The 72,089-nt window shown below is 42.7% G+C and overlaps 1 protein-coding gene across 1 annotated transcript; it reads left to right on the forward strand.

Annotated features, from left to right (window-relative positions):
* The first annotated feature begins 22,786 nt into the window (after positions 1–22,786).
* maf1b (MAF1 homolog, negative regulator of RNA polymerase III b) lies at positions 22,787–39,700 on the forward strand. Its single transcript, XM_014180640.2, has 8 exons — positions 22,787–23,301; positions 24,534–24,622; positions 36,067–36,195; positions 36,467–36,629; positions 37,775–37,896; positions 37,992–38,111; positions 38,564–38,656; positions 38,808–39,700. Exons 2-8 carry the CDS (start codon positions 24,540–24,542, stop codon positions 38,830–38,832), a joined length of 735 nt encoding a protein of 244 aa, XP_014036115.1. The 5' UTR covers positions 22,787–23,301; positions 24,534–24,539; the 3' UTR covers positions 38,833–39,700.
* Positions 39,701–72,089: the final 32,389 nt, after the last annotated feature.

Raw genomic sequence — 72,089 nt, forward strand, 5'->3', positions numbered from 1 at the left:
CAGATTTTTGACCACAGATGATGAAAGGTAGTGATGGGTATTCCGGCTCGTTCGGCTCAGCTCACCAAAAAGAGCCAGTTCTTTTGGCTCCCAAACGGCTCTTTAAAAAGAAAAAATGTATTTTTTCAAGTCAAACAGTTTGCGATAGTTTGACTATGGTTGGTGTCAAAACAATTCTAATTAAATTATTAAATGAAATCATACTCTACCTTAACCACAATGTATTTAAAAATGCATTGGTTTGTTATGAAAAAGAATGCTATTAAACATTTGAATTTAAAGTATAACTTTAAAAAGTATGTAAACAAAGTGCATATAAATCTAACCATTGAAAACAAATACAATCTGAACAGCATAATATAATATTGCACCATATCAAAGAAAAATAAATAACAATTTGCAAAACTGCAGCATCCCACAAATTGAAATAAATGTAAAAAAAGGATGCTATTACACATGTGCATTTGAAGTATAACTTTTTAATGTATATAAAAAGTGCATATACATGTAACAATTCAAAATGAATACAATCTGAACTACATAATAGAATATTGCACCATATCAATGAAAAATAATAACAATGTGCAAAACTGTAGTATCCCACTTAAAACATTAAACTGGTCCCTCTTTTCTCTCTCTTCTTTATTGCCATGTTATAACCAGCAGCACACAACAATGCTGACCATATTTTGCTTTTATGAGAGATTTGCATTCAGAAATGCAAGCTGCCTCACTTTTGAGGGGCTGATTCGGTTTCTTCTCTCAGTAATTATTTATCCCGTTTTCGAGAAGACCCTTTCAGAGGGAACAGATGTGGCCACTATGCAGAGTCTCCCTGTCATGACTTTAGTAAGCCGTGGGTAGACAGAGGCCTTGTCCTTCCACCAGCTCAGAGGATCTGTAGATCTTTGGAGGAGGGGCTCCTCCAAATAGGATCGGACCTCCATTATGGCATCTGCTGATAGATTCCTTCGTACTGCATCCCCAGTTGCTCTCTCATCAAACAGCATCCAAACAGAAGACGTTTGTGGCACTACTGCTGGTGCTTCTGCTCCATTTGATCCCTCTTCTTCCTGTTGCCCTGGTGCCTGAGCCAGCTGATTGCTGGGGCTGTCCCTCCCTGCTGCTGAGGTTATTATTTGAAGAGCCTCATCAATCGCTCTGGCATCACTGAAGGCTAACTTCTTAAGCCTGCGGTCAAGTGCAGCGGTTTCTGATAGCACGTGATTATATTCCATTCTGTGGATCTTTCTGTCCATTGATGAACATAGGGTGTCCATCAACTCTGTCGCATGTCCTCTGGTTACATTTGCTTCTCTCTGGCGGCTGGCTGTGATTCGCTGCAGACCCTTACACAGGAGTATCATTTTTGGGGCTGTCACAAAGCTGAAAAGAGCGAACAGTAACTTATTAGTTCAGGTTCATGTTTTGTCTAACTGATACTACATTCTCATCTACTGCTCGTATACATATATAATACTGGATTAAATAATGATGTAGTAATAACTGCTTACTGTACCTCTCTCCACTGATCTCCACAGTGACCTGCTCAAAGGGTTCCAGGACTCTGCACACCTCCTCCACCACCTCCCATTCCTCTTGGGTCAGAGCATCAACAGGTGCATTGACAATGGCCAGGGTAGAGATGATGGCATCCTTTGACTCAAGAAACCACTTCAACATATAACATTTTGAATTCCACCTTGTAGTGCAGTCTTGTTTAGGCCTCAGCTCAGGCATCCCCATCTGTCATTGTGTAGACTTTAGTTTTTTCAGCACCTACTGTGCTCCTGTGGAAGTATTCCACAGCTGCTTTCACTTTGTCCACAGTGGGCTTCATCACCTTCAGAGCATCTCTTACAATCAGGTTGATTGTGTGGGCAAGACATGGATGATGGGTCCATTTAAACATTTTCATGGCTTTGGTTATGTTAGCTGCATTGTCACTAACACAGCAGACCACTTTTCCATCTACTTGCCATTCTCTGGCCACTCTCAACAGTTCCTCTGCCACGTTCTCTGAGGTGTGTCTGTCGCTGAACTCAAGGCAGTCCAGAACAGCTAGACATCGAAAAATCTTCAATGAAGTGACCTGTAAGAAGTGGTTACCCTTGATGTCCAGCAGTCAGTGGTAAGGCAAACTGCAGTAGCTTTTTGGACTCTTTCCCGCACTGAAGCCTGTGTTCTCTCGTACAGCTGTGGAATAAGTGATTTTTGAAAGTGTTTTCCTGCTTGGAATTGTGTACATTGGATTTAGACTATTGCTATAATTTCTAAAACCTCTGTCCTCCACGATCGAAAATGGTTGGAAATCAGTAGCAATCATTTTAGCCAATGCAATATCAATTTGGCCTTGTTTTGCTATAGACATAGACTTTGGCATAAACTGGTCCATAGAAGATGTTGCTGTGGTTCGCGGAGTAGGCCTTGTGTGGAGGAGGTACTGGCTCCACCACCATCACTAGCAGGCCTGCTAGTTTCTTGAAGCGCTGCTACAGCTAGCTTCACAGTTGGGTGCACAGTTCGCATATGGCGGTGTAGGTTGTGCGGAGAACCGGCTTTATATGAGATATTGTTTTGGCAAATTCTACACTGTGCTCTAACATTGTCTACATTATTAAAATGCATCCAAATGCAACTGTGCTTCCGACTCATTTTCCAGCTGTTGTTTTCACAGCTGTCCTTCCTCTCTCTCCTCGGCTGCTAAGTGTGTGACTGTGAGTGAGTTGGCTCGGCCCTCCCTCACGCATCTTTGGTTCCTTGGTTGACACTGCGTGTCTGATGGATAGGAACAACAGGTGAGGCTGTTAGTCTGACCAGACAGTCAGAACGAATGTGTGTGCGCTTGAGCATTTGGGCCTATATTATTATTTTTATTTTTTCATTCTTTGAATTAGTTAATTCTATTCATTTAAATCTTTGATTATTCATATTTAAATAAATATATATTTTTATAAATAGATTCGGCTCTTCTGATATGCGAGCCGGCTCCCAATGTTCACCTACAAGACCCGGCTCCTACAGTAGACTCGTTCGCGAACGACCCATCACCAATGAAAGGGGACTGTGAAAGGTGAACGATGGTTAACAATAAAGAGGTGAGATTGATAGTTTTTCAGTAGAGAAACTAGCCAACCAACTAGCTAATAAACTATGATTTAAATATTAAAATTGAAGTAGGTAGTTATTTGGTTACTTCTGTTATTAAAGAAGGCTATTGATGAGGCAAGCTAGGTTAACATCAGCTAGTTAGGAAGCTAATTAGCTAATTAGTTAGCTAGATAGCTAAAATTTAACCCTGTGGTTTAACCAAAAGGGGTTTCATTTTCTATACTGTCTCTGGTTTATTGTAGCTAAGTCGAGGAGGTTAAACCACTAGTAGAGGAGGAGGACTTGGAAGACCAGTATGACTGGGTGACAGAAGAGGGGGGAGAGGCAGTGTGAGAACAGACAGGGAAGCCCCTTTCTGGGAAGAGGGCCATGGACAAGGAGGGGAAGCCAAGAGAGGAGCCTCCGAACCAAATAATAGCCACTCTTAGAAAAAAGGTGCTAACTAGAACCTAAAAGGATTCTTCGGCTGTCCCCATAGGAGAACCCTTTGAAGAACCCTTTTTGGTTCCAGGTAGAACCCTTTCCAGGTAGAACCCTTTTGGGTTCCATCTAGAACACTTTCAGGTTCCATCTAGAACCCTTTCGGGTTCCATCTAGAACCCTTTCCACAGATGATTTGATTTATTTGGATCCGCATTAGCCGACACCAGTGGCGACTGCTAGTCTTACTGGGGTCCGACACATAATGAAAAAGACATTACAGACATTTTTGGCCGATACCGATATCCAATATTTCCCTTGCCAAAATAAAAACCAATACAGATACCGATAACCAATATATTTTAAAAAATGCAGCCTTTTAAGCATTCTAGTACAGTTAAATAGTTAACACACACATGGACACAGCGGTCTAAGGCACTGCATCTCAGTGCAAGATGCGTCACTACAGTCCCTGGTTCGAATCCAGGCTGTATCATATCCAGCCATGATTGGGAGTCCCTGGGACGGCAGGTGGTTAGAGCGTTGGACTAGTAACCAAAAGGTTGCAAGATTGAATCCCTGAGCTGACAAGGTAAAAACCTGTCGTTCTGCCCCTGAACAAGGCAGTTAACCCACTCTTCCTAGGCCGTCATTGAAAATAAGAATTTGTTTTTAACTGACTTGCCTAGTTAAATAAAGGTAAAAAATAAATAAATAGAATTCTTATGCTTCAACTGGAAAGAGCCTTCCCAAACTGTTGCCACAATGTTGGAAGCACAGAATCGTCTAGAATGTTATTGTATGCTGTAGCTTTAAGATTTCCCTCCACTGGAACTAAGCGGTCTTGCCCGAACCATAAAAAACAGCCCAAGACCATATTCTTCCTCCACCAAAGTTTACAGTTGGCACTATTCATTGGGGCAGGTAGCATTGTCCTGGCAGCCGCCAAACCCAGATTCGTCCGTCAGACTACCAGATGTTGAAGTGTAATTCATCACTCCAGAGTACGTTTCCACTGCTCCAGAGTCCAATGGCAGCGAGTTTTACACCACTCCAGCCGACTCTTGGCATTGCGCATGGTGATCTTAGGCTTGTGTGCAGCTTCTCAACAATGGAAACCCATCATGAAGCTCCTGACGAACAGTTCTTGTGCTGACACTGCTTCCAGAGGCAGATTGGAACTCAGTAGTGAGTGTTGCAACCGAGGACAGACGATTTTTATGCGCTACATGCTTCAGGACTCGGCAGTCCCGTTCTGTGAGCTTGTGGGGCCTACCACTTGGCGGCTGAGCCGTTGTTGCTCCTACAGGTTTCCACTTCACAATAACAGCACTTACAGTTGACTGGGGCAGCTCTAGCAAGGCAGAATTTTTATGAACTGACTTGTTAGAAAGGTGGCATCTTATGACAGTGCCACGTTAATTCACTGAGCTCTTCAGTAAGGCCATTCTACTGCCAATGTTTGTCTATGGAGATTGCATGGCTTTGTTTTTTTATGCACCTGTCAGCAACGGTGTGGCTGAAATAGCCAAATCCACTAATTTGAAGGGGTGTCCACATACTTTTGTATATACAGCTCTGGAAAAAATTAAGAGACTACCGCAAAATTATCAGTTTCTCTGGTTTTAGTATTTATAGATATGTTTTGGGTAAAAACATTTTTTTTATTATTATTCTATAAACTACTGACAACATTTCTCCCAAATTCCTAATAAAAATATTGCCATATAGAGCATTTATTTGCAGAAAATGCAACTGGTCAAAATAACAAAAAATATGCAGTGTTGTCAGACCTTGAATAATGCAAAGATAATAAGTTCATATTCATTTTTAAACAACACAATACTAATGTTTTAACTTAGGAAGACTTCAGAAATCAATATTTGGTGGAAGCACCCCCAGATCACCCCCACCAAATTTCACAGTGGGTTGCGAGACACTGTGGCTTGTAGGCCTCTCCAGGTCTCGCACTCACTGTGAAATTTGTGGTTAATCCTTATTGTAGCTCTTATCGCGGGACTGTGACTGTGTGAAATCACCTCCTCAGTCAGCCTATTGTGTGTATTGACATTCATATTGCACTGTACATGTTTACCTAAGGATTGGGGATCAATGAAATGGGGTATCAGTCTACTCAATACCCAATATATTTTTTCCCAACGACCTCCTCAGACTCCAAAACATCCACGCAGTGTTGTTTTTCCTCGGGAATAGTGTTCAATACACATAGACTATGACGCTAATGTTCTCTGGGTGTCACTGAGTAGACTGATACCCCATGTCATTGATCCACAATCCATAGGTAAGGCTATACAGTGAAATAAGTATGCCCCCAATGCAATTCTAAAGTATAATACATCCAGTGTGATTTCAACAGATTTTTGTCAAATTAACAAATTATTTTCTTTTGTTGATTTTATATAACAACATTCCAACCTTGTTTAGCATGACCTATTCAATTATGGCATAATTCTACAATTTATATTAATTTGCATCACTGTCAATGACATACTTTTATTTTAAAGTCCGCAAAGTCCACTATTGTGGTTAATCCTTATTGGGGCTACCTTCACATCGATGGGTCCGACCACCATTAATCAAATAAGAACTGTCTTATAAATTAGTGTTATTTTAGATGATGACACCTAGCTATATAGTTAGCTAGCTAACAATAGCTACTGAAACAGATGTCGTTTTGCTATGTTTTTGGGGAAGAACATTGTTTGCATCCATGAGCTAGCTATCTTTTTTTTATGACCAGCACTGTAGGTGCGCGAGACAACTTTACCAGCATCATAGCATACATAGATGAATCGTTGTGACATATGAAATACGAGTGATAGTGTAATCAATGTGTAATAACTACGTAAACAATTTATGAACGTGTTAAATTATTATGTGACGTGCAGTCATATTCAGTTCCTGATTGGTCAACAAGCTTATTTGAAACGCCAAATAATGCTATTTGACATGTATCTTTTTTGACAAACAACCAAACGGTGTTCCATAGAAATCCTGGTTGAGAATGAAACAAATGAACAAATGAACAGCGAAACAGCACAGCAAGTAAGTGAAAGAAATAGGTTTTGATTATGTTTACTGGTAATGGGGACATAGTTAAATGCCAACAAAATAACTTTTTGGTCAGTGTGGTGTGTGTGAGTAACCTTTATTTAACTAGGCAAGTCAGTTAACAAATTCTTATTTACAATGATGGCCTTTCCCTGACCAAACCCGGACGACGCTTGGCCAATTGTGCGCCACCCTATTTGTCTTTTTTTTAACCTTTTCTTTAACTAGGCAAGTCAGTTAAGAACAAATTTGTATTTACAATGACGGCCTACCGGTTACTTTCGGTTACTGGCCCAACGCTCTAACCACTAGGCTACCTGCCGCCCCAATGCCCCCGTACACAAAGTGAGGTCCATACAGAAATGGTTTGTCGAAATTGTTGTGGAAGAACTTGACTTTGGGATGAATTGGAGCTCCGACTGCGAGCCAGGCCTAATCGCCAAACATCAGTGCCCGACTTCACTGATGTTCTTGTAGCTGAATGGAAGCAGGTCCCCGGAGCAATGTTACAACATCTAGTGGAAAGCGTTCCCAGAAGAGTGGAAGCTGTTATAGCAGTAAAGGGGGGACCAACTCCATATACCTTGTAAGTGGCACTGACCCAACAATGATACAGAATAGTATTAGTGCTTGTCCGGGGCTCCAATAAAAATGTTTACTTTTGGGGGTACTCGAGGACCGGAGTTGGGAACCACTGGCCTACAGTATGATTTCATTAGCCTTATGGGCATTTACAATGCACACCTTGACATTGTGCACCTGATGCAGAGAATATCTTAACTTATACATTGTTTACATATTGTTGAGCTATATGTTCTCAATTTAAAAACGATGGAATCCTTAGCTTAAAACATACACACAACTACTACTGATACTTTTCTCCCAGAATGTCTGAGTTGCACTTGGAGGTGCCACTGTGATAATGAAGATGGTTTGCCCAAGACTACCTTAACAATTACATGCTAAATATGTGTTTAAATGGTAAAAGAAAGAAAGAATAGTTAGGTTATAAGAAATACATTTTATTCAAAGCAGAGATGACAGACAAAATACTTTTAATTTCACCTGTACAACAATATAGCTTATTATTAAAGTACAGTATGTTTACAATATGATAAACAATAGTCTTTTACATGTTGTTCCAAATTACATTTAATATATTCATACATGTGTACATAAATAAATTACTGTGAAACTGTGTTTCTGTTTAATCAGCACTTATTGCTGCATCCTTCATTCGGTTTAAGGAGGCCCTTTTGTAACGACGACAAGGTGAAGTTGCTCACTTCTCAACTGGCACAACAGAATCATACAGATTGACCAAGGCACAGCATATGACAACCATTTTGTCTAACTGAAGGATGTCTCCTTTCATATCTGGTGAAGGACGAAGTAGTAGAAGTAGAAACTGATTGCTCATCTTCACAGTGGGAATCCAGTCGACATGGGTGTCTTGATAGAGGTCAACCGGGTAAACCTACAGTACATAAACAAATTAAAAGCACACCTTATGTTAGAACTACTTCTTCAGGTCTCATATACCATCAGGGCTCTTGATTGTTTGGCTGTGTTTAATTCATTCTTAGTGTTATATACAATACTAGTCAAAAGTTTGGACACACCTACTCATTCAAGGGTTTTTCTTCATATTGACAATTTTCTACATTGTAGAATAATAGTGAAGACATCAAAACTATTAAATAACACATATGGAATTATGTTGTAACAAAAAAGTGTTAAACAAATCAAAATATATTTTTGATTCATCAAAGTAGCCACCATCTGCCTTGATGACAGTTTTGCACACTCTTGGCATTCTCTCAACCTGCTTCACCTGGAATACTTTTCCAACAGTCTTGAAGGAGTTCCCACATATGCTGAGCACTTGTTGGCTGCTTTTCCTTCACTTTGCAGTCCAACTCATCCCAAACCATCTAATTTGGGTTGAGGTCGGGTGATTGTGGAGGCCAGGTCATCTGATGCAGCACTCCATCACTCTCCTTCTTGGTCAAATATCCCTTACACAGCCTGGAGGTGTGTTGGGTCATTGTCCTGTTGAAAGACGAATGATAGTCCCACTAAGGGCAAACCAGATGGGATGGCGTATCGCTCCAGAATACTGTGGTAGCCTTGCTGGTTAAGTGTCCCTTGAATTCTAAATAAGTCACAGACAGTGTCACCAGCAAAGCACCCCCACACCTACTCCTCCATGCTTCACGGTGGGAACCACACATGCAGAGATTATCCGTTCACCGACTCTGCCGCTCACAAAGACACAGTGGTTGGAACCAAAAATCTCAAATTTGGACCCATCAGACCGAAGGACAGATTTCCACGGTCTAATGTCCATTGCTTGTTTTTCTTGGCCGAAGCAAATCTCTTTTTCTTATTGGTGTCCTTTAGTAGTGGTTCTTTGTAGCAATTTGACCATGAAGACCTAATTCACGCAGTCTCCTCTGAACAATTGATGCTGAGATGTGTCTGTTACTTGAACACTGAAGAATTTATTTGGGCTGCAATTTCTGAGGCTGGTAACTCTAATGAACTTATCCTCCGTAGCAGAGGTAACTCTGGGTCTTTCTTTCCTGTGGCGATCTATATGAGAGCCAGTTTCATCATAGCGCTTGATGGTTTTTGCATCTGCACTTGAAGAAACCTCCTCTCCACCCTCTCCGAGCTGGGCATCTCCGGCGCAGCCCACGCTTGGATTGCGTCCTACCTGACAGGTCGCTCCTACCAGGTGGCGTGGCGAGAATCTGTCTCCGCACCACGTGCTCTCACCACTGGTGTCCCCCAGGGCTCTGTTCTAGGCCCTCTCCTATTCTCGCTATACACCAAGTCTCTTGGCTCTGTCATATCCTCACATGGTCTCTCCTATCATTGCTATGCAGACGACACACAATTAATCTTCTCCTTTCCCCCTTCTGACAACCAGGTGGCGAATTGCATCTCTGCATGTCTGGCAGACATATCAGTGTGGATGACGGATCACCACCTCAAGCTGAACCTCGGCAAGACGGAGCTGCTCTTCCTCCCGGGGAAGGACTGCCCGTTCCATGATCTCGCCATCACGGTTGACAACTCCCTTGTGTCCTCCTCCCAGAGTGCTAAGAGCCTCGGCGTGACCCTGGACAACACCCTGTCGTTCTCCACTAACATCAAGGCGGTTACCCGATCCTGTAGGTTCATGCTCTACAACATTCGCAGAGTACGACCCTGCCTCACACAGGAAGCGGCGCAGGTCCTAATCCAGGCACTTGTCATCTCCCGCCTGGATTACTGCAACTCGCTGTTGGCTGGGCTCCCTGTCTGTGCCACTAAACCCCTACAACTCATCCAGAACGCCGCAGTCCGTCTGGTGTTCAACCTTCCCAAGTTCTCTCACGTCACCCCGCTCCTCCGCTCTCTCCACTGGCTTCCAGTTGAAGCTCGCATTCGCTACAAGACCATGGTGCTTGCCTACGGAGCTGTGAGGGGAACGGCACCTCCGTACCTTCAGGCTCTGATCAGGCCCTACACCCAAACAAGGGCACTGCGTTCATCCACCTCTGGCCTGCTCGCCTCCCTACCTCTGAGGAAGCACAGTTCCCGCTCAGCCCAGTCAAAACTGTTCGCTGCTCTGGCACCCCAATGGTGGAACAAGCTCCCTCACGACGCCAGGAAAGCGGAGTCAATCACCACCTTCCGGAGACACCTGAAACCCCACCTCTTTAAGGAATACCTGGGATAGGATAAAGTAATCCTTCTAACCCCCCCCTTAAAAGATTTAGATGCACTATTGTAAAGTGGTTGTTCCACTGGATATTATAAGGTGAATGCACCAATTTGTAAGTCGCTCTGGATAAGAGCGTCTGCTAAATGTCTTAAATGTAAATGTAAATGTTCAAAGTTCTTTACATTTTCTGGATTGACTGACCGTCATGTCTTAAAGTAATGATGGACTGTCATTTCTCTTTGCTTATTTGAGCTGTTCTTGACATAAAACTTTTTTGGTTACTACATGATTCCATATGTGTTATTTCATAGTTTTGATGTCTTCACTATTATTCTACAATATAGAAAATAGTAAAAAGAAAGAAAAACCCTTGAATGAGTAGGTGTGTCCAAACTTTTGCCTGGCACTGTAAAAATAACATCAATTGTTGGGCTGGAACAACCAATAGTCAACACAGCAGTTTGTCCTGTTCCATTGAGGCCTTTGTCCTATGCTGTAGTCTATACATTTTCTCTTATGAATAAAGTTCTCACCAAATTATCATTGGGTCAGTGACACTGGAGTTTTTTTGACAAAAATGTCCTCTTGCAGGCTAGATGAACATTATATTGTACAATTTGTGTCTCCCTCTTTTCGTAGGCCTAGATTAGATGGTTGCATTCAAGACAAGGTTATTATTGATCTGTTTGTCAGTGTCAGCATAGTAGGCCTAGGCTACCCCGTGATATGTCGTATTAAAAAAGATTCTGCTAATTCTGCTCAACCATGCACAGTGATTAGACTGAGTTATATTAATTGCCTAATAAATTATGACAATCCACTCTACTCGTCACATTAGGAATAGCAGACTTACATTCATCTGCATTTTTATAGTAAAAAAATAATTCCCCAAAACGTGAAACTCACTTGCCGCCAATGAGAGAGACGCATGCTAATAGCTAGCCTGCAATCTACTTAGCTAGCTAACGTTGACTAACTTAGTTTTGTTTCCAACACCTAGTTATCATAACAGCTACAGTAACAGCTAAACTAATCTTGAAAGCCTTAGGGACAGATTGAAATATATTTTCACATGACCCTCCCCTTGTAGTGTAAAATAAATTGATCACCCTCCCCCCTCATAGAATTAACAAAGAAAAAATGTTAGCGACTCTGTGTTTATAAACGTGGATATCTACTATGCTTTTGCAGCCCAGTCGATGCCACGCAGGGCTACGGGCCAGAAGGTTGAGGGTTCACCAAACACCACAGAGGAGCTCACTCCTTGCTGATTCCATTACTTCATCTGCTAGGGGGAAATCAGATTTTTTTTTTGGACCAACATTTTGATGCTATATTTATAATTATATAAAATATATGCAACTAATTATCCACCAACAGGTTTCTGTGCCAATGCACCACGCAACCAAAAAACAAAACATACCGACTTCGGGCACTTTAAAATCATAGACTATGTCAACATCTCCACAAACAGAAAACACATCACCTACCCAGTATCAAAGGCTTCACTTGACTATCTCCCAATGTCATTAAGCTTTTTGGTGTTTTTAACAGTCTCTTTTCATTCATCAAATTGCCGCTGCACCGTTTGGATTGTTTGATTCATTTTATTTGTCAGTTAAAAAAAGACATAGTACCAGTCAAAAGTTTGGACACATCTACTCATTCAAGGGTTTTTCTTTATTTGACTATTTTCTACATTGTAGAATAATAGAAGACATCAAAACTATGAAATAACACATGTGTAACGACTGTCTTCTGAAATGAACCAAGGCGCAGCAGGTATGTGAATACTCATTTTTTAATTACCCAACAAAAGGAGTAAAGCATGAACAGGAAACAATAAACGTGACAGCAGCAACAGTTTGCAGGCTAAAAAACGCAGTGCAAAACAACCACCCACAAACCCCAGTGACAAACAACTCCTACATATATGACTCCCAATCAGGAACAACGATTCCCAGCTGTTCCTGATCAGGAGTCACAAGACACACACAAGACTGCCACGTCCTGACCCCCAAACTACTACACCAGCTCCATCTGCTGGTCAGGACGTGACAACATGGAATCATATAATAACCAAAAAAGTGTTACAAAAATCTAAAGATGGTGCCTCGAGAGACAAAACCTCTCTCATCGTTACTCAACGCCTAGGCTTACCTCCACTGTACTTACATCCTACCATACCCTTGTCTGTACATTATGCCTTGAATCTATTCTTCCGCGCCCAGAAACCTGCTCCTTTTACTCTCTGTTCCGAATGCACTAGACAACCAGTTCTTTTAGCCTTTAGCCGTACTCTTATCCTACTCCTCTAATCCTCTGGTGATGTAGAGGTTAACCCAGGCCCTGCTGCCCCCAGCATCACTCCCATTCCCCAGGCGCTCTCATTTGTTGACTTCTGTAACCGTAAAAGCCTTGGTTTCATGCATGTTAACATTAGAAGCCTCCCTAAGATTGTTTTATTCCCTGCTTTAGCACACTCCACCAACCCGGATGTCCTAGCCGTGTCTGAATCCTGGCTTAGGAAGGCCACCAAAAATCCAGAAATTTCCATCCCTAACTATAACATTTCCCGACAAGATAGAACTGCCAAAGGGGTTCCAAAGTTGCAATCTACTGCAGAGATAGCCTGCAGAGTTCTGTCATACTATCCAGGTCTGTGCCCAAACAATTCGAGCTTCTACTTATAAAAATCCACCTTTCCATAAACAAGTCTCTCACTGTTGCCGCTTGTTATAGACCCCCTTCAGCCCCCAGCTGTGCCCTGGACACCATATGTGAATTGATCTCCCCCCATCTATCTTCAGAGTTCGTACTGTTAGGTGACCTAAACTGGGACATGCTTAACACCACGGCTGTCCTACAATCTAAGCTAGATGCCCTCAATCTCAAATTAAAAAGGAACCTACCAGGTACAACCCTAAATCCATAACCATGGGCACCCTCTTAGATATCATCCTGACCAACTTGACCTCTAAATACACCTTTGCTGTCTTTAACCAGGATCTCAGCGATCACTACCTCATTGCCTGCGTGTGAAATGGGTCCGCAGTCAAACGACCACCCCTTATCACTGTCAAACGCACCCTATAACACTTTGGCGAGCAGGCCTTTCTAATCTACCTAGCCCGGGTATCCTGGTAGGATATTGACCTCATCCCGTGTGAAGAGGATACCTGGTTGCTTTTCAAAAGTGCTTTCTTCTCCATCTTAAATAAGCATGCCCCATTCAAAAAATTAACTAAGAACAGACATAGCCCTTGGTTCACCCCAGACTTGACAGCCCTTGACCAGCACAAAAACATCCTGTGGCGTTCTGCATTAGCATCGAATAGCCCCTGCGACATGCAACTTTTCAGCAAAGTCAGGAACCAATATACTCAGTCAGTTAGGAAAGCTAAGGCTAGCTTTTTCAAACAGAAATTTGCTTCCTGAAGCACTTATTGCAAAAAGTTTGGGGACACTGTAAAAGACCATGGAGATCAAGAGCACCTCCTCCCAGCTGCCTACTGCACTGAGGATAGGAAACACTGTCACCACCGATAAATCTATGATAATCGACAATTTAAATGAGAATTTTTCCACGGCTGGCCATGCTTTCCACCTGGCTATCCTTACCCCATCCAACATCTCAGCATCCCCTGTAGCAACTTGTCCAAGCCCCCCCCCCCGCCCGCTTCTACTTCACCCAAATCCAGACAGCTGATGTTCTGAAAGAGCTGCAAAATCGGGATCCCTACAAATCAGCTGGGCTAGACAATCTGGACCCCCTCTTTCTAAAATTATCCGCCAAAATTGTTGCAACCCCTATTACTAGAGTATTCAACCTCTCCTTCGTATCGTCTGAGATCCCAAAGATTGGAAAGCTGCCGCGGTCATCCCGCTCTTCAAAGGGGGAGACACTCTAGACCCAAACTGTTGTAGACCTACAGTTGAAGTCTGAAGTTTACATACACCTTAGCCAAATACATTTAAACTCAGTTTCACAATTCCTGACATTTAATCCTAGTACAAATTCCCTGTCTTAGGTCAGTTAGGATCACCACTTTATTTTAAGAATGTGAAATGTCAGAATAATAGTAGAGAGAATGATTTATTTCAGCTTTTATTTCTTTCATCACATTCCCTAGGGCGTCAGAAGTTTAGATACACTCAATTAGTATTTGGTAGCATTGCCTTTAAATTGTTTAACTACGTTCAAATGTTTTGGGTAGCCTTCAACAAGCTTCCCACAATAAGTTGGGTGAATTTTGGCCCATTCCTCCTGACAGAGCTGGTGTAACGGTGTCAGGTTTGTAGGCCTCCTTGCTCACACACACTTTTTCAGCCACACATTTTCTGTAGGATTGAGGTCAGGGCTTTGTGATGGCCACTCCAATACCTTGACTTTGTTGTCCTTAAGCCATTTTGCCACAACTTTGGAAGTATGCTTGGGGTCATTGTCCATTTGAAAGACCCAAACTTTAACTTTCTGACTGATGTCTTGAGATGTTGCTTCAATATATCCACATCATTTTCTGTCCTCATGATGCCATCTAGTTTGTGATGTGCACCAGTCCCTCCTGCAGCAAAGCACCCCCACAACATGCTGCCACCCCCGTGCTTCACGGTTGGGATGGTGTTCTTCGTCTTACAAGCGTCCCCCTTTTTCCTCCAAACATAACGATGGTCATTATGGCCAAACAGTTATATTTTTTGTTGCATCAGACCAGAGGACATTTCTACAAAAAGTACAATCTTTGTCCCCATGTGCAGTTGCAAACCGTAGTCTGGCTTTTTTTATGGTGGTTTTGGAGCACTGGCTTCTTCCTTGCTGAGAGGCCTTTCAGGTTATGTCGATATAGGACTTGCTTTACTGTGGATATAGATACTTTTGTACCTGTTTCCTCCAGCATCTTCACAAGTCCTTTGCTGTTGTTCTGGGATTGATTCGCACTTTTCGCACCAACGTACGTTCATCTCTAGGAGACAGAGCGCGTCTCCTTCCTGAGCGGTATGACGGCTGCATGGTCCCATGGTGTTTATACTTGCGTACTATAGTTTGTACAGATGAACGTGGTACCTTCAGGCATTTGGAAATTGCTCCCAAGGATGAACCAGACTTGTGGAGGTCTACAATTTTTTTCTGAGGTCTTGGCTGAATTTTTTTGATTTTCCCATGATGTCAAGCAAATAGACACTAAGTTTGAAGGTAGGCCTGGAAATACATTCACAGGTACACCTCCAATTAACTCAAATTATGTAAATTAGCCTATCAGAAGCTTCTAAAGCATGACATAATTTTCTGGAATTTTCCAAGCTGTTTAATGGCACAGTCAACTTAGTGTATGTAAACTTCTGACCCACTGGAATTGTGATACAGTGGATTATAAGTGAAATAATCTGTCTGTAAATAATTGTTGGAAAAATTACTTGTGTCATGCACAAAGTAGATGTCCTAACCAACTTGCCAAAACTATAGTTGGTTAACAATAAATTTGTGGAGTGGTTGAATAACGAGTTTTAATGACTCCAACCTAAGTGTATGTAAACTTCCGACTTCAACTGTATATCCATCCTGCCCTGCCTTTCTAAAATCTTCGAGAGGTCAAGTTAATAAACAGATCACCGACCATTTCGAATCCCACCGTACCTTCTCCACTATGCAATCTGATTTCCGAGCTGGTCATGGATGCACCTCAGCCACGTTCAAGGTCCTAAACAATATCATAACCGCCATCGGTAAAAGACAGTACTGTGCAGCCTTCTTTGTCGACCTGGCCAAGGCTATCAACTCTGTCAATCACTGCATTCTTATCGGCAGACTCAATAGCCTTGGCTTCTCAAATGACTGCCTCGCCTGGTACACCAACTACTTCTCAGATAGAGTTCAGTGTGTCAAAATCAGAGGGCCTGTTGTCCGGACCTCTGGCAGTCTCTATGGGGGTGCCACAGGGTTCAATTCTCAGGCCGACTCTTTTCTCTGTATATATCAATGATGTCGCTCTTGCTACTGGTGATTCTCTCAACCACCTCTAGGCAGATGACACCATTCTGTATACATCTGGCCCTTCTTTGGACACTGTGCTAACAAACCTCCAAACGAGCTTCAACGCCATACAACACGCCTTCCGTGGCCTCCAACTGCTTTTAAATGCTAGCAAAACTAAGTGCGTGCTCTTCAACCGATTGCTGCCCACACCCTCCCGCCCAACTAGCATCACTACTCTGGACAGCTCTGACCTAGAATATGTCGACAACTACAAATACCTAGGTGTCTTGTTAGACTGTAAACTCTCCTTCCAGACTCACATTAAGCATCGCCAATCCAAAATTACATCTAGAATCGGCTTCCTATTTCACAACAAAGCCTCCTTCACTCATGCTTCCAAACATACCCTTGAAAAACGGACTATCCTACCGATCCTTGACTTCGGCGATGTCATTTACAAAATAGCCCCGAACACTCTACTCAGCAAATTGGATGCAGTCTATCACAGTGCCATCCGTTTTATCACCAAAGCCCCATATACTGCCCACCACTGCGACCTGTATGCTCTCGTTGGCTGGCCCTCACTACCCACCCGTAGCACGCACTCCAGCAGGTATATTGCACTTGTCATCCCCAAAGCCAGCACTTCCTTTGGCCGCCTATCCTTCCAGTTCTCTGCTGCAAATGACTGGAACGAATTGCAAAATCTCTTAAGCTGGAGCCTTATATCTCCCTCTAACTTTAAGCATCAGCTGACAGAGCAGCTTACCGATCACTGTACCTGTACGCAGCCAATCTGTAAATAGCACACCCGACAATGTCATCCCCATATTATTACTTACCCTCTTGCTCTTTTGCACCCTAGTATCTCTACATGCACATCATCATCTGCACATCTATCACTCCAGTAAATGGTAATTATTTTCACCTCTAGGGCATATTTATTGCCTACCTCCCTACATTTGCACACTCTGTACATAGATGTTTCTATTTTATTTTGTGTTATTGACTATACATTTGTTTATGTGTAGCTCTGTGTTGTTGTTTTTGTCGCACTGCTTTGCTTTATCTTGACCAGGTCGCAGTTGTAAATGAGAACTTGTTCTCAACTGGCCTACCTGGTTAAATAAAGGTGAAATAAAAATAAATAAATACATTTGAGATTCTTCCCAGTAGCCACCCTTTACCTTGATGACAGCTTTGCACACTCTTGGCATTCTCTCAACCAGCTTCATGAGGTAGTCACCTGGAATGCATTTCAACTAACAGGTGTGCCTTGTTAATTTGTGGCATTTATTTCCTTCCTAATGCGTTTGAGCCAATCAGTTGTGTTGTGACAAGGTAAGGGTGGTATACAGAAAATAGCCCTATTTGGTAAAAGACCAAGTCCATATTATGGCAAGAACAGCTCAAATAAGCAAAGAGAAACAACAGTCCATCATTACTTTAAGACATGAAGGTCAGTCAATATGGATGATCTCAGCATGTGTGGTTCCAACTGTGAAGCATGGAGGAGGAGGTCTGATGGTGTGGGGGTGCTTTGCTGGTGGCGCTGTCTGTGATTTATTTTGAATTCAAGGCACACTTAACCAGCATGGCTACTACAGCATTCTGTGCGATACACCATCCCATCTGGTTTGCACTTAGTGGGACTGTCATTTGTTTTTCAACAGGTCAATGATCCAACACACACCTCCAGGCTGTGTAAGGGCTATTTGACCAAGAAGGAGAGTTATGGAGTTCTGCATCAGATGACCTGGCCTCCACAATCACCTGATCTCAACCCATTTTTATTTTATTGAACTAGGCAAGTCAGTTAACTTCTTTGGGATAGGGGGCGGTATTTTGACGTCCGGATGAAAAGCGTGCCCAAAGTAAACTGCCTGCTACTCAGGACCAGAAGGTAGGATATGCATATAATTGGTCGATTTGGATAGAAAACACTCTAAAGTTTCTAAACTGTTAAAATAATGTCTGAGTATAACAGAACTGAAATGGCAGGCGAAACCCCGAGGACAAACCATCCTACCACTGATTTCAATGGCTGGCACTTTTATAATAGGCCGAAATCGTGCCCGACTGCAGTTCCTAGGGCTTCCACTAGATGTCAACAGTCTTTAGAAAGAGTTTCAGGCTGGCTTTTGTAAAAATTAGCCAGAAATTGTAGTTTTTCTAGGTGGCTCCCATTTTGGCTGTAGTGTTTCCAAGCGCGTGAATGAGAGCGCGTTCTTTGGTATTTTTCTCCGGTAAAGACTAATGATTCTCCGTCTTAAATTTTATAGTTTATTTGCGTATAAGGGTACCTAAGGATTGACTATAAACGTTGATTGACTTGTTTGGATAAGTTTATTGGTAACGTTTGGGATTCATTTTGTATGCATTTTGAAGGAGGGAAAACGAGTGGATTATTGACTGAAGTGCGCCAGCTAAACTGAGTTATTATGGATATAAATAATAACTGGATTAACTGGAAGTTAATAGCTGGATTAACAACAAGTTAAGCTTTATTTTGATGTATTGCACTTGTGATTTCATGAAAGTTTAATTATTTATAGTAATTTAATTTGAATTTGTCGCTCTGCAATTTCACCGGATGTTGGCCAGGTGGGACTGATTCGCAAGAACAAATTCTTATTTACAATGACAGCCTACCCCAGCTAACCCCTAACCTGGACAACGCTGGGCCAATTGTGCATCACACTCCCAATCATGGCCGGTTGTGATACATCCTGGAATCGAACCAAGGTCTGTAGTGACGCCTCTAGCACTGAGATGCAGTGCCTTAGACCACTGCGCCACATGGGATGTTGGTTTGGTATGAGTTGGACCGCAGAGTGAACGAAAAGCAGCCAACATGTGCTCAGCATATGTGACCCGTTTCAGGAAACGTATGTCGGCACATGTCGATCGCGGGTCACTACTTCACAGGAGAGCTGTTTGAATGCATTTTTTTTGTTTATGCATTTTCGGGCAGAAATGCCTTCTCGAGCATGTGAACTTCCATGTGCCTTAATAAAAACTTGTATGCCATCGGTAAATACAAATCGAATTGTTAAATTACGAGCCTAGTTGGTTTAGCCACAGAAAAAGGCAGCAACCTTCCCACTAGCCATAAAATGAAATGTATGAATTGTATGCAATCACTACTGTAAGTCGTCTGCTAAATGACTAAAATGTAAAAATGAGATAATGAGTGGGCTGGACATGCTGAGAGATTAGTTGGGATTGGTCTGCCATATATAGCATGCTTCTGTCTATTTGAGCTGTTCAGTATGTCTAGGTAATCCTGTCTAGCGCAGCTTTTTCAAAATGTATTGTGTATTAAAACTGCATAAGTGTTGCTCTCCACTTTCTGGAGGACTGAGTTTTGAAATCAGTGAAATTCAAGTATGATAGCTAAGGAAATTGAGAAAACACCTGTGATACATCTTCAAACTAAGGGCAACCATGGCATCTGTTGAATGATGTATACATGAATGATGTTTTGGGTAAGATAGTCTAGCTAGCTACATTTTCAGATATGACACGTTTCTAATTTTGCCAGAAAGACATTTGCTGGCTAGCTATAGCCTAATGTTAGCTAGCTAACATTGAACTTGGTTGTTTAGCTACCTGCAGATTCATGCAGATATGTGAGTGGTAGCCTATATCATAGACTATGTTTATAACTATAATGGCACAAAAATGTGAGCTTTTTTAGGGCTTGAGCTGATAAAAATGTCTTTAATGCAGGGCTCATCAGGCTCAGATAGCATCATACATAAATGTTCGTGCAGATCAAAGCTCTTATCAAATCCAGACATATTAATATGCTTAATATGCTTTAAAAAGACACTTCCTGTTTGGGCGTGAAATACCAGATTACCCGGGAGAAAAGTGATTATTCTAGGGATGGAACATTTGTACAATACCGGGAAAATATGCAACCCTAGTCTGTAGCTTATTCTTTAGATGTTTAGGGCTGGTGATGAACCATGATGTGCAGGCATAATCAAAGAGACCCTGAACACTGAAACATGCATGAGAGCATCAGCTGTTCCGGACGACTGTGTGATCACACTCTCCGCAGCCGATGTGAGTAAGACCTTTAAACAGTTCAACATTCACAAGGCCGCTGGGCCAGACGGATTACCAGGACCAGTACCCCGAGCATGCGCTGACCAACTGGCAAGTGTCTTCACTGACATTTTCATCATCTCCCTGTCTGAGTATGTAATACCAACATGTTTCAAGCAGACCACCATAGTCCCTGTGCTCAAGAACACTAAGGTAACCTGCCTAAATGACCACCGACCCGTAGCACTCACGTCTGTAGCCATGAAATGCTTTGAAAGGCTGGTCATGGCTCACATCAACACCATTTATCCCAAAAATGTGGCACCGGGCAACGTGACCGGGAAGATTTTATTTACCGGACATTTGAGAAATTTAACGGACACATCCATATGCATTCAGGTCCGACTTGGCGCAGCCAGCGCCATCAATAAATGAGAGATATTTGCCAAGTTTGCCACATTTACATGTATTTAAATACATCCCATAACAAATTACAAAAACACTATTCCTTGTGTTTCCTATTTTATTTATTGTTTTTTAGGCTATTTTCCTAAAACAATAATTGTCCACCTCATGGTTCAGCTGTCGGAGGTTTGAGAACTAAATGCATCAGGGTATTGCATGCATAGGCCTATAGGCTTACTGTAGGTGTCCACTGTATGAAATTAAAATAAAAAATATATATTAAAAAATGGCCTATATAAAGGAAGAGAAGTTTAGGCCTAGCCCCAGAGGGATAGAGAGAAAGATATGCTGGCGGCATGCAATGACACGGACATGCATTTCTTTGGCAGATGGGTACTGCGTCTGCTACATAGATATATATGTATCTGAATATTTTGTATAAATATAATCATTTTATTGTTGGATTATAAGAGTAACTATGGTAAGCCTGAAACACTCTTCCTTACCTTAAGTTCAACTGTCAGAGTCAGTTGGAGCGCCGGTGCACATTGCCTTCATATCATAGGCTTGCAGTAGCTAAAGCTTAATAATGTGTGGTATGATTGTGTGGTATGATTTTTATGTGTGGTAGTTTATGTGTGGCATGATTGCTAGTTAGCCTATTGCAGATCTGAACAAACGATCCACCTTCCACTATTGTCACTATGAATGGTGCATAGAGGGCTGGATAGATGAAAAGTTAGCACACAGAAAACACTATGAATGCTGGATAGATGAAAGTTAGCACACAGAAAGGATAGCGCATAATACCCTAACTACAGCGCTTGCGTTGTGTGCGCCAGCGTTGCAAAATAAATGTAGAAATCTATATTATTCAATTATTGCACCCACACTGCTCGCGAGCATCTGCTTTGCCAAGGGCCAAAATAGAAGTCAGTTCTATTTGTGACGCAGATCGCGCTGCAAGTCCTGCCTCTCCCATCTCCTCATTGGTTAATAGAAGCAGGTACCCACGTGCAATCTGCTCATTGGTTATACCCACGTGGGTGACAGAAAGACGAATGAGGTCAGTGGCGATAATGCATCTAATTTATGAAAGTTGCCAATCGCAATATAAAGTCAAGAGAAGAAAAAGTCTTGAAGGAGGAGAGATGACTAGAAACGATTCGGTTGACAGTTTTATGTGTGGATTAATTGTCAGAGTAGAGGACCTTGTGCATTTCAGGTACAATAACAACTCAATGTTTATATCCCAGGACAAATTAGCTAGCAACAGCAAGCTAGCTAAATATGACAAATTAGCTAGCTAGCTAAATTGCCATAAATGTTGAATGCTTTTCGACCTGTCCCTAAATTAATGTCATTGGGTCAGAGTTTAAAAAAAAAATTTAACCTGTGTGTTGTGATGCGTTTGTTGTGGGGGGATGCACTCCCTCCCGTGTACAATAAACATTTTAAAACACACACAACCCTCCCCAAAGGAAAAAAAAAGTTTGACAACCCTCCCCTACTTTGGACCACCTCTCCCCCGAATAAATTGCGATCTGTCCCTTACCAGTGATGAAATGATCGGAGCTGACTCTATACTGCAAGCTGTGTGTGTTCAGGTCTTGCAGTTTCTTCGCTTTTCTGACAGTTCTTGAGTCTTATGTACTTAGTGTTTCATGATTGCAGGTAATCTGTAAAAAAAAAAAAAAATCCCCTGTTGTCATTCCTGCCTTGTTAGAACAGACAAATAACTGTACAGAAATTGACTATGAATCAACTCGTTTTAGGCATTGTTATCATGCAGTTAAGGGTTGCCACTCAGCTTTTGTTGTCGGAAGAATTGATGCCTTTGACTTCCAACAGGGCTGTACGTCGCCTGTCAATCTAGAATTATTAAACGACACACCATTTTGACCAATCATAACCATCAGTGGTTTATAAGGACATGTCAGTCAGCCATTCAGAGCACTACAAAGCGACACTCAATAAGTAGGTGTGGTCCTTGACAATGAAAATGTATATCATGGTTTACAGTGGGCGGGGGTTAAATACAGTGGATTTATTACGTTTTCATCGACGCGGTTGTGTGGTTTGCTTTCAAATGATCAGTATTGCTAATCAAAAATTACACAGGGACTTTGCGAAGTAGATAGAAGCAGTGCAAGGGATCAAGTCGCTTCGAAAAGGCGACTTGATCTGACAGAAACTGTAGCTAGCAAGCTAACGTTAGCTTATCTCGGTAAACGTAAATCTGTCAAAAGGGATGCCGCTGCAATCCAAGTCAGACGGATTCAGGGGATCTTTGGACTTGATGTCGTCTCATTTAATCGGCATAAGAAGTGTTTCGATAAAAGCTTTAACGATAAATCAATCTCGTACGAGTATCTTTTTAAATTGCTGAAGTTTAGGGACTAACTGCTCTGACACAGTCAGTGCTTGCTAGCTAACTTGCATAACAACAACAAATCTGTTGCGCGTCGTTACCCGCTAAGAGAAACATCATCAGTGAAATTTGTAAAGACATTTCAGTTTCACAAAGAGCGTCGACGCGTTATCTTTGGTAAGAAGAACGTTTGTGTGAAATGTGTAGATTAGCTAGCTACTGTAGCCAACTACCTAGCAAACAGAGGTTTAGTGGGGGATGGGGTCAGCTAGACAGAAAGGGGTTGGTCGTTTTTTGTTTACTTTCCATATTTCCCCACGGGGTGTCCCAATAGAATTAGGAATTAGAATACTTAATAATCTTTGGTTGCCCCCCTATGCTTATTAAATGGGCCAGTGGAATCAGACACTAAACAGTGTAATGTAACTAACAAATTTATCTGGGGGTGCAGCTACTGTAGCTATATCAAATATCATCATTGAGCTTTGAGGCTAGAATTCGTAACATATATGTTTTGCAAATTCGTAACATAATACGAATTGTAATTCATATCATATGAAATGGGTGATGGGTTCCACAAACTGACAGTGGTGGAAAAAGTACCCAATTGTCATACTTGAGTAAAAGTAAAGATACCTTAATAGAAAATGACTCAAGTAAAAGTCACCCAGTAAAATCCTACTGGAGTAAAAGTAAAACAAAGTTTGGGTTTTAAATATACTTGTGTAGTAAAAGTACAAATAATATCAAATTCCTTATATTATGCAAACCAGATGGCAGATTTTTTTTTATTTATTTTTTATTTATGGATAGCCAGGGGCACACTCCAACAGACTTAATTTACAAACAAAGCATTTGTGTTTAATGAGTCTGTCAGATCAGATGCAGTAGGGATGACCAGGGATTTTCTCTTTAAGTGTGTGAATTAGACCATTGTCCTGTCCTGCTAAGCATTCAAAATGTTAAGTACTTTTGGGTGTCAGGGAAAATGTGTGGAGTAAAAAGTACATTATTTTCTTCAGGAACGTAGTGAAGTAGAAGTAAAGGTAAAACTCATCAAAAATATGAATAGTAAAGATATCCAAAAAAACTACTTTAAAGAATTTTTACTTAAGTACTTTACACCACTGCAAACTAATACATACCTTAGGAAAGTAACATATTTTACTAAATGGAGTATCTCGGATTTACTTACAGAATTATACAAAATGCTCTGAGACCAGGTTGCATCCACATATTGCTGCAAACCTACTTCACTGGGCAAATTTGCTCAACCTGCCCCTGCCAAGTAGATTAATAACGATAACATTTATTTCATACGCCCCATTTTCCCACTAAGGAAGCCGTGAAAAAGTATTATTGAATGGCTGATGGACTGTCTATTTTAACGTTTCCCTTTCCTTTCACAGGCAGCAATGAAACTGTTAGAAAACAGCAGTTTTGAAGCCCTGAGCTCTCAACTCTGTGTTGAAACGGGAGAGTCTCGCATCCTTGGAAGGTAATTACCATAACAGCACTAGACCAGCATCATCAGTCGATCAAATTACCTCATATCTAATCACTTGTCACAGAGTGTTTTGTAAAGCCTGCGTTACAGTTGCATGACTACCACATAAAGTACCATTCAAAAGTTTGGACGCACCTACTCATTCAAGGGTTTTTCTTAATTTTTTACTATTTTCTACATTGTAGAATAATAATGAAGACATCAAAACTATGAAACAGAATCATGTAGTAACCAAAAAAGTGTTAAACAAATCAAAATATATTTGAGATTCTTCAAAGTAGCCACCCTTTGCCTTGATGACAGCTTTGCACTCTCAACCAGCTTCATGAGGTAGTCAACCTGGAATGCATTTCAATTAACAGGTGTGCCTTGTTAAGTTAATTTGTGGAATTTCTTTCCTTAATGCGTTTGAGACAATCAGTTGTGGCAAGATAGGGGTTGGTATAGAGAAGATAGCCCTATTTGGTAAATGACCAAGTCCATATTATGGCAAGAACAGCTCAAATAATCAAAGAGAAATGACAGTCCATCATTACTTTAAGACATGAAGGTCAATAAATACGGAAAATGTAAATTACTTTTAAAGTTTCTTCAAGTGCAGTCGCAAAAACCATCAAGTGCTATGATGAAACTGGCTCTCATGAGGACCGCCACAGGAAAGGAAGACCCACAGTCACCGCTGCTTCAAAGGATAAGTTCAGTAGGGTTACCAGCCTCAGAAATTGCAGCCCAAATAAATGCTTCAGAGTTCAAGTAACAGACACATCTCAACATCAACTGCGTGAATCAGGCCTTCATGGTCAAATTGCTGCAAAGAAACCACTACTAAAGGACACCAATAAGAAAAAGACTTGCTTGGGCCAAGAAACACGAGCCAATCAGTTGTGTTGTGATAAGGTAGGGGTGGTATACAGAAAATAGCCCTATTTGGTAAAAGACCAAGTCCATATTATGGCAAGAACACCTCAAATAAGCAAAGAGAAACAACAGTCCATCATTACTTTAAGACATGAAGGTCAGTCAATATGGATGATCTCAACATGTGTGGTTCCAACCGTGAAGCATGGAGGAGGAGGTGTGATGGTTTGGGGGTGCTTTGGTGGTGGCACTGTCTGATTTATTTAGAATTCAAGGCACACAACCAGCATGACTACCACAGCATTCTGAAGCGATACGCCATCCCATCTGGTTTGCCCTTAGTCCCACTATCATTTGTTTTTCAACAGGACAATGACCCAACAAAACTCAAGGCTGTGTAAGGGCTATTTGACCAAGAAGGAGAGTGATGGAGTGCTGCTTCAGATGACTTGGCCTCCACAATCACCTGACCTCAACCCAGTTGAGATGGTTTGGGATGAGTATTACCGCAGAGTGAAGGAAAAGCAGCCAACAAATGCTCAACGTATTTGGGAACTCCTTCAAGACTGTTGGAAAAGCATTCCAGGTGACGCTGTGAAAGCCAACTGACATTTACTCCTAAGGTGCTGACCTGTTGCACCCTCTACAACCACTGTGATTATCATTATTATTTGACCCTGCGTGTCATCTATGGAGGTTTGAGTATCTTGGCCATGTAGTGTTATAATCTCCACATTTTTGGCCACCGATTTGCCGAATTTATATATATTTTTTTAACTAGGCAGGTCAGTTAAGAACACATTCTTATTTTCAATGACGGCCTAGGAACGGTGGGTTAACTGCCTTGTTCAGGGGCAGAACGACAGAATTTTACCTTGTCAGCTTGGGAATTCAATCTTGCAACCTTACGGTTAACTAGTCCAGCGCTCTAACCACCTGCTTTACATTGCACTCCACGAGGAGCCTGCCTGTTATGCGAATGCAGTAAGAAGCCAAGGTAAGTAGCTAGCTAGCATTAAACTTATCTTATAAAAAAAACAATCAGAATCACTAGTTAACTACACGTGATTGATGATATTACTAGTTTATCTAGCCTGTTGCATATAATCGATGTGGTGCGCATTCACGAAAAAGAACTGTCGTTGCTCCAACGTGTACCTAACCATAAACATCAATGTCTTTCTGAAAATCAATACACAAGTATATATTTTTAAACCTGCATATTTAGTTAATATTGTCTGCTAACATGAATTTCTTATAACTAGGGAAAATGTGTCACCTCTGCAACAGAGTCAGGGTATATGCAGCAGTTTGGGCCGCCTGGCTCGTTGCGAACTGTGTGAATACTATTTCTTCCTAACAAAGACAGCCAACTTCGCCAAACGGGGGATGATTTAACAAAAGCGCATTTGCGAAAAAAGCACAATCGTTACACGATTGTACCTAACCATAAACATGAATGCCTTTCTTAAAATCAATACACAAGTATATATTTTTAAACCTGCATATTTAGCTAAAAGAAATCCAGGTTAGAAGGCAATATTATTAACTAGGTGAAATTGTGTCAGTTCTCTTACATTCATTGCACGCAGAGTCAGGGTATATGCAACAGTTTGGGCCGCCTGGCTCGTTGCGAACTAATTTGCCAGAATTTTACGTAATTATGACACAACATTGAAGGTTGTGCAATGTAACAGGAATATTTAGACTTAGGGATGCCACCCGTTAGATAAAATATGGAACGGTTCCGTATTTCACTGAAAGAAAAAAAAACGTTTTCTTTTCGAGATGATAGTTTCCGGATTCGACCATATTAATGACCTAAGGCTCGTATTTCTGTGTGTTTATTATAATAAGTCTATGATTTGATAGAGCAGTCTGACTGAGCGGTGGTAGGGACCAGCAGGCTCGTAAGCATTCATTCAAACAGCTCTTTCGTGTGTTTTGCCAGCAGCTCTTCATTGCGCTGTTTATGACTTCAAGCCTATCAACTCCCAAGAAAAGGCTGGTGTAACTGATGTGAAATGGCTAGCTAGTTAGCGGGTGCGCGCTAATAGCGTTTCAAACGTCACTCGCTCTGAGACTTGGAGTAGTTGTTTCCCTTGCTCTACATGGGTAACGCTGCTTTGAGGGTGGCTGTTGTCGATGTGTTCCTGGTTCGAGCCCAGGTAGGAGCGAGGAGAGGGATGGAAGCTATACTGTTACACTGGCAATACTAAAGTGCCTATAAGAACATCCAATAGTCAAAGGTATATGAAATACAAATCGTATAGAGAAATGTTCCTATAATAACTACAACCTAAAACTTCTTACCTGGGAATATTGAAGACTCATGTTAAAAGGAACCACCAGCTTTCATATGTTCTCATGGTCTGAGCAAGGAACTTGAACGTTAGCTTTTTTACATGGCACATATTGCACTTTTACTTTCTTCTCCAACACTGTTTTTGCATTATTTAAACCAAATTGAACATGTTTCATTTATTTATGAGGCTAAATTGATAATATAATACATAAATACTAAGTTAAAATAAGTGTTCATTCAGTATTGTTGTAATTGTCATAACAAAAGGCTTTTTTTTTTTACATTGGCCGATTTTAAATCGGTATCAGCTTTTTTGGTCCTCCAATAATCGGTATCGGCATTAAAATCATAATCGGTCGACCTCTAGCTACCGTGCTTCTACATCTGCATTGCTTGCTGTTTGGGGTTTAGGCAACCCTGTTGTTTCTGTATAGCACTTTGTCATCGGCTGATGTTAAATGGGCTTTATAAATACATTTGATTGATTGAAGCTGGTTGAGCGAATGCCAAGAGTGTGCAAAGCTATCATCAAGGCAAAGGGTAGCTACTTTGAAGGATATAAAATATATATACATTTTGTTTAACACTTTTGGTTACTACGTAATTCCATGTGTTATTTCATAGTTTGTCTAAACTAATATTCTACAATGTAGAAAATAGTAAAAATAAAAACTCTTGAATGAGTAGGGTTCCAAATTTTTGAATGGTACTGTAGGTTCAAATTTTTAACCGTGACTAAATGTACTGTCCTTTAGTAGGCCTGGGTGTGAACCGCAAGTGCATGGTGACAGATGGAACTGTAGGCTGCTACTACTACAGGGTCAGCTGTTCATGGACTATAACACACCCCTCACCCTACCTCCTCTGTGGATGGTGCATGCATCCTGTGCCTCTCTTCAGGGGTGTGTTTCTTATTGGGTTAATAGGCTCTATTTTAAAAGGCAAGCATAACACTTTGAGGCTCTCTGGGAGCATCAACAAAACCATACAGCCTATGAAGGGTAAAGTCACACCTGAGGACACTGCATATGTAAACACAGAGGTAAACAATAAACTGTCGGAATAATATGGTCAACTGAACTCCCACAGAGGTGTCTCTGTGCTAAAGATGTGGTGTAGGCTACCTGAAAAGTGCCTGAGCAGGACCAGATGAGGCAATATTGGGTTTTATGCAATAGAATTGCCATAGGATTTGAGCCCTAATCCACATCAAGCCCTGTAGTGATTACTGGTAATATGGACAATTTTGCTAAGGTGGTGTAATCTCTCACAAAAAGTATTGATCCCTTAGGATGGTGGATGAGTGTTTTGCAACGGGGGTAGATTTACTAAACTGCAGCAGGCATTGAGGTAACAGTAGGAGCAGGGATTTTACAAAGGACTGTAGGTTGTGGAACCAGTGGGAACGGTGCAGGTGGTGGTGACCCCTTTCATGGTTCTGACCCATGGGGGCAGTCTGACCCAGGACAGGGTGTCCTCTAACAGGCCTGTGTGGCTATTTTTATACTGTAATGGGGAGTGGTATGGAGCATACACACGCTCACAGCTGGGCACTGATGGTGTTTAGCCTGCTGCTTACTGGATTAGTATGGCCCATGATGGCACAATTTGACTCTGAGGCTAACTCTTTCCACCCCAATAAAAGCCAAAGTCTGCAATTACTCAGAAATATACAACTGGACCCATAATGATACAAAAGAGCAGGCAGTCACATGTTTGAGGTTCACATTCTATCATAGTTTTCCATAGAATGACTTTCTGGATACGTTTTTTTATTTAACCAGGAAGTCTGTTACAAATAGACCTACACAAACAACTATCCTATATAGCAGGGGTGGGCAAACATTTTGGCTCGATGGCCACATCGGGATTTTGAAATCCGCATTTTTGGGGGGGACCAATTGTTTGTTAAAATCAAGTGGTGCAGCAGTCCAAGGCACTGCATCGCAGTGCTTGAGGCATCACTACAGACCCGGGTTCGATCCCAGGCTGTGTCACAGCTGGCAGTGACTGGGAGGAGAGGGTTTGGCAGGCCGAGATTTCCTTGTCCCATCTCGCTCTAGCGACTCATGTGGCGGGCCAGGTGCGAGCACACTGACACGGTTGCCAGGTGTACGGTGTTTCTTCTGACACGTTGGTGCGGCTAGCTTCTGGGTTAAGCGGGCATTGTGTCAAGAAGGAGTGCGGCTTGGCTGGGTGGTGTTTCGGAGGACGCATGGGTCTCGACCTTCGCCTCTCCCGAGTCTGTATGAGAGTTGCAGCAATGGGACAAGACTATAACTACCAATTGGATACCATGAAATGTTTTTTTACTTTATTTTTTTATAATTTTGTAAAAAATAAATAAATTATAAATGTCTCGCGGGCTGAATTGAAGTACCCGGTGGTCCGGAAATGGCCCGCGGGCCGTACTTTGCCGCCCGCTATATAGCCTAATTTGGCATTTATTCACAACTAGGCCTAACTACACCCACACTTTTAGCAAAACTTTTTATGCCAACCTTTCTACAGTTTTGATCTCCAGCCATCCCTATTTGTTCAATGTTTAAAAAAAATCTGTTTGTGGCCCGATTCAGGAAACTAGGCATTTGTCGCAAGTCACGACTTCACAGGAGAGCCGTTTTGAATGTAATTAAAACATTTTGGGCAAAACGTGTTTTTTGGCAGAAATGAAGTGTACTGCTAATGTTAGCTGGCTGGCTCCCTAGCTGAAGTTATTTGTTTCCCCAGAGTTGTTTGCTTTTCTAGTTAGAGCCTAATGTTAGCTAGCTAACATTGGACCTGGTTGGTTAGCTCCCAGCACTGTGGAATTGTTGGCACGTTGTTCATTGTTGTTTAACTAGCTAACGTTAGCTGGCTGGCTCGTTAGCTAACATTACGTGACATGTGTGATCTTAAACATTGTTTACATAGCTAGCTATATGTCTTAACATTCTGTATACCCGCCTTCACTTAACCCCTAAAATAAAGCAGCTTAATTGAATTTTAAACCCCAAATCTATTTTGCATGGAGAAACAACCTGTCATTCAAACTTTGAATATCTGGGTTTTCCATTTTCACAATGACTGCATTTAATCAGTGGACACCACTTGTTTTTATTACAACACACCTGTCATTGTTTTCTTTACTAAAGTAGAGGTTTATTGTTAAAGGTACTGCATAGGAGTAAACATATTTTTTTGTGAGCGATAGCAGTTGTATAGCCTAAGTAAGTAGCAGAAATGTGCAGAAAGTAGTTTTGAATGCATTTTATTTAAGGGAAACCATAAGTCTTGAACTTTTTGGGCAACAGTGATATTATTATATACTGTACAATGGGGAATTCAACAACAAAATTCTAGTCTTCTCCCTTTTTTTTAACCATTGCCCCCACCCACAAGGTGTATAAATAAGAATAAAATAGGATGGATACAAAACAAAAACATGAAGAACATAAATCAATCAACTGTAATTAGCACATGTAGGACAGTATGCAAGTGTGTGTGCATGGACTTTGCAGATGTATTTCTCACATGTGCAGCACATAGTATTTGTTCTACAGTCCTTCTTTGGGGGGCAGAATTGGCATCTCCTCCTCTTACCTGCCCCAGCTGCAGCCTCCGGTGGATCAGGACAAGATTCAGCCACCTGAACAGCTTTCACAAGCGCTGCAGAGGCTGCTGTGCCGGGAAGGCGCTCCCTTCTTTGAAGGTGTGGGGTTACAAGTGCCTTTCCCAGCTTCTCCAGGAACACCCTCTTTTTCCACTTATCAGGTATCCAGGTAGGGTTGATCTTGTTCCATATCACGAAGGCATTGTATGAGGACACATCAATGATGTTATGGAAAATGACCAGGGGCCAGCGGGCAGTCATCCTCCTGCAGCTGTAAGTTCCAATCATCTTGTCCAGGTTGTCCACGCCTACTTTGTAGTACTCCAGGATGATGGCGGGCTTCCTGTCCTCACGATCACTGATCTCAGCCGTTTTGTGCAGTGTGCTCAGAAGGACCACATTCTTGTGCCTCTTTGGGAGTTAAGAAACTAGAGTGGTGGTCAGGGTGGAGGCAAACTTTGAGAAGGTCTCTCTCTCTCTCTCTCTCTCTCTCCCCCTTGTTGCGAGGACTGCAGGGTGGAGCTCAGACTTGTTCTTTCTAACTGTGCCAACCATGGTGATCTTCCTCTTCAGGAGCTGCTGGCTGAGTTCATAAAAGGTGAAGAAATTGTCACATGTGACATTGTGCCCCCTCAGTCCATCTGTCACATTAAGCACAACCCGCACCCCCTGGTTCTTCTCCGGGCCTCCACTGGTCGGCTTCCCTGTGTGGACTTGCATCTTCCAATTGCTGGGCATATACTTCCAGAAAGGACAGCGACCTTTTGACAAAAGAGATTATCATTAATTTGTATCAGTGTCACAGAAAACAATCACAAATCAATGATATTATAGCAATACATAATAAATGAACAGTGATAATCACTTCCAGTTGAAGTCAGAAGTTTACATACACTTAGATTGAAGCAATAAACTCATTTTTCAAACACTCCATAAATTCCTTGTTAACAAACTATAGTTTTGGCAAGTTGGTTAGGACATCTACTTTGTGCATGAAAAGTAATTCTCAACAATTGTTTACAGACAGATTATTTCACTGTATCACAATTCCAGTGGGTCAGAGGCTTACATACAAAGATGACTGTGTTTAAACAGGTTTGAAAATTCCAGAAAATGTCATGGCTTTAGAAGCTTCTGATAGAATAATTGACATCATCGGAGTCAATTCGAGGTGTACCTGTGGATGTATTTCAAGGTCTACCTTCAAACTCAGTGCCTCTTTGCTTGACATCATGGGAAAATCAAAAGAAATCAGCCAAGACCTCAGAAAAAAATTGTAGACCTCTACATCTCTGGTTCATCCTTGGGAGCAATTTCCAAACTCCTGAAGGTACCACGTTCATCTGTACAAACAATAGTACGCAAGTATAAAGACCACGCAGCCGTCCTACCGCTCAGGAAGAAGACCCGTTCTGTCTCCTAGCGATGAATGTACTTTGATGCGAAAAGTGTAAATCAATCCCAGATCAACATCAAAGGACCTTGTGAAAATGCTGGAGGAAACAGGTACAAATGTATCTATACCCACAGTAAAACAAGTCCCATATCGACATAACCTGAAAGGCCTCTCAGCAAGGAAGAAGCCACTGCTCCAAAACCGCCTTAAAAAAGCCAGACTACGGTTTGCAACTGCACATGGGGACAAAGATCGTACTTTTTTGAGAAATGTCCTCTGGTCTGATGAAACAAAAATAGAACTGTTTGGCCATAATGACCATCGTTATGTTTGGAGGAAAAGGGGGAGGCTTGCAAGCCAAAGAACACCATCCCAACCGTGAAGCATGGGTGTGGCAGCAGCATGTTGTTGGGGTGCTTTTGTTGCAGGAGAGACTGGTGCACTTCACAAAATGGATGGTGGCATGAGGCAGGAAAATTTTGTGGATATATTGAAGCAACATCAAGGCATCAGTCAGGAAGTTAAAGCTGGGTCGCAAATGAGTCTTCCAAATGGACAATGACCCCAAGCATACTTCCAAAGTTGTGGCAAAATGGCTTAAGGACAACGATGTCAAGGTATTGGAATGGCCATCAAAGCCCTGAGCTCAATCCCCTAGAAAATGTGTGGGCAGAACTGAAAAAGTGTGTGCGTACAAGGAGGCCTACTTACCTGACTCAGTTACACCAGCTCTGTCAGGAGGAATGGGCCAAAATTCACCCAACTTATTGTGGGAAGCTTGTGGAAGGCTACCTGAAACGTTTGACCCAGGTTAAACAATTTAAAGGCAATGCTACCTAATACTAATTGAGTATGTAAACTTCTGACACACTGGGAATGTGATAAAACAAAAAAGCTGAAATAAAAATCACATTCTGACATTTCACATTAAAATAAGTGGTGATCCTACCTGACCTAAGACAGGGAATTTTTACTAGGATTAAATGTCATGAATTGTGGAAAACTGAGTTTAAATGTATTTGGTTGAGGTGTGTAAACTTCCAACTTCAACTGTACAATACAGATATGAAATAAAAATGTACCTCTGAATGGAACCAGTTGCTCATTCACTGTTACTTCAGGCCCAGGGTTGTAGAGGTGTGGCAGACGCTCCACCCACTTCTCCCAGACCTCTCTTATGGCCGCCAGTTTGTCTCTCACACGTCTTGCAGGTCTTGACTCGCGGCTATCAAATCGTAGCATTCTTGAGAAAGTGTGCAAGACTCCGTGGCATCTTGGCACGGAAAATCACCCTTCCACTCGCTGCATCCCAGAGTCTACATGTAGCCTCGCCTCGGGACCTGTACACATCTGCTAAGATTAGCAGCCCTATGTTGGCACGCAGGTCAATCTCATCCATCCTTTTCCAATTGTCTCCATATTTACGGAAACCCTTCAAATTCGTAATCTCCAGGAAAAAAAATGTTCGATGGCTGGTGTGATGAACATGTAGAATGTTGAGCCGATGTCCTAGGCATGGGCAATTGCATGGCTTGTGGGCCCTGGGGTCATCTTTATGACCTTTTGTGCTGCCATCCTGCCCTGGTTGTCATGGTGACAAGGACCATATTTTGCTGTTCTGACACAAATGTCTCTCTCAGCTTGGGGGATTTCTTCCCCATCCTCTTCAGATACCTCCTTCTCTTCAAAAATCATTGTTCTCTTGTTCCTCCTGGACATCTGAAAAAATATGATCTACGACCTGTTGGGCACTGAAACGTGCACTTATGGTTTCAGCAAAGAGAACATTTATAGCCGCTGGCTGCATTCCCCATTAGTAAACAATGCTTTCAATAAATGTTTTGTCTGAAATTGTTTTTATTTTGTCTGAACTTGAGTCGTGGGTTTTTTTCGTGGAGGGGAGATGCTGCACATGCACAATGAAGTGTTTGTGTGCAACCGATTGTTTTGTCTGAGTTCAATCTCAATTTGTGTGCGTGTTTTTTTTGTGGCGTAAATGATTTTATAACTGCCGGGTCAAAATTACCCTAAGACAATCTTTGTACCCAAGTGGTGTACAGCTTTCATGGAAATATGAACAAAGGCAATGTTTCACTTTTTCTAATGTTGGGCTCACGCTAGGAAAAGTCATAAAATTTCAAGTTGAAAAAATATAATTTAGGGGGTTTTCTCTGCTGTTTAAACATAGTGGTGGGTCATTTTTTTACCCATAAGACAACACAAGGGGTAAGCTAAAGTGTACTGTTAGCTAGCTAACGTTAGCTAGCTGGCTCCTTAGCGAAGGTTATTATTCGTTTCCCAGAGCTGTTTGCTTTTCTAGTTAGAGCGTAATGTTAGGCATTGTTGGCACTTTGTTCATTGTTGTTTAACTAGCTAACGTTAGCTGGCTGACTTGTTAGCTAACGTTACGTGGCGTGTGTACAACACCCATTGAATATGGCCGGTGTCAGTAAACATCTGCAAAAAAGTGTCATGAAATTGTTGCCAGTAGAGCTGGTTAGACTGTTTCATGTTATCCAGAGGTAAACAAATCATCGGCCAGAGCGTCAAGTGTGCGCTCCGAGATGGGTGGGGCTAATGCTTTAGAGGGTGTGATCGATGCTGAATGGGTGTAGACAAAGAGCTCTTCACTAGATACCAAAACATTCAAAGGCCATTTTCTCAAAAGTGAGTTTACAAGTTGATCAACTTTCAAGGCAGAATTACTTTCCCATTGTTCCTCAAATGCAGTGTATGACATACCATTTTGTAGCTCTGAGTCTCTACTTTGATCCAATGTTAAAAAAAACAACAAAAAAAACATTTTGCTACATAAGACCTACTCAATCCAGGTGGTGAGTCACATTTGTCTGTTAATGGAAACTAGGCCAGTCATGTGACACCCACCCACCTGACCTTTGCTCCTTCCTATAATTAGACTGAGCCGCAGTGTGTCTCTGAGCCAGAGTTTGAGTTGCACAACCTCTTCTCTTGCATAACTAAGGTTGGGGGGAAAATAAACATGACCAGACCAGACCCTGCACCACTCCCTCAACCTAGTGCCATTCCATCCACATCCCTCAAATAGAACTCAATGAAACAGACAGAGACTTGTTCAAAGCAATAAACACAAAGAAACATACAATGTGGGAGGGCCAGTGGATGAAATACTATACAGTTTGCGTTATTGAATTAGGAACATGATTACTTTGAGGCAATACCCATGTCCTCCGCAGTCAGATTTAAAGGAATTCCACTTTTAATACAATGCCAACAGTTTAACTCTGGGTTTTCTCTGTCTTTAGGATCGAGAGCTACTCCTGCAAGATGGCTGGTGATGACAAGCACATGTTTAAGCAGTTCTGCCAGGAAGGGGAACCGCATGTCCTAGAGGCCCTCTCGCCCCCCCAGTCCAGCGCCACCAGCCCACCCCAGTAAGTACCACAGCCACACAATGTTTGCATAACACAGGTCTGACCACTAGGAACGTAACAGGGGGAGGGACTACCTGTTTTTGTTTTCCATTGTGAAAAATGTTCCTACAGTGTGCACTAATGAATACTACTCTGTAGATACTGGTGTCGTAGATACACTATCAGTCTTATGTGGCACATGAATGGAGAATAATATTTTTTACTTCCCAACCAAATAACTCCACTCTCTCTCTCCCTTGCGCCCTCTACTTATCTCCATTGTTTTGCACAGACTGGGGAAGAGCAGTGAGGATGGTGAGAACCCTCTGAGTGACAAGTGTTGCAGGAAGACGTTGTTCTACCTCATCACCACGCTCAACGAGTCATTCAGGCCCGACTACGACTTCAGTGCAGCTCGGGGCCACGAGTTCAGCCGGGAGCCCAGCCTCAACTGGGTCAGTAGCACTACCTCTGTTCCTCTCATGATTAGACCACATTGGGATGACTTTAAACCAGCCCAATTAAAACGGCCGTTCAAGCCTAATTTCAGAATTGCTCACATACTCATATGCAGATGCTCTGACTCATTCCATGCAAGTCCCGGAAGCACATTGTTACTAAGCCATACACATAAGGGGAAGATAGTGAATTTTCTACAAGGGGCTTATAGAATATCACAGGCTATAAGATAGGTGTCATGCTCAATTCCTGGAGGACCGTGTGTCTGCTGGTTCCTTTTCTATCACCTTTCAGTTTGTCTAATTAAGACTGACAACCAAGTGACTAATCAATAACCTTTAATTATAACCTAACTAATAAATAATCTTAATTGATCAATCAAGTACAACGGAGGCCTTTCAGGAATTGAGTTTGACACCGCTGCTGTGAAGGCCTTTGCAGACTGTACGATTTTAGCCGTAGGCTCTGGCAAAGTTCTCAGTGTCAGATTGGTTTTGCCTTTGTCGTGTAGTGTGGCTAGTTTTACGAGCTGATCCCGGTGACTGACCAATAGGAACACGGCCGGCACAGAGTATGCACACAATAATACGATTATTGTGAAAAGTCATATTCGTATAATAGTTTGAAACTTTTACATGCTGTGCAAGAATAATGATTTCCCTAATAATCATCTTGTTTAGGCTACCTGGTGGGATTTTGAGGAATGCACAAAATCACCAGTCAAAATAAACGTTCTACCACAGCGACCATGTTATTTTGGGGAAGCCTATTTGAGTTTGGACAAAAAGTTTGTATGTGAACTTTTTCTAAGATGTATTCTTTCAGTTTTTCCAAACACACTTCACTCGCGCATAAGCATAGAGTGAGGCTTGTGTTGCTGGTGTTGGCACATGCACAGGTCAAATACACCTCTGCAGTTGACAGCCTATGTCGGCTGACGTAGCCTCGCAAGCCAATTGCAGACCTGAAGAAAGTCGTACAATCTGGCCAGGTTAATATCAAGATTTTAATTTGGTAACATCGCACAGTGACGTGATAATCGTAGAAGTCTGAATCCGACATGCAGCAAAGGCCTTAAGAGGTCTATTCATCTGTAAGGAGAATGAGAAGTTGTAATGATTGTGTGCCGTGCCTCCTCCAGGTGGCGAATGCAGTAAACAGCAGCCTGTACTCATCAGTTGGAGTGGAGTTCAATTCCCTGGGGCCAGAGCTGTGGAACTTCATCGACCAGGAAATTAGCCTGCAGGAATGTGACATATACAGGTGTGTGTGTGTGAAGGTACATGTACAGTATGTTTTCTGATTCTTGTTTGCTGCCAGTATATGAAGTATATTTATATGTCCCTCTTTGTCCTCAGCTACAACCCTGACCTGGACTCAGACCCCTTTGGTGAGGAAGGCAGCCTCTGGTCCTTCAACTACTTCTTCTACAACAAGAGGCTGAAGAGGATTGTATTCTTCACCTGTCGCTCCGTCAGGTGAGCAGCCACAGCAGACCTCACTCTCTCTCCATGCAATCTTTGACAAAACATATGAGTTTGTTAGTTCTACAGCCAGTATGAAATAGTTGGTGGCCTGTGGATTAATTTCTATGGTCCATCATGTATGTTATAAAATCAGAAAATCTGTCTCGCGTTGCTGGTATGAATTGCTCACACCAAACCAGCATATTCTACTGGTTCTGGGGGGGGTGGCTTTCACTATACAGCAGCAGGAGTTGATTGGGCTTGATGTGCCGAGGCAGCTGGTACACAACCTAAAGCCTGTCTGGTCTCATGTGGTATGGGAGTGTAATCCATTACCAGGAGGACGAAAGGCTAGGGAAGGGGACCTAACAGATCAACTCCAAAAGCAATCTGTCAACCAGAGAAAACCGATGTACCGGTATGTTTGAATAAGCAGTCATGATATTTCTGCTTTATTTCCAAAGTGTCCTGAGTGGGTACGGCCGCGGTTGTCTTGACAATGAGTTGGACATGGAGCTGAATGATGATGAGGAGATAGAGGGATTCACTGAGGACAGGTGGGATCGTGTTACGATAATGTTACTACCGGCTTATACTCTAGTGCACAAATGGGCCTCAGTCTTACATATATACTTTTATCAGTGCATGTGTGTTTTGTGTCTAGACAGAGACGTGATTGACACTACCTTGTTCTCTCCTTGTCTGCAGGTTCCCCAAAGCTCTCTGTGTCTAACGCTCTCCCGATGGAAGACAAGCCCATGCAGGCCAAATATGTAGGCCTATACATCCTCCCCGTTTGTTTTCTTTTCATCTGTTTTTTTTTTCTCTCTGTCTCAATGTTTTGTAGAGCCTGAGCCAGAAAGCCGTTTGCTCATTTAGAGGAAGGATATCCCGACAAGTGCATGTTTCACATCAGCTGGATCAAAACCATACCGTGAAGGACATTTTTGAAATGCCCATGGTATCTAGAGTCTCCCGTTTACTGTGATCTTTATCCTCCATCATGGTCCCTGACCTAAGAACTGACCCTATGCCTGGTCATTTGATGGAAGGACCTTCCTCTGAACCGCAAGGCCTTTCGAACCACGTCCTCGACTCCAAACCAGCCTCTGCTTGGACGCTGGACTCTGAAAGAAACCGTCCCAAGACCTATTGGACTGGTCTTGGAAGTTTTATGGTCAAGAGAGACCATGGACAGCTAACCCTGACAAGCACATTTTCTTTTATTGAAGATCCCACCAAATGTCAGAAATCACTAAGTGAAGATGATTAAGTCCACAGTTCAACTCCGTCATTAATGAAAGGGGAGGGGCTAATTACATCTGTGTAGGTCCAATCTCACGCTGCCACACTGGGTAAAGGGTGGTACAACGAGCCAATCCGATTGAGTCTATCCAGCTGATTTCCATTTGACTTTTTCCTCCTAGGTGTGGCTTATGTTTGACAGTGACGTTACTGTGAGAACTGAACTTTCATAGCACCGTGTATTGAAACATGCAGCATTAGTAGTTAAACCTTGTAATATGTTATGTTGAATCTACTGCAAAAATAATCGATTACAATTTTATTTTTTTAAATGATTAAATATCTACTGCACACGACCTTCTGTGGATCTGAAATTGAGATGACACTGCCAAAGAAGAGCAATACAACATATCACTTTCATGAGACTCACGTCTATCAATAACCATATTCCCTCTGCATAATGTTTCTCTTAGGTTACCTCAATCATGTCGTAAAACCTGTACCCATATTCCACTGCTACAGTCAAAACGCATCCATTTTATTTTATGCTCTGTTAAACTTGAAAGGCTTTGGTTTTAAGAGCTACTGAATGCGGGCAGCAAAGTCAGTTATATTTCCAGTAATTAATGTTCTACAGTATTTTTAGGTCATCGATAAAAGGGTATTTTGACCTATGTTCAGTACCTGTTTTGATTAAACTGAATAAAGTTGTTTGAACCAAAATGTCTTGTCAGAGGAGTGGACACAGGCAACATAATTGCTAATTAAAATGGTTTGAACAGTAGTGACTTGTGATACAGCAGTACAAGATGAGAGAATGTGTCTTTACACATACCTTTTCATAACTAAAATTGTTCCTATGGACATTGAGTGGCGCCTGACCTTTGCATTAAAGAGACAAGGTGTGGCATCAAAAACCCTTGCACATATTACTACAGCACATTGACCTACAAGACATTGGTTACATTTTAACCACTTAATGAATGTGGAAACTACAACTTAATTAATATAAGTCATAAATAGCTGACTTCAGTCTTAAATCATTATGGCAGGTTGAGATGAGATCTTTGTAGACAGTGTTCATCAGTCTAATGTTCCAGGTGATTCAGTATTTAGGTCTGGTTTACTCAAAGATAAAACTCTTATCCCCCCAATTATACCGTCTGCACATGAGCAGTGCTATTGAGGCCTCCATTTTTAAATCAATTTCTTTCTACTTCCGCCCTTGTGGATTTTCTGCCACTAACCCTATTACAGGGGCTGAGTCACTGGCTTACTGGTGTTCTTCCATGCCGTCCCTAGGAGGGGTGCGTCACTTGAGTGGGTTGAGTCACTGACGTGGTCTTCCTGTCTGGGTTGGCGCCCCCCCTTGGGTTGTGCCGTGGCGGAGATCTTTGTGGACTATACTCGGCCTTGTCTCAGGATGGTAAGTTGGTGGTTGAAGATATCCCTCTAGTGGTGTGGGGGCTGTGCTTTGGCAAAGTGGGTGGGGTTATATCCTGCCTGTTTGGCCCTGTCTGGGGGTATCATCGGATGGTGCCACAGTGTCTCCTGACCCCTCCTGTCTCAGCCTCCAGTATTTATGCTGCAGTAATTTGTGTCGGGGGGGCTAGGGTCAGTCTGTTATATCTGGAGTATTTCTCCTGTCTTATCCGGTGTCCTGTGTGAATTTAAGTATGCTCTCTCTAATTCTCTCTTTCTCTTTTGGAGGACCTGAGCCCTAGGACCATGCCTCAGGACTACCTGGCATGATGACTCCTTGCTGTCCCCAGTCCACCTGGCCGTGCTGCTGCTCCAGTTTCAACTGTTCTGCCTGCGGCTATGGAACCCTGACCTGTTCACCGGACGTGCTACCTGTCCCCGACCTGCTGTTCTCAACTCTCTAGAGACAGCAGGAGCCGTAGAGATACTCTCAAAGATCAGCTATGAAAAAGCCAACTGACACTTACTCTTGAGTTGCTGACTTGTTGCACCCTCGACAACTACTATGATTATTATTATTTCACCATGCTGGTCATTTATGAACATTTTAACATCATGGCCATGTTCTGTTATAATCTCCACCCAGCACAGCCAGAAGAGGACTGGCCACCCCTCATAACCTAGGAAGAAACCTAGAGGAACCAGGCTTTGGCCTTTCTAGGGAGTTTTTCCTAGCCACAGTGCTTCTACACCTGCATTACTTGCTATTTGGGGTTTTAGGCTGGGTTTCTGTGCAGCACTTTGAGATATCAGCTGATGTAAGAAGGGCTATATAAATACATTTGATTTGAATTTGCTGAGTTGGTAAACAAGCTGAAAAGGTATATGCTGCCATGTGGAGTATTTGAACAGGTATAAAGCCAAGGTTTGAGATTTACTTCCAGCTGATCCCTCCTGATGAGCTGAATGGAATTATGTAATCCTTCCTTAACCCATGGAAAGTCCCACCCAGTTGACTACTTAAAAAAAATGGTGAAAATCCTCAATGGCAGTGCCCATGCTAAAACAGGCTTTTGGGCACTAGAGTCCTCTATCATTCTCTATGGGTTTAGTGAGCTCTTTATGGCAAAAGTCACATGATGATCCACCTCCACGCTGTCTCTTGGGTTAGGCCCAGCAATGCTCAATCCATTTTATTTCAATCAGGAAAGAGGCAGAGAACAAAAGGCCTCATAACAATGGTCAACTTTCATAGAATTAATGGAATGGCACAAGAAATACTTATCACCACTGATTTACCTTTTAAATGTTCTTAAATTGGTAAATGTCACCTTAACCTTGGAGACTTGGATCTTGAAGACTGGAGCAAAAGCAGGTAGGATCAGGGGAGAAAAGGACCAGGGCCGGAAAGTCCAGAAGCAGGACTGGGGAAGGGGACACCAAACCAGGCAAGTAGAGGTTGACTTCAGACAGCTGGATGATAAATAGAGGGGCTCAGGACCCCTCATGCAGTGGGGATGAAGCAGAAACATGCATGGTAGCGGGCTAATACCTCCTCCCTCCCTGCACACGTACGTAAGGGTGTTCTCCTTCCTCCCTCTGTGACCTGATTGAAGCCAATGCAGCTGCTAAGGCACAGGTGTCAAACTCATTCCACTGAGGGCTGAGTGTCTGGATTTTCGCTCCGCCCTTGATTGATAAATGAAGGTCACTAATTAGTAAGGAACTCCCCACACCTTGTTGTCTACGGCTTAATTGAAAGGATAAACAAAAAATCTAGGCAATTCCAGACCTCGTGGACTTGATTGGTGTTACACTTTTCCCCCATCCCTAGCAAACACAGCTGATTTAGACTAATTGCATTCTATACTGAAGATCATGATTAGTTGATTATTGGAGTCAAGTGTGTTAGCTAGGGCAAAAGTGACACCAATCAGGCCCCAAGAACTAGTTGCCCAGGCCTGTTGACTAGACCCCCCCCCCTCCCCCTCACAAGGATGGAAGGCTCCAGTTTTCTGCTCCTTCCTCCCTGTGTGAACTTAGTGAAGCCAATGCAAGCACTAAAGGCACAAGTAGCTCACTATACATCAACACAGTGAAAGAAGTTTCCAAGTTGCTGCTCGTGCCCCCCTGTGTGACCTGAGTGAAGCCAATGCCACCTCTAAGGCAGGGTTTTCCAACTCAGGTCTGCCCCCCCCCAGACGTTTCACATTTTGAGTTTTAACCCTAAACTGGCACACCTGATTCAATAAGTCAACTAAACATCAAGTCTTTGACTAATTTACTAATTAATCAGGTGTGCCAGTTTAGCATTAAAACTCAAATGTGAAACGTCTGAGGGGAGAAAGGAGAGGGTTAGGGGAAACCCTGCACTAAGGGACCACACACACTGAATGTGGATCTCATCATTTGCCATTTGTTCAGTGCTGTGTGGTTTAGGGATTGCTGTAGAGTTTGTTTGCGCTTCCTTTGCAAATTACAGTCAGCACTCTGTTCAGAGGTGCTAAGTACTCACCTCTGAGCCTTAAGGGCACAAATAGCTCACTACACATCAACACAGTGGAAAAAAAGGCTCCAAGTTGCTTCTCCTTCCTAGTTAGCAAAGGTTAGCTAACTACCTAAGCTTAATCGTCCAGCAGAATTCATGTATCCAAAAAAGCAAAACAAATTGCAAAAACATACTTTCTCTCTCCCTTGTTGTCGTTTTTGACCTACTACACTTTGTTTCTTTCACTGCTATTTTCATGTCTGGATTTTGCACATTGTATTCATGCTGGAAACTTCTTATCAGGCCATTACATGAGAAATAATCCGGGATTTGTACAGATGCACTTTTTTCCAATAATTTACTTTATTGTAAACTATTAGGACCAGTGAAGGCAGATTTGTTTTCCATAGGTAGTGGAATGACCTTTGACTCTTTCCATATTTCTGGGCACACCCCACACATCAAGCGCCTAATAACAAATATGACAACTTGGGGTGAAGATGTGGTTTAACGCTAAGCAATTTGCCGTCAAGATTCTCTCCACTCTCCAGACCTGACTGCCCTTAACCAACACAAAAACATCCTGTGGCATTCTGCATTAGCACCGAACAGCCCCCGTGATATGCAACTTTTCAAGGAAGTTAGAAACCAATATACACAGGCAGTTAGAAAAGCCAAGGCTAGCTTTTTCAAGCAGAAATTTGCTTCCTGCAACACAAACTCAAAAAAGTTCTGGGACACTGTAAAGTCCATGGAGAATAAGAACACCTCCTCCCAGCTGCCCACTGCACTGCAGATAGGAAACTCTGTCACCTCCGATAAATCCACTATAATTGAGAATTTCTACTCGCCCAAGCCTTCCCCATTTCTCCTTCTCCCAAATCCAGTCAGCTGATGTTCTGAAAGAGCTGCAAAATCTGGACCCCTACAAATCAGCCGGGCTAGACAATCTGGACCCTTTCTTTCTAAAATTATCTGCCGAAATTGTTGCAACCCCTATTACTAGCCTGTTCAACCTCTCTTTCGTGTCGTCTGAGATTTCAAAGGATTGGAAGCAGCTGCTGTCATCCCCCTCTTCAAAGGAGGGGACACTCTTGACCCAAACTGCTACAGACCTATATCTATCCTACCCTGTCTTTCTACGGTCTTCGAAAGCCAAGTCAACTAACAAATTACCGACCATTTCGAATCCCACCGCACGTTCTCCGCTATGCAATCTGGTTTCAGAGCTGGTCATGGGTGCACCTCAGCCACGCGCAAGGTCCTAAACGATATCGTAACCGCCATTGATAAGAAACAATAGTGTGCTGCCGTATTCATTGACCTGGGCAAGGTTTTCGACTCTGTCAATCACCACATCCTCATTGGCAGACTCAATAGCCTTGGTTTCTCAAATGATTGCCTCGCCTGGTTCACCAACTACTTCTCTGATAGAGTTCAATGTGTCAAATCGGAGGGCCTGTTGTCCGGGCCTCTGGTAGTCTCTATGGGGGTGCCACAGGGTTCAATTCTTGGGCCAACTCTTTTCTCTGTATACATCAATGATGTCGCTCTTGATGCTGGTGAGTCTCTGATCCACTTCTACGCAGACGACACCATTCTGTATACTTCTGGCCCTTCTTTGGACACTGTGTTAACAACCCTCCAGACGAGCTTCAATGCCATACAACTCTCCTTCCGTGGCCTCCAACTGCTCTTAAATACAAGTAAAACTAAATGGATGCTCTTCAACCGATCGCTGCCCGCACCTGCCCGCCCGTCCAGCATCACTACTCTGGACGGTTCTTACTTAGAATATGTGGACAACTACAAATATCTAGGTGTCTGGTTAGACTGTAAGCTCTCCTTCCAGACTCACATCAAACATCTCCAATCTAAAGTTAAATCTAGAATTGGCTTCCTATTTCGCAACAAAGCATCCTTCACTCATGCTGCCAAACATACCCTCGTAAAACTGACCATCCTACCGACCCTCGACTTCGGCTATGTAATTTACAAAATAGCCTCCAATACCCTACTCAATAAACTGGATGCAGTCTATCACAGTGCCATCTGTTTTGTCACCAAAGCCCCAAATACTTCCCACCACTGCGACCTGTACGCTCTCGTTGGCTGGCCCTCGCTTCATACTCGTCGCCAAACCCACTGGCTCCAGGTCATCTCCAAGACCCTGCTAGGTAAAGTCCCCCCTTATCTCAGCTCACTGGTCACCATAGCAGCACCCACCTGTAGCACGCGCTCCAGCAGGTATATCTCTCTGGTCACCCCCAAAGCCAATTCCTCCTTTGGCCGTCTCTCCTTCCAGTTCTCTGCTGCCAATGACTGGAATGAACTACAAAAATCTCTGAAACTCGTAACACTTATCTCCCTCACTAGCTTTAAGCACCAGCTGTCAGAGCAGCTCACAGATCACTGCACCTGCTCACAGATCACTGCCCCATAGCCCATCAATGAATTTAGCCCAAACAACTACCTCTTCCCCTACTGTATTTATTTATTTATTTTGCTCCTTTGCACCCCATTATTTCTATTTCTACTTTGTACTTTCTTCCACTACAAATCTACCATTCCAGTGTTTTACTTGCTATATTGTATTTACTTTGCCACCATGGCCTTTTTTGCCTTTACCTCCCTTATCTCTCCTCATTTGCTCACATTGTATATAGACTTATTTTTCTACTGTATTATTGACTGTATGTTTGTTTTACTCCTTGTGTAACTCTGTGTTGTTGTATGTGTCGAACTGCTTTGCTTTATCTTGGCCAGGTCACAATTGTAAATGAGAACTTGTTCTCAACTTGCCTACCTGGTTAAATAAAGGTGAAATACATTTTTTTTAAATAAAAGATTAGGCTACCATTATATCAGATCGTGAAATGTGCCTTCCAATACATTTTTTACATTTTTATTAGATGGCCTTCAAAAAAATCAGGAATGGGGTGGGGCGTCTGTAAAAAAACAATTTGGACCAGATTGACGCGCTCGCCCCACTATTTATAGTTTATTTTTCAATTGCAGACCACAATCCAGGGTGTTCCTTGATATCAGGAAATGCCCGCTGGTGCCTGCCATTAGTCAGTCCATTGATATCAGGAAACACCCATTGATATCAGGAATGCTCCATTGGTCGTTCCATTGATTCCTGCCATTGGTCTGTTCCTGCACTGTCCCACACTGTTTATATGAAGGAGACTTCCTGATTTACGATCTCAAAAAAGCACTCGTTTTAAAGGAATGCTTTAGATATGATAGGAATTGCATTTTTTTTGACTGTGTTTGGATGGCACGTGATGCAAAACTAATTCAGCAGAATGACCATTTAGCATTTTGTAACACCATGAAACTGCACTAATAAACTTGCCATTTACTCTAGTCCAACACCGCGAAATCATATTAAATAGCCTACAACAAACATAATAGACTGTAAAAAGAGTCAATTACAGAGTTAACAGTAATACAGTTTACTGAACATTACATTGTGCTGCAGGACCAGAGAGCAAAGATTTAGGAAAATGCTGATAAACTGCTCCTCCAATAGAAATATCTGATCAGGCCTCTCGAGTGGCTCAGCGGACTAAGGCACTGCATTGCAGTGCTTGAGGCGTCACTACAGACTCGGGTTCGATCCCAGGCTGTGACACACCCGGTCATGACCGGGAGTCCCATAGGGTGGCACACAATTGGCCCAGCGTCATCTGGGTTAGGGGAGGGATTGGCCAGGGGGGCTTTACTTGGCTCATACGCTCTAGCGACTCCTTGTGGCGTGCTGGGTGCCTGCAGGCTGACTTCGTTCATCAGTTGAACGGTGTTTCCTCCGACATATTGGTGTGGCTGGCTTCCGGGTTAAGCGGGCGGACGGGTATTGTTTTGGAGGACGCATGACTCGACCTTCGCCTGTCCCGAGCCTGTTGGGGAGTTGCAGTGATAAGACTGGATCTCAATTGGATATCATGAAATTGGGTAAGATAAAAAAATATATATATATCTAATCAGCCTATTCAGCAGTGTCATGGTGGCATTAGCTACCTTGTTGAGTCTCTTGGTTTGGAAACCTCTCTGGCAGGGTCCTACTGTCATGGAGCTGGAGACCTAATGTTACCAAGGTCACAGCATGAGACGTGATCACCTGGATTCCAGTCCCCCTCCACCTTCTCTCCCTCACTCACTCACTCACTCACTCACTCACTCACTCACTCACTCACTCACTCACTCACTCACTCACTCACTCACCCACTTACTTCCTTGTGTTGCCTCTCTCCCTCACTCCCTATTTTAGCCTGTCTAGACACCCCTCAAAGTAGTGTAGTGTTGGTTTTGGATGCATCCCAATACTCTAGCACCGCTTCCTTTCAAGGGCTCTGCGTCTCTCTCCCTCTCATCGACCGGGGCTAGAGCTGAACCCTGCTAATCAGGTCTAACCCGTCTTCCTGTGTGTGATGTAACTTCCTGTAGCTACTGTCCTCTTTAGGCGATCCAGGAAGTGCGCAGTAGAGTGACCCATCACTTTGCTGAAGGAACGCATGCTGTCCAACAACATGGCTTCTGTGGAGGAGATCAAAGTACACACACCTTCACCAACACACGCACACGCAGGTGGTCCATGTACTCCAATACATTTTTTATTTTGTCTTTTATCTTCCTTCCCTCCTTCCTCCCTTCCTACAGGAGATAGATGTGTAGATCAGGGAGGTGATCGAGGATGTGGCCCAGTTTGCGATCTCTGACCCTGAACCGCCATTGGATGAGCTCTGCAACCACATATTTGCCAACAAACCGCCCATGGAAGTCGGCGGGACCATCCCTGGGTCAAACTTAAGTCTGTCAGCTAGACATACACACATACACAAACACACACACACCTGGACCAAACTATAGTCCATCAGCTACACATCCCCTCTGAGACATCAACCCCTGTGTGAAAGTCTCCTCCTCCTCTCTTCTCTTTCTCTTTTCGCTCATTAGTTCTCTAAACGCACAATAGGATATGAGATTGTGACCCTGTAGGTCAGAGTTCAATCTGTAGCAGCATTGTAAACCAGTTCATCACCTCTGAGCCTGTGATGTCACTGGTATTTATTTATTCACAATATGTACTGTATTGCATATAATATGTTGTTTTATGTCAGAGTTGGTATTCTCCTGATACTGAGGGACCTGTCTGTGAATGGGAGGTGAATTGCATTGGGCAGGGTTTTGTTCCAGCCCAACACTAACACACCTGTTCAACATATCAACATCTCATCCTCATCAATACTTTACTTAGCTGTATCAGGTGTGTTCATGCTGATACACTGTATGTAATTTACAAAGATTGCACACCCTATATCTCTCCAGGACCAGGGTTGGCCACCCCTGGCTTGGGGAGTGTGTGGGGGCTCTGGGTTAAACCAAGTACTAATCTGTACTGTCAAATCAAATGTTATTTGTCACATGCGCTGAATACAACAGGTGTAGACCTTACAGGGAAATGCTTACTTACAAGCCCTTAACTGACAATGCAGTTTTAAGAAAATACCTTTAAAAAGTAAGAGATAAGAATAACAAATAGCAACCGTAAAATAACAATAGCGGGGCTATATGTAGGGGGTACTGGTACAGTAAATGTGCGGGACACCGGTGTCGAGGTAATTGAGGTAATATATACATGTAGGTAGAGTTATTAAAGTGACTATGCATAGATAATAACAACAGAAAGTAGCAGCAGCGAAGAGGGGGGGGGTAATGCAAATAGTCTGGGTAGCCATGTGACTAGATGTTCATGAGTCTTATGGCTTGGGGGTAGAAGCTGTTTAGAAGCCTCTTGGACCTAGACTTGGCGCTCCGGTACTGCGTGCCGTGCGGTAGCAGAGAGAACAGTCTATGACCAGGGTGGCTTGAGTCAAAGTCTTTTACTATTTTTAGGGCCTTCCTCTGACACCACCTGGTATAGAGGTCCTGGATGGCAGGGAACTTGGCCCCGGTGATGTACTGGGCCGTATGCACTACCCTCTGTAGTGCCTTGCGGTCAGAGGACGGGCAGTTGCCATACCAGGCAGTGATGCAACCCGCTTTATGACTGTTTGTATGTATTACGTTTCTCTGACCGAGATGCTACTGTTGCACTTTGACTAGATAAACTTAACAGACACCAGACTGCAAGTAATAACATCATCATAGGAAAAGGGAACGGCAATGGTAGTCTATTTGTCTCTCCTGCTCTATTCCTCTCCTTCTCTTCCTCTTTCTGACTCCCTCTCTCCGTGAGGAGACAATACTGATTGAAGCACTGTGAAACTGAAGCATCTGTATGAACTGAATGACTGAAAGATTGTCATACAGTTTGTCGTGATTTGACAGAAGCAGTAAAGTTGGCTGAGACTTGGTGAGTGCATTTTCCTGCTCCCTACGTCACCACGAATCTCAGAATTAACTAGTCATAACTCATAACTAGTGCTTATAACTGGTGTTAATATATTTCTTTTTTATTTTATTTATTTAACCATTATTTAACTAGGCAAATCAGTTAAGAACAAATTCTTATTTACAATGAAGGCCTAGCAAAAGGCAAAAGCCCTCCTGCGGGGATTGCTGGCTGGGATAAAAAATATAAATGAATAACAAAATAGGACAAAACACACATCACAACAAGAGAGACAACACAACACTACATAAAGAGAGACCTAACACAACAACATAGCATGGCAGCAACACATGACAACACAGCATGGTAGCAACACAACATGACAACAACATGGTAGCAACAAACATGGCAGCAGCACAACATGGTAGCAGCACAAAACAGGGTACATACATTGTTGGCCACAGACAACAGGGGCCTGTTGCACAAAACTAGGATAAGGGATTAAGCCAGGATATCTTGGTGATCCTGGCTCAATTGATCCGTAATCCGGTTGCACTAAAGATGGATAGGGGGCAGGAGGATATGTTATGGTATAAATTACCATGGAGATTTATTCTGTGGAGCTAGCCTGCTCCAGACCAGGCTAAATTCCAGGATCTATTTAATCTCATCCCTAATGTCAGTCAGCAGTCACCACAAATGGAAACCAATAGTTATTTCACTGCTCACTATACATTGTTATCACATAACTAGACCCACTGTCATTATTTAAACGTTTGTGATCATTAATTTCAATGATTTTGGATAAAAAATAATTTTTAGATTATGTTGCTATCATTAGATAATTTACAGTTTCCCATAGACTATAAGGCTATATATAAAATGATAGAATATTAGGGCCACAGAGGGGGAAAAAACACAAGTAATAATATTGTAACCGGTTGTTTTAAAGGAGGACAGTTGTTAAAATGACAGATGTGGGGCATTTCGTGAAATTGTACTTCAGTATGGTTTCATAAACAAAGACATGCTGATGTGCCAGAATATTAAGTATCACATTGTCATAAGTATCAAAACTGTAAAAACAATATGTAGCTTTTCTGCAGAAAGAACCAGCCTCATAAATTTATGACTTTATCCTTTTTCTTCAGTGTGGCCCTAGTACTCTGTCATATAAACAAATACACATTCCATATGAATATAAAAACACAATGTGTAACATTATGTTCCTTTATTGAATAAGGACAAAACAAAGCAGGTAAACCATCAGCTCCTTTCGAAACTGAAGTCACAGTGACTACAAGATGGAAAGCACAGAATCCAAGCATATTATACAAAATGATACATACACATTCAAAGGTCTGTATATAACACACCCTGCATGTCTGCACACTAAAATAAATGCAGGACAAATCCATACACATCAACTGAACAGACAAATGAATGGATGCAGTAGCCTCCCTGCAGCCTTGTATTACACACAGTATACCGCACAAACATCATAAGAGGCCAAATTCGTAAAAAAAACGAACCCAAAAAAAACCCAATTCCTCTGCCACCGCAGGACATATTTAACCAAAATTGAAAGCACACATACTAACTAAAATAATTCAACACATATTGGTCCCTCAGCAGCCGACCACTGTCGTCATCAGGGAAGATTGCCGGATTGTCCCAGTCCATGGCTGGTGGCACTCTGGGGGCCCTCTCCTTCCTCAGGCAGGCCACATTGTGGAGGACAGCACAAGCCACAGTAATATCACATGCCCTAACAGGGCTGACCCTTAATTTGTGAAGGCAGTGAAAGCGTGCCTTCAGGAGGCCAAAGGTCATTTCAACTCTGGCCCTGGTCCTGGCATGGGCATGGTTGTAGGCCTGCTGTGCTTCCTGGGGGTCTGTGAAAGGTGTCAGGAGAAAAGGCTGGCAGCCATACCCCCTGTCTCCCAGCAGCACACCAGAGAATTCACCTGTCAACACAAAATCTCATCATTACTACCTCATAAACACAGTGATATTCTTGACACAGCCATGATGGTTATAAATAGGGGGTTGTGTGGCTTACCTTGTGATAGGCACTGATAGATTTCAGAGGCCCGAAAGATTCTGGAGTCATGGACTGAGCCAGGCCATTTTGCCACAACATTGCTGATCACACAGTCAGCATTGCAGACCATCTGAAATCATAAGATGAGGAATATTACACCAATCAATGCACATCACTGGCAATGCAGAGTGTTCGTCAATGGACAATATCAAAAAGTTATGTTCACCTGAACATTAATGCTGTGAAAGGATTTCCTATTCACAAAATCGGCCTCATGGGCACCTGAGGGGGCTTTTATCCTTATGTGTGTGCAGTCCACTGCACCAATGACATTGGGGAAACCTGTCACACAAAGTAATGAGTATCCTACTATGTGTTAACAGTTGTCCTGTAATTTGTAGATCCTCTTACCTGCAATCCTATAGAACTCCTCTTTGATGTCACAGAGTCTTCTGTGGCCAGGGAAGGAGATGAAGACATCTGCTAATGCTTTGATAGCCAGACACACACTCCTTATTGTGCGGCAAATTGTGGCCTTGTTCAGCTGTTCTGCATCCCCCACTGAGTACAGGAAGGCTCCACTAGAAAAAAAAGCGCAAGGCCACACAAACCATTTGCTCCACACTCAGTGCATGGCTCCGTGCAGTGCGGTGCTTAATCCTGGGACCCAGTAGTCTGCATAGATACCTGATGCCATCTGCAGAAAACCTGTATCTTTCATATAGATGGTCATCAGGGAAGGCCAGTGGGTCCAACCGGTCCCTGAAGACCCTTTCTCGCCTGAAGGCTCTCCTCAGCACAAGTGCTTCTTCATCCACCACATCTCGCACGAATGGGCATGCCATTGTCAGAGCAGAAAGGAACACACAATTTTGGGCCTTCATATAGGCTAGTGGCCACACCTGGTGCTGGGGGTGGGCAAAAGAGGGCGATGCCTTATAACGATGACTTGGTTGTACTGATTGCTGGGAAAATAAAAAAACCTTAGAAAGATGCCACCGTCCTGTGTGCTCACAATAAGAGCTCATATGTCATGGCTCACTTGACTTTACGAGAATATACCTAATTTTTATTTTGAGCTGTGTCATCTTCTTGGAGCTGGGGGAGGAAAGAAAAATAATGATTAATACATTTGTGTTACAGTTAGCATACAGTGTACATTGAAGGCATATCTCACCTCCCTCTCAAGTTTTTTATTTCAAGGTCCAGTTTCCTAATTGTCCTCTTTTTTATTTCGGACTCCAGTGCAAGATTTTCCATCTTTTTCTTCTTGTACTGAATGTCTATGTCTGCCAGTTCTATTTGGCGCCGGAGGTGGTTGCCATACAACTTTCTGATAGCTTGTGAGCTCTGTGAACACAATACAATTAGCGCAGCTGGAATTTGGCAGGATGTGGTGTCCTTTTATTAATACGCACTATGTTGCCAGGCTGGTTTTCCCACTGTATAGCATCTGGGTCCTGTAAAAGAAATTAGATTTTTTGATTTTGATGAGGACTCCTCACCATTGTAGAGTAAATAGTACTTTCACAGTCTTAACATGATACCTCATGCCTTCTGGAATCCAGAGAGATGGTCTCCTCCTCATCATCGTCTCCATCATGTGCTGTTGCTGCTGCACTGGGGCCTTCACCCTATCACATTTAATCGGATTCATATTGAAGCTAGTAGACAAGACATGCCAGGCCTACAGTATGCCTTTGATGGAGTACTCACTGGATCAGCATCGTCTGGTGCTTGTGCTGGTGGCTCTAACAGGAACACAGTGCTGCCAGACACTGCAAGGCAATAGGTAAACCAAAGTCAGACAGTCCAAATTGATTCAATATGAATGTGGTTGTATCCCATGTAGAGATGGAAGGACATACCTTGAATGAAGCGGGTGGCATCTTGGGAGGAACCTATGCTCGTCTCTTTCCCCCCAGGGATCCCCTCTAAGACGGGCCTGCCTTTATTTAGCTCCAAGGCCATGTCCTCTGCTGGGGTAAGGTCAGCCTTTGGTGACCCACCACCCGTGCCTTGTCTGTGGGTATTCTTTTTCACTGCTAAAACAGTACAGACAATGTGTGAGCAGGCACCTTCTGGGTACAATATATGCTTGTGCTTTGTTAAATATTAGTCAGGGACCATACCATTCTGCAGAATGTTCTTGTATTTGATTTTGACCTGCTGCCATGTCCGTTTTGGCCCGTTCATGTTTAATCTACACACACACACACACACACACACACACACACACACACACACATTTAATGGAGTCACACTGCAAAAAATTACTTGGTATTTTTGTCTTGTTTTCAGTAAAAATATCAAAAAATCTATCATAGCTTTATACAGTGTGATGGAGTTACTTTACACAATTTCACTCATATCTGCAGTGCATTTCAATTAAAAATTTAACCGTTTCATAATTACAGTACAACTGCATTTTTGGAGATGTGAATTAAATATTTGAATTGTAATTGTGATGTTTCAGCGGAGCGGTGACTGTGTAATTGTGCACTACTTACGCATTCAGGCGGTCTGCAATACTTTGCCACGCTTTTTCTCTTTGCTTTATCACTGTGGCGGTGTTGCCTTTCTTCTTAATTATATATTTTACCTCCTCGTATGCCTCCATGAGGATTTGTGCTTCCGACGGGGAAAAGTACGCGGCTCTAGTTGCCATGGTAAATCAGTTAATCTGTGATCTGTGGCGGGGTCTATTTGAGTGAGCCGTGAGCGCGCACCTATCCAGGATTGGTTTCACCTGGCTTAATGAATCCGTGTCTGCTCATCCTGGCTTGGTCTTTGTGCAACCAATTAAGCCTGGACGCACATGTTTTGGCTTCATTCAGCTCAGCTGAGTCATTTATCCCGGATGTCTTAATTCTACTTTTGTGCAACAGGCCCCAGCTCAAAGAGCAAGAAGGCAGAGACAACAATGCATCACACAAAGCAGCCACAGCTGTCAGTAAGTGTCCATGATTGAGTCTTTGAATGAATAGATTGAGATAAAACTGTCAAGTTTGAGTGTTTGTCGCAGCTCGTTCCAGTCGCTAGCTGAAGCGAACTGAAAAGAGGAGCGACCCAGGGATGTGTGCGCTTTGGGGACCTTTAACAGAATGTGACTGGCAGAACAGGTTTTGTATGTGGAGGATGAGGGCTGCAGTAGATATCTCAGATAGGGGGGAGTGAGGCCTAAGAGGGTTTTATAAATAAGCAACAACCGGTGGGTCTTACGACAGGTATACAGAGATTACCAGTTTACAGAAGAGTATAGAGTGCAGTGATGTGTCCTATAAGGAGCATTGGTGGCAAATCTGATGGCCGAATGATAAAGAACATCTAGCCGCTCGAGAGCACCCTTACCTGCCAATCTATAAATTACGTCTCCATAATCTAGCATGGGTAGGATAGTCAACTGAATCAGGGTTAGTTTGGCAGCTGGGGTGAAAGAGGAGCGATTACGATAGAGGAAACCAAGTCTAGATTTAACTTTCGACAAATATTGGCAGTTTGGAAAGCTGAAGTTTATTTTTGTCAGCGTTAGTCTGTGGTAATGCTTTCAACTTTGAATGGTTGTTCAATAAACTTTATTACTGTTAACTCTGTAATTTCTCTTTTTATCCTGTACACTCTATGACTGTGTGTGTCCTAAATTGAGGCCAGGAATATAGTCTCTTCTCTACAGACGTCCCCATGTCGAACTTGTTGTTCTCACAGATGAAGATACATGGCAACTTCCACAGAGCCGCCATGTTGAAAGACTCAAAGATCTGGCCCTGACTGAATGTAATTTATAACTGCTTAATTTAATGAAGCATTTATAAAGTTACATTCTTCAAAAATCTATGTCTACAGTATATATCAATGATTTTACAGTCCAAAAATTGGTAGTACCAGTCCCAGATTGTCTCTTTAAATAAACACGGTAAAATAGCTTTAGGCCTACACATCATCATATTATGTAAAGTGGTCTCATACCTCCATATCACACCACTGCTTTATTGTGACTCTGTAAATGAGTCACAATAGTTGGATAGTCTGCTAAAGATTTCTTCTCACAAAATTGGAGTCTGTACAATGCTGTGTTTCGACACTGTGCACAGCTTCAGGATCTGTGCCCAACTTTATTACCATGTGCTGCCGAGTGAGGGATGTAAACATTATCACTAAACGCACATATCAAAGCACTGTCAGAATGATGGATACAACAAATAACCTACATGACCAAAAGTATGTGGAGCATCTCATTCAAAAATCATGAACATTAATATGCAATTGGTCCCTCTTTGATGCTTAAACAGCCTCCACTCTTCTGGGAAGGCTTTCCACTAGATGTTGGAACATTGCTGCCGGGACTTGCTTCCATTCAGCCACAAGAGCATTAGTGAGGTCGGGCATTGATGTTGGGCAATTAGGCCTGGCTTGCAATCAGTTTTCCAATTCATCCCAAAGGTGTTCGATGGGTTGACGTCAAGGCTCTGTGCAGGCCAGTTTCTTTGTGCATGGGGGCATTGTCATGCTGAAACTGAGAAGGGCGTTCCCCAAACTGTTGCCACAAAGTTGGAAGCACAGAATTGTCTAGAATGTCATTGTGTGCTGTAGCATTAAGATTTCCCTTTACTGGAACTAAGGGGTCTAGCCCAAACCATGAAAAACAGCCCCAGACCATTGTTCTTCCTCCATCAAACTTTACAGTTGGCACTATGCATTGGGGCAGGTAGTGTTGTCCTGGCAGCCGGCAAATTCAGATTCGTCCATTGGACTGCCAGATGGTGAAGTGTGATTCATCACTCCAGGGAACGCGTTTCCACTGCCCCGGAACTTTGCACCACTCCTGCCGACGCTTGGCATTGTGCATGGTGATCTTAGGCTTGTGTGCAGCTGCTAATGAACAGTACTTGTGCTGACGTTTCTCCCAGAGGCAGTTTGGAACTCGGTAGTGAGTGTTGCAACTGAGGACAGGCACTTCAGCAATCGGTGGTCCCGTTCTGTGAGCTTGTGTGGCCTACCACTTCGCGGCTGAGCTGTTGTTGCTCCTAGATGTTTCCACTTCACAATAACAGCACTTACAGTTGACCAGGGCAGCTCTAGCAGGGCAGAAATTTTACAAACTGACTTGTTGGAAAGGTGGAATCCTATGACTGTGCCACGTTGAAAGTCACTGAGCTCTTCAGTAAGGCCATTCTACTGCCAATGTTTGTCTATGGAGATTGCATGGCTGTGTGCTCGATTTTATACACCTGTCAGCAACGCTCTTAACAATTTACAACTTAATGTAATTAGCTACAGTTGAAACCTGTTAAAAAGTTATAGCGTACATCAGCTGACCGACTCTTCGGGAACATTAATGCCAATGTCATAATACCTGTAAAACCTAGCGGTCAAACACAGAAATGGTTACAGTCATTTTTCCACAATTCATTTTTCCCATAGGATATTTTAGAAACACTTGAAATTAAGTATATGTTTAGTGTAGGCTTACCTTGGTATGACGTTTTGATAACCATGTAATTCTCTGTCAGACAAAGTGAGTTTTATCAATTACCCCAAAACATTGAAATGCTAATTAGCAATAGACAAGACCTCATGCACGACTACAAATTCCTGCAAGAAGCTCCTGCACGTTATCTCTAGCCGACACTGACAGCTACACTGTCAGTTCGCAATCAGAGAGCTTCTGTGCCCAATCCATGCGTAATCCATGTGCTGTATAGAAATTAATTTAATAAAGTGCTGAACTTCTTCATTACCATTTCTCTCAGCCTTAGCTAGCCACTGACTACACTTTAGCTAGCTAGCTAATTAGCAGAGCAGTAGATACATTTTATTTATTTTTTTACTTAGCCTTGATAATTGTTTGCACGGTATGTCGACTTTGGTGTCTATTTCAGACCTTATGGCATTTTTCAAGGATGAATATAAGAGCATTAAAAGGGGAGAAGACTGGCCATGTGGAGAAGTGCAGCTATAGTGAGGGCAACTTACCGGTTTGGTCAGGGCCAGCATGAGAGATAAAGTTTATCCTGTGTCGGTGAATGTAGCTATTAAGTAAAGTCTGAGAATCTAAGCAATACAATATGTTCTATGTGTTCTGTAGAGCTGTCAACATTCTACAAGGAAAGAGATTATATAAAGTGCATTCGGAAAGTATTCAGACTCCTTGACTTTTTCCACATTTTATTACATTACAGCCTTATTCTAAAATGGATTAAATTCATATTTTTCCTTGTCAATCCACAAACAATATCCCATAATGACAAAGCAAAAACAGGTTTTTAGAAATGTTTGAAAATGTATGAAAAATTTTAAACATAAATAAATACCTTATTTGCATACGTATTCAGACCCTTTGCTATGAGACTCGAAATTGAGCTCAGTTGCATCCTGTTTCCATTGATCATCCTTGAGATGTTTCTACAACTTGATTGGAGTTCACCTGTGGTAAATTCAATTGATTGAATTTACTTGGAAAAGCACACACCTGTCTATATAAGGTCCCACTGTTGACAATGCATGTCAGAGCAAAAACCAAGCCATGAGGTCGAAGGAATTGTCCGTAGATCTCCGAGACAAGATTGTATCGAGGCACAGATCTGGGGAAGGATAGCAAAACATTTCTGCAACATTCAATCCATGTTATTATTAGAAAACGACTTCACACTTTGTCATAATATTTAATATTGTACATGAATATAATGATAGACATTTTATAACACTATAATATTAGTAAATGAATAACACTTGCATTAAAACCACAAGAGACATTCACTCATATTCATTCTCCACCCTTATAGATATAATGGCTGCCGTTTTACGTGCTCCTAACCAACTGTGCTATTTTGTTTGTTTTTTCACGTTGTTTTAAAAAATAAGTTACACTTATTTTGTCCTCGCTACTGTTATTTTACTGCTGCTCGTTAATTATTTGTTATATTTCAAAGTTTTTTTTCTTAAACCTGCATTGTTGGTTAAGGGCTTGTAATTAAGCATTTCACTGTAAGATCAACACTGGTTGTATTCGCCGCATGTGACAAATAACTTTTGATTTGATTTTTATCAATAAAGTCTGCACTGGGCTTGCTATCCCTGTGCTTGCACAAAAGGACATCCAGGCACAGGGCTTATGGGGACTAAACTGGACCAGTGGTTGATACATTTAAGTACAATGCTGTCTTCCATCTGCTCTTTTGCAAAATAAGAAAGCCACATTGGCGTATGGCCTATTTATACTGCCATCTTGTGGTAGGGTGTGTATTAATAATTAATTTACCCTTTATCTAACTAGGAAAGTCAGTTAAGAACAAATTCTTATTTACAATGACCGCCTACCCTGGCCAAACCCGGACGACGCTGGGCCAATTGTGCACCGCCCTACGGGACTCCCAATCACGGCCGGTTGTGATACAGTCTGGAATCGAACCAGGGTCTGTAGAGACACCTCTAGCACTGAGACCACTGCGCCACTCGGAAGCCCATACACTAGATCAGTGGTTCCCAAACTTGTTATAGTTCCGTACCCCTTCAAACATTCAACCTCCAGCTGCGTACCCCCTCTAGCACCAGGGTCAGCGCATGCTCAAATGTTGTTTTTTGCCATCATTATAAGCCTGCCACACACACACTATACTATACATTTATTAAACATAAGAATGAGTGTGAGTTTGTCACAACCCGGCTCGTGGGAAGTGACAAGAGCTCTTATAGGACCAGGGCACAAATAGTTTAGCTCTGTATTTAACCATCTTACATATAAAACCTTATTTGTTCATCGAAAATTGTGAATAACTCACCACAGGTTAATGAGAAGGGTGTGCTTGAAAGGATGCACATAACTCTGCAATTTTGGGTGTATTGGAGAGAGTCTCAGTCTAAAATCATTTTCCACACACAGTCTGTGCCTGTATTTACTTTTCATGCTAGTGAATGCCGAGAATCCACTCTCACATAGGTTGCAAAGGGCATCAGTGTCTTTACAGTGCAATTTGCCAAGGCAGGATATTCTGGGCACAGCCCAATCCAGAAATCTGGCAGTGGCTTCTGATTAAATAACATTTTCACAGAACTGCTTGTTGCAATTTCGATGAGGCTCTCTTGTTCAGATATCGGTAAATGGACTGGAGGCAGGGCATGAAAGGGATAACGAGTCTTCCCTGTGGCTCAGTTTCCCACGGGGGGCCAGTACTACAACAACAACAAAAAAATGCATGAAATGAAATGTATGCATTCACTACTGTAAGTCGCCCTGGATAAGAGCGTCTGCTAAATGACTAAAATGTAAATGTAAAATGAATACAGTTGTTTGTGTCATCCGTTTTGGGAAAGTACCTGCGTAATTGCGCACCCAACTCACTCAGGTGCTTCACTATATCACATTTGATATTGTCCGTAAGCTTGAGTTCATTTGCACACAAAGAAAATCATACAATGATGGAAATACCTGTGTTTTGTCCTTGTTAATGCAGACAAAGAAGAACTCCAACTTCTTAATCATAGCCTTTATTTTGTCCCGCATATTGAAATCGTCATCCCTAACTACAACATTTTCAGACAAGATAGAATGGCCAAAGGGGGCGGTGTTGCAATCTACTGCAGAGATAGCCTGCAGAGTTCTGTCCTACTATCCAGGTCTGTACCCAAACAATTTGAACTTCTACTTTTAAAAATCCATCTCTCTAAAAACAAGTCTCTCACCGTTACCGCCTGCTATAGACCACCTTCTGCCCCCAGCTGTGCTCTGGACACCATATGTGAACTGATTGCCCCCCATCCATCTTCAGAGCTCGTGCTGCTAGGTGACCTAAACTGGGACATGCTTAACACCCCAGCCATCCTACAATCTAAGCTTGATGCCCTCAATCTCACACAAATTATCAATGAACCTACCAGGTACCACCTCAAAGCCATAAACACGGGCACCCTCATAGATATCATCCTAACCAACTTGCCCTCTAAATACACCTTTGCTGTTTTCAACCAAGATCTCAGCGATCACTGCCTCATTGCCTGCATCAGTAATGGGTCAGCGGTCAAACAACCTCCACTCATCACTGTCAAACGCTCCCTGAAACATTTCAGCGAGCAAGCCTTTCTAATCGACCTGGCCCGGGTATCCTGGAGGGATATTGACCTCATCCCGTCAGTAGAGGATGCCTGGTTATTTTTTTTAAATGCCTTCCTCACCATCTTAAATAAGCATGACCCATTCAAGAAATGTACAACCAGGAACAGATATAGCCCTTGGTTCTCTCCAGACCTGACTGCCCTTAACCAACACAAAAACATCCTGTGGCCTTCTGCATTAGCATCGAACAGCCCCCGTGATATGAAACTTTTCAGGGAAGTTAGAAACCAATATACACAGGCAGTTAGAAAAGCCAAGGCTAGCTTTTTCAAACAGAAATTTGCTTCCTGCAACACAAACTCAAAAAAGTTCTGGGACACTCTAAAGTCCATGGAGAATAAGAACACCTCCACCCAGCTACCCACTGCACTGAGGATAGGAAACTCTGTCACCTCTGATAAATCCACTATCATTGAGAATTTCAATAAGCATTTTTCTACAGGCTGGCACCCATAGCTACTCGCCCAAGCCTTCCCCATTTCTCCTTCTCCCAAATCCAGTCAGCTGATGTTGTGAAAAAGCTGCAAAATCTGGACCTCTACAAATCAGCCGGGCTAGACAATCTGGACCCTTTCCTTCTAAAATTATCTGCCGAAATTGTTGCAACCCCTATTACTAGCCTGTTTAACCTCTCTTTCGTGTCGTCTGCGATTCCAAAAGATTGGAAAGCAGCTGCTGTCATCCCCCTCTTCAAAGGAGGGGACACTCTTGACCCAAACTGCTACAGACCTATACCTATCCTACCCTGCCTTTCTAAGGTCTTCGAAAGCCAAGTCAACAAACAGATTACCGACCATTTCGAATCCCACCACACCTTCTCCGCTATGCAATCTGGTTTCAGAGCTGGTCATGGGTGTACCTCAGCCACGCTCAAGGTCCTAAACAATATTGTAACCGCCATCGATAAGAAACAATACTGTGCTGCCGTATTCATTGACCTGGCCAAGGCTTTCGACTCTGTCAATCACCACATCCTCATTGGCAGAGTCAATAGCCTTGGTTTCTCAAATGATTGCCTCGCCTGGTTCACCAACTACTTCTCTGATAGAGTTCAATGTGTTAAATCGGATGGCCTGTTGTCCAGGCCTCTGGTAGTCTCTATGGAGGTGCCACAAGGTTCAATTCTTGGGCCAACTCTTTTCTCTGTATACATCAATGATGTCGCTCTTGCTGCTGGTGAGTCTCTGATCCACCTCTACGCAGATGACACCATTCTGTATACTTCTGGCCCTTCTTTGGACACTGTGTTAACAACCCTCCAGACGAGCTTCAATGCCATACAACTCTCCTTCCGTGGCCTCCAACTGCTCTTAAATACAAGTAAAACTAAATGGATGCTCTTCAACCGATCGCTGCCCGTACCTGCCCGCCCGTCCAGCATCACTACTCTGGACGGTTCTTACTTAGAATATGTGGACAACTACAAATACCTAGGTGTCTGGTTAGACTGTAAGCTCTCCTTCCAGACTCACATCAAACATCTCCAATCCAAAGTTAAATCTAGAATTGGCTTCCTATTTCGCAACAAAGCATCCTTCACTCATGCTGCCAAACATATCCTCGTAAAACTGACCATTCTACCGATCCTCGACATCGGCGATGTCATTTACAAAATAGCCTCCAATACCCTACTCAATAAACTGGATGCAGTCTATCACAGTGCCATCCGTTTTGTCACCAAAGCCCCATATACTACCCACCACTGCGACCTGTACGCTCTCGTTGGCTGGCCCTCGCTTCATACTCGTCGCCAAACCCACTGGCTCCAGGTCATCTACAAGACCCTGCTAGGTAAAGTCCCCCCTTATCTCAGCTCACTGGTCAACCTAGCAGCACCCACCTGTAGCACACGCTCCAGCAGGTATATCTCTCTGGTCACACCCAAAGCCAATTCCTCCTTTGGCCGTCTCTCCTTACAGTTCTCTGCTGCCAATGACTGGAATGAACTACAAAAATCTCCGAAACTCGTAACACTTATCTCCCTCACTAGCTTTAAGCACCAGCTGTCAGAGCAGCTCACAGATCACTGTACCTGTACATAGCCCATCTATAATTTAACCCAAACAACTACCTCTTCCCCTACTGTATTCATTTATTTATTTTGCTCCTTTGCACCCCATTATTTCTATTTCACTTTGCACTTTCTTCCACAACAAATCTACCATTCCAGTGTTTTACTTGCTATATTGTATACTGCTCAAAAAAATAAAGGGAACACTTAAACAACACAATGTAACTCCAAGTCAATCACACTTCTGTGAAATCAAACTGTCCACTTAGGAAGCAACACTGATTGACAATACATTTCACATGCTGTTGTGTAAATGGAATAGACAACAGGTGGAAATTATAGGCAATAAGCAAGACACCCCCAATAAAGGAGTGGTTCTGCAGGTGGAGACCACAGACCACTTCTCAGTTCCTATGCTTCCTGGCTGATGTTTTGGTCACTTTTGAATGCTGGCGGTGCGTTCACTCTAGTGGTAGCATGAGACGGAGTCTACAACCCACACAAGTGGCTCAGGTAGTGCAGCTCATCCAGGATGGCACATCAATGCGAGCTGTGGCAAGAAGGTTTGCTGTGTCTGTCAGCGTAGTGTCCAGAGCATGGAGGCGCTACCAGGAGACAGGCCAGTACATCAGGAGACGTGGAGGAGGCCGTAGGAGGGCAACAACCCAGCAGCAGGACCGCTACCTCCGCCTTTGTGCAAGGAGGAGCAGGAGGAGCACTGCCAGAGCCCTGCAAAATGACCTCCAGCAGGCCACAAATGTGCATGTGTCTGCTCAAACGGTCAGAAACAGACTCCATGAGGGTGGTATGAGGGCCCGACGTCCACAGGTGGGGTGTGTGCTTACAGCCCAACACCGTGCAGGACGTTTGGCATTTGCCAGAGAACACCAAGATTGGCAAATTCGCCACTGGCGCCCTGTGCTCTTCACAGATGAAAGCAGGTTCACACTGAGCACATGACAGACGTAACAGAGTCTGGAGACGCCGTGGAGAACGTTCTGCTGCCTGCAACATCCTCCAGCATGACCGGTTTGGCGGTGGGTCAGTCATGGTGTGGGGTGGCTTTTCTTTGGGGGGCCGCACAGCCCTCCATGTGCTCACCAGAGGTAGCCTGACTGCCATTAGGTACCGAGATGAGATCCTCAGACCCCTTGTGAGACCATATGCTGGTGCGGTTGGCCCTGGGTTCCTCCTAAAGCAAGACAATGCTAGACCTCATGTGGCTGGAGTGTGTCAGCAATTCCTGCAAGAGGAAGGCATTGATGCTGTGGACTGGCCCGCCCGTTCCCCAGACCTGAATCCAATTGAGCACATCTGGGACATCATGTCTCGCTCCATCCACCAACGCCACGTTGCACCACAGACTGTCCAGGAGTTGGCGGATGCTTTAGTCCAGGTCTGGGAGGAGATCCCTCAGGAGACCATCCACCACCTCATCAGGAGCATGCCCAGGCGTTGTAGGGAGGTCATACAGGCACGTGGAGGCCACATACACTACTGAGCCTCATTTTGACTTGTTTTAAGGACATTACATCAAAGTTGGATCAGCCTGTAGTGTGGTTTTCCACTTTAATTTTGAGTGTGACTCCAAATCCAGACCTCCATGGGTTGATAAATTGGATTTCCATTGATTATTTTTGTGTGATTTTGTTGTCAGCACATTCAACTATGTAAAGAAAAAAGTATTTAATAAGATTATTTCTTTCATTCAGATCTAGGATGTGTTGTTTAAGTGTTCCCTTTAATTTTTTGAGCAGTATATTTACTTTGCCATCATGGCCTTTTTTCCCTTTACCTCCCTTATCTCACCTCATTTGCTCACATTGTATATAGACTTATTTTTCTACTGTATTATTGACTGTATGTTTGTTTTTCTCCATGTGTAACTCTGTGTTATTGTATGTGTCGAACTGCTTTGCTGTGATAAGGAGCGGACCAAGCTGCAGCGTTTTTGTAGTTCCACATCTTTATTTATTCGTGAAACTTGATGCAATACAGAAATACTTTAAACAAAAAAAAAAAATCAAAAAATGTGATGCAGAGAGGAAAACACACTACTCAAAAAATAATCACCCACAAACAACATGCAGAAACACCACTACTAAATATGACCTCCAATTAGAGGCAAGGAGGACCAGCTGCCTCCAATTGAAGGTCAACCCAATAAACCCCAACCTAGAAATAGACCAACTAGAACTACAACGTAGAAATAGAAAACATAGAACAAACACAAAAACACCCCCTGTCACCACTCTACCATAGAAAATAACAACTTATATTGGTCAGGACGTGACATTTGCTTTATCTTGGCCAGGTCGCAATTGTAAATGAGAACTTGTTCTCAACTTGCCTACCTGGTTAAATAAAGATAAAATAAAAAATAAATAGAAATAGTTGCGGAGAGTCCCTGTAATCCTAGATTCAGATCATTCAGGCAAGAAACATCACCCAGATAGGCCAGTCATGTGAGAAAGCTCGTCTCTCAATTCGTTTTTTTGTTGTCAATACTTTGTCCCTTGATAACCAGTGTTGTAAAAGCGTTACATGGCCGCTGCCCATGTCATTGCATAGTGCAGAAAATACACGAGAGTTCAGAGGCCTTGCTTTAACAAAGTTAACTATTTTCACTGTAGTGTCCAAAACGTCTTTCAAACTGTCAGGCATTCCCTTGGCAGCAAGAGCCTCTCGGTGGATGCTACAGTGTACTCAAGTGGCGTCGGGTGCAACTACTTGCACACACGTTACCACTCCACTATTTCTCCCTGTCATGGATTTGACATTGTGTTGTTATTTTGCTGAACACTAGATGGTTTAATTAGATTTTTGGGCAGAAAAAAACACTCACCCAAATGTATAGCCCCGTTGGAAAATATGAATGGACTGTTTGAAAATGTGAAGAAGAAGAAAATGTTTATTTTTTATTATTATATATTTTTTTAATGTGAATCATTTTTTTATTTGGCGTACCCCCGATGGCATTGTGCGTACGCCCAGTACCCCAGTTTGGGAAAACCTGCACTAGATGACTGACATTGGGTGCTGTTTTTAAGCTACTGCGCCACCATCTTGGCATGCATTTATTAATGTCTTCATTTGTTTTTGCCACGTTTATTCCATTACAGACACCTTAATGCATACTTTGAAATGTTATCATGTGATCTAAACATTAAAAAAAAATGTCAACTGCCCCGTAGACCGTTTTAAACCAGAGAAGTTGGTTCTATGTGGCATCGATATGAGTCGGAAACATAAATTCTAGTGTCAAAATGGACTGCAAGGTATAAATAGGATCAATTTGGATGAAGTCAGTCTTGTCCAAAACAGAGTTTTGTAAATGTGTTCATCACGATTTAATGAGGGTTGGGTTTGGATTATGATAATGCCCACTAACACGAGAGAAGCAGCTGTGCTGACTGCACTCTATCAGCTGCATGTGCTCTATCCAATCATAGTAGCCAGAACCTCCAGATAGTGAGACAGACATACCCATTACGCAGCGCCTCAGACTTGTTTACATAAGACAACGCTCGCCAATGTTATTTTGAAATAACAGTTAGCCCTAAGCCCTTAATAGAGTGGCCACTTGCTGATGTGTTTGATAGGGATCACTTGAATCTGCCACTTTTTGGGGAAGAATGTGAATTGAGACGATCAGAGCGCAATTGTATCCCAACTGCAACTTGTCAATATTCCAAAATCCATTTGTGAGCATCTTGTGTCCCTCTGGACCTGTTTTGTAACACGATACGCTATGAAACACTACCAGACAGACACACTTTGGTAATAGATATAGTGAGAAGCTTGTAAAAAAAACAAGACGGCGCCACAGCACACACATCGCCACTCGCCAATGACTTGATATGCTGAATGTAGCCTGGCTGCTCAATGTGCCTGCTAGCTACTACTTTCTGGCTTAATTGACAAATAAGTATGATACTTTAGCTAGCTAGCAAGTGATTCTGTGCACGGATAAAGTGTGTAACTTTTGCTTTATTCACAATAGTTTGACAGCTTGTCACACCCTGATCAGTTTCACCTGTCCTCGTTATTGTCTCCACCCCTCCAGGTGTCGCTTGTTTTCCCTGTGTATTTATCCCTGTGTTTCCTGTCTCTCTGTGCCAGTTTGTCTTGTATGTCCAAGTATACCAGCGGTTTTTCCCATTTTCTTGCTTTGCCTTGTCTCCTTTTTCTAGTCCTCCCGGTTTTGACCCTTGCCTCTTCTGGACTCTTTACCCACCTACCTGACCATTCTGCATGCCCTGACCTCGAGCCTGCCTGCCACTCTGTACCTCCTGGACTCTGATCTGGTTATGACCTTTTACCAATCCACGACCATTCTCTTGCCTATCCCCTTTGGATTTATTAAACATATTAAACTCCAACCATCTGCCTCCTGTGTCTGCATTTGGGTGTTGCCTAGTGTCATGATACAGCTTGCAGACGATGAAGTTGTAGACATATTATTTTTTTGTGTGCAGGGACTTTTCTGACTTGATAGACTGACTAATTTTCCATGCACATTTTTTAACTTGAGAAATACCGCACCAAACACCTTAGCTAGATGTAAAATTGAGCAACTAAGATCTCCTCTGCAAAAATGTCTAAATTAATTACAGATTTCTTGATTTTGCTTAGATCAATTCTGAAGATTTTTAGGAAGTGTATGAGGCTGTTGTTGCTACGGTGACTCAGGAGGGACAAACAGTACCTGTTAGGGTACAATCACAGAACAATGAGCTAGATTTTTCACCGGATGTATAAATCTGAATGGGTGATGAAAGGAAGCCCAGTGACCAGCAGTGGGAAAAGATGGAGCGAGATGGATTTTGGCCAACATCCTGCAAATTTTCTCATTGATGAATCATTTCATCTCAATACCGTTTTCTGTTCCCAAAACTAGAATATGTTACAAAAAGAGTGGACGTTTGTAGACTTTATTTGGAATACAAGGGCGAACTGAGTTATTGCACACGCTCACTTCACAGCGTAGGCGTTCCCTAACGGAAATATGCAAATACATGCTAGAAGGCGCCAACAAGATCTCACTAGCTCGTGCTTGGCTCTGCCTACCTCCTTGCTTCTTCTGCCTAGGCCCCCAGTGTCTGGTCTGGAGCGTGAAGTCTCTGTTAGTCAGCTACTGCTTAGCAATGGTGCCAAAAGCCCTGGGGCCTCATTTATAACAATTGCATACATTGTATACTAAATATCTGCATGCGCTATTTCTGAACAGACTGTGGACGCACACAAATTGAGATTTATACCCATATTTCCTGTTATGAACCAGACCTGTGATAAAACTGTGCTTGCATGAACGAGCATTATAACTCCACCTGAATAACGCCCATCATTCACTTTTATGGTTATGATAATGTCCTTATTTGCTGTACAGCACATTTGGAAAGTATTCAGACCCCTCTCCCTTTTTCCACATTTTGTTATGTTACAGCCTTATTCTGAAATGCATTAAAAATGTGTTTTTTCTCATCAAGCTACACACAATACCCCATAACAATGAAGCAAAAACAGGTTTTTAGAAATGTTTGCAAATGTATTCAAATTGTTAAATGGAAATACCTTATTTACATAAGTATTCAGACCCTTTGCTATGCGACTCAAAATGGAGGCCCGGTGCATCCTGATTCCATTGATCATCCTTGAGATGTTTATACAACTTGATTGGAGTCCACCTGTGGTAAATTCAATTGATTGAACATGATTTGGAAAGGCACACACCTATCTATATAAGGTCCCAGAGTTGACAGTGCATGAGCAAAAACCAATCCATGAGGTTGAAGGACGTAGAGCTCAGAGACAGGATTGTGTCGAGGAACAGATGTGGGGAAGGATACCAAAACATTTCTTCAGCATTGAAGGTCCCCAAGAACACAGTGGCCTCCATGATTCTTAAATGGAAGACGTTTTGAACCACCAAGTCTCTTCCTATGGCTGGCTGCCCGCCCAAACTGAACAATCTGGGGAGAAGGGCCTTGTTCAGGGAGGTGACCAAAAATCCAATGGTCACTCTGACAGAGCTCCAGAGTTCCTCTGTGGAGATGGGAGAACCTTAACGAAAGACAACCATCTCTGCAGCACTCCACCAATCAGGCCTTTATGGTAGAGTGGCCAGACGGAAGCCACTCATCGGTAAAAGGCACATGACAGCCCGCTTGGAGTTTGCCAAAAGTCACCTAAAGACTCTTAGACCATGAAAAAACAAGATCATTTGGTCTGATGAAACCAAGATTGAACTCTTTGGCCTGAATGCCAAGTGTCACGTCTGGAGGAAACCTGGCACTAACCTACGGTGAAGCATGGTGGTAGCAGTATCATGCTGTGGGGTGTTTTTCAGCGGCAGGGACTAGGAGACTAGTCAGGATCGAGGGAAAGATGAACAGAGCAAAGTACAGAGAGATTATTGATGAAAACCTGCTACAGAGTGCTCAGGACCTCAGACTGGGGCGAAGGTTCACCTTCCAACAGGACAATGACCTCAAGCACACAGCCAAGACAACGCAGGACTGGCTTCGGGACAAGTCTCTAAATTTTCTTGAGTGGCCCAGCCTGAGCCCGGACTTGAACCCGATCGAACATCTCTGGAGAGACCTGAAATTCTCTGAAAAAAAAATGTATGAAATGTATGCATTCACTACTGTAAGTCGCTAAATGACTGCTAAATGACTAAAATGTAAAATGTCAAAATGTAAAATAGCTGTGCAGCAAGGCTCCCTATCCAACCTGACAGAGCTTGAGAGGATCTTCAGAGAAGAATGGGAGAAACTCCCCAAATACAGGTGTGCCAAGCTTGTAGCCTCATACCCAAGAAGACTCAAGGCTGTAATCACTGCCAAAGGTGCTTCAACAAAGTACTGAGTAAAGGGTCTGAATACTTATGTAAATGTATATTTCAGTTTTTTTGTTATTTTTGCAAAAATAACATAAAATCTGTTTTTGCTTTGTCATTATGAGGTACTGTGTGTAGATTGATGAGGGGGGGGGAATGAATTAATACATTTTAGAATAAGGCTGGAAAAAGTCAAGGGGTCTGAAAACTTTCCGAATGCACTGTATACTTGGAAAGTATTGGAATTAGGCCAAGACAGTTTATCTAAAGGAAATATCAATGGCGAACTTCATGAAATGTCTTAGGAGGTGTTGGCAGAATGCTTTGCTTTCTTTTTTTGCACTGACATTAGCTGTAGCTGACTGTTTCTGAAACACAAAAACAGCTGAAAATTGTTGTCGACCTGTATACAAATCTGAATTCAGTTTGAATTCAGTAATATTGTGCATTTACTTTCTCCTGAACCTCAATATGCTGCACTGCCCACGAATTCTGAAACATTGTCTCCTCTGGAAAAAAAGAGAACTACACTTACAGTGGTAGCCTACACACTTGAATTCAAAATATCAACTTTCTGTTCACTTTTCAAATGCATAGAACAAAAAAGTGAAATTATAATAGGTCCAATTAAATGAGAGCTATTACAGGACTAGTAAAGGCTCTGTGAACTACTTTTGAGACCAAAAATTATTTTCAAAGTAATTAAAATACATTTATATATATTTTTTACGGGGGGGGGTGCTCAGCACCCTTACTTTCTGTGGCTGTGGAAGTGGGTCCAATTAAATGAGAGATGGGACAAATGGTAGCCGATCCTAACTTGTTGTAGGCCTATAGGCATTGTGACTATGAAACCAAGTCAGATCTAATTAAACAAATCCATTCAAATCAGATCCAATTTTATTGGTCACATAACAGTGCAGTAGTACCTAACAATTCACAACAATACACAAATCTAAAAGTAAAATAATGGAATTAAGAAATATATAAATATTAGGACGAGCAATGTCAGAGTGGCATTGACTAAAATACAGTAGAATACAAAAGAATACAGTAAAAATCAACTCAAACTTTATTTGGCACATGCGCCGAATACAACAAGTGTAGACCTTACCGTGAACTGCTTACTTACAAGCCCTTAACCAACAGTGCAGTTCAAGAAGAATTAAGAAAATATTTACCAAATAATCTCAAGTAAAAAATAAAAAATGTAAATAATAAAAAGTAACACAATAACATAACAATAAAATAACGAGGCTATATACTGCGGGTACCGGTACCGAGTCAAGTATGCGGGGGTACAGGTTAGTTAAGGTAATTTGTACATGTAGGTAGGGGTGAAGTGACTATGCATAGATAATAAATAGCGAGTAGCAGCAGTGTACAAAACAAATGGGGCGGGTGAGGTGGAGGGGTCAATGTAATATTCTGGTGGCCATTTGATTAATTGTTCAGCAGTCTTATGGCTTGGGGGTAGAAGCTATTAAGGAGCCTTTTGGTCCTAGACTTGGCGCTCCGGTACCGCTTGCCGTGCGGTAGCAGAGTTAACAGTCTATGACTTGGGTGACTGGAGTCTCTGACAATTTTATGGTCTTTCCTCTGACACCGCCTATTATATAGGTCCTGGATGGCAGGAAGCTTGGCCTCAGTGATGTACTGGGCCGTACGCACTACCCTCTGTAGCGCCAAATGCCGAGCTGTTGCCATACCAGGCGGTGATGCAACCGGTCAGGATACTCTCTATAGTGCAGCTGTAGAAATATTTTTAGGATCTGGGGACCCATGCCAAATCTTTTCAGTCTCCTGAGGGGGAAAAGGTGTTGTCGTGCCCTCTTCATGACTGTCTTGGTGTGTTTAGACCCTGATAGTTCGTTGCTGATGTGGACACCAAGGAACTTGAAACTTTCGACCCGCTCCACTACAGCCCCGTTGATGCTAATGGGGGCCTGTTCGGCCCGCCTTTTCCTGTAGTCCACGATCAGCTCCGTTGTCTTGCTCACAAGGAGGGAGAGATGGTGTCCTGGCACCACACTGCCAGGTCTCTGACCTCCTCCCTATAGGCTGTCTCATCGTTGTCGGTGATCAGGCTAACCACTGTTGTGTCGTCAGCAAACTTGATGATAGCGTTGGAGTCGTGTTTGGCCACGCAGTCGTGTGTGAACAGTGAGTATGGGTGATTAAGTACACACCCTTGAAGATCAGCGGGGCAGACGTGTTGTTGCCTACCCTTACCACATGGGGGCGAACCGTCAGGAAGTCCAGGATCCAGTTGCAGAGGGAGGTGTTTAGTCCCAGGGTCCTTTGCTTAATGATGGGCACAATGGTGTTGAACGCTGAGCTATAGTCAATGAACAGCATTCAGACGTAGGTATTCCTTTTGTCCAGGTGGGAAATCGCAGTGTGCAGTGCGATGGCAATTGTATCTTCTGTGGATCAATTGAAGTGGTAAGCAAATTGAAGTGGGTCTAGGGTGTCAGGTAAGGTAGAAGT

The sequence above is a fragment of the Salmo salar genome, chromosome ssa29 (assembly GCF_905237065.1).
Source record: "Salmo salar chromosome ssa29, Ssal_v3.1, whole genome shotgun sequence".
NCBI lineage: Eukaryota > Metazoa > Chordata > Actinopteri > Salmoniformes > Salmonidae > Salmo > Salmo salar.

What these genes read in the sequence shown, in the direction of transcription:
- maf1b (XM_014180640.2), top strand. Translation starts at nt 24,540, where the DNA reads ATGAAACTGTTAGAAAACAGCAGTTTTGAAGCCCTGAGCTCTCAACTC. An exon ending in CAGGAATGTGACATATACAG is followed by an intron (nt 37,897 to 37,991) that starts GTGTGTGTGTGT and finishes CTTTGTCCTCAG; the next exon opens with CTACAACCCTGACCTGGACT. An exon ending in GAGGGATTCACTGAGGACAG is followed by an intron (nt 38,657 to 38,807) that starts GTGGGATCGTGT and finishes CCTTGTCTGCAG; the next exon opens with GTTCCCCAAAGCTCTCTGTG.